The 72,089-nt window shown below is 43.5% G+C and overlaps 1 protein-coding gene and 1 long non-coding RNA gene across 2 annotated transcripts; both read left to right on the top strand.

Moving 5' to 3' along the window:
* The first annotated feature begins 13,735 nt into the window (after window positions 1-13,735).
* LOC127343476 (uncharacterized) lies at window positions 13,736-14,417 on the top strand. The gene is made up of 2 exons (XR_007877279.2): window positions 13,736-13,922; window positions 14,124-14,417. It is a non-coding gene; the product is annotated as an uncharacterized lncRNA (long non-coding RNA).
* A 29,344-nt stretch (window positions 14,418-43,761) lies between these two features.
* On the top strand, window positions 43,762-45,381 carry LOC139829933 (UDP-glycosyltransferase 1-like). Its single transcript, XM_051369612.2, has one exon. It carries the CDS (start codon window positions 43,837-43,839, stop codon window positions 45,265-45,267), a length of 1,431 nt encoding a protein of 476 aa, XP_051225572.1. The 5' UTR covers window positions 43,762-43,836; the 3' UTR covers window positions 45,268-45,381.
* The last annotated feature ends 26,708 nt before the right edge of the window (window positions 45,382-72,089 follow it).

Below are 72,089 nucleotides of genomic sequence, written 5' to 3'. Positions count from 1 at the left end.
TGCCTGTGTGCTTCTTTGGTTGGGACTTGATCCCTGGCTTGGCTCTCCGTGAGTTGTTGAGCTTATCAACACATTTCTTACTTGTTTTACTAACCTGCCAAGTGGTAATACCACTTGGCCTAACTTTTGTTTCCTTTTTTTATTGACTTTGATTTCAGGAATTGAAGAAAATGCTGAAAGATGATCAGGATTGCATGAAGAAACTAGTTTAGGGTTTAGCCATGTGATCATCTTTGTATATTATCATTTTCTTTTTTATTTCTCTTTTTCTTTAATTTCTGTAAAGTGTTGTAATGTTTATAATTTCATTTATGGATATTGTAATTGACAATGTATATTGTGTGGAAATCAATAAAGCCCAAGTTTTCCTTATTGAAATTTATGTAACATTACTATTGCTTGTGTAATTGTTTAATGATAATTGTTTGAGAAATTATCTCAAATTTGAATTATGTGATGATTATTTAATGTTTGAAATTCAAATTCAAATTTGAGTTTGAATACATTCAAACACTAAACTTGTAATCCAATCATACAACTTAAGTTTGAAATGCAAACTCTCCCCTCTCTTCTCAAAACCCTAATTTGATGAGGTGAGATACAAGTTTGTCGCACTCTCGAAACCCTAACCCTGTAAGGTGTCGAGAGAGAAACTTGTCCCCCTTCGATGCAGTTTTTGTTTAAAAGCGCGAAATTTCCCCAAAATTTACTATGCAATGCACATCCCTTTCTAAAATTTACCCCTCGCTCGTCTCTAAACCTGGGACATTACAGCCTTTCCCCCTTAAAGAGAACTTCGTCCCGAAGTTGTGGTTGTAATACCTGAACAGCTCGGGGTATGTTTTCCTTAGGTCTTCCTCTTTTTCCCAGGTGGCTTCCCTCTCGGGATGATGCTTCCATTGTATCTTGCAATACTTGATAGCTTTGTTTCTGAGTTGTTTCCAGCTCTCCTCGAGAATCTTGGCTGGCTTCTCGATATATGTCAAGTCTGGTTGTAACTCGAGCTCCTCATGTGATATTGGTTCATCTGGGGTCTTCAAACATTTCCGAAGTTGTGACACATGGAATACATTGTGAACTTGATCTAACCTTCCTGGTAAATCCAATTCAAAGGCTAAACCTCGATTCTGACTCAGTATCTTGAAAGGTCCTATATATCTAGGACTGAGTTTTCCTTTAACTCCAAATCTCTGGAGTCCTTTCATCGGGCTTACCTTAAGATAAACCATGTCTCCAACTTGTGGCTCCCATGTTCTCCTCTTCTGATCGGCATAACTCTTTTGCCGACTTTGGGCTATCTTGAGCCTATCTCTGATGATGTCAATGATTTGTTGTTTCTCTTTGACATAATCAGGGTTGAACTCCTTGCTTGCTCCGGCTTCATACCAACATATTGGTGATCTACACTTCCTTCCATACAGAGCTTCAAATGGTGCCATCTTGATGCTGCTTTGATAACTATTGTTATATGAAAACTCTGCTAATGGTAAGTGTTCTTCCCATGATCCTCCGAAGTCTAGGGCACAAGCCCTAAGCATATCTTCTAGAATCTGGTTGGTTCTCTCGGTTTGTCCACCTGTCTGGGGATGATAAGCGGTACTATAGTCTAACTTAGATCCTAAAGCTTCATGTAGTTGCTTCCAGAATGCTGATGTGAACACGGATCCTCGATCCGACACGATCTTCTTAGGCACTCCGTGCTTACTCACGATCTCTTTGATATAAAGATCGATGAGTTTCTCTCCTTTATCCTGCTGGTTTACTGCTAAGAAGTGTGCACTTTTCGTCAACCGGTCCACGATTACCCATATCATGTCCTTCTTTTTATTTGTCATGGGTAGTCCGGTGATGAAATCCATTCCTATTTCCTCCCATTTCCACTCTGGAATAGGCAAAGGTTGTAACTTCCCTGCCGGACTCTGGTGTTCAGCCTTCACTCGCTGGCAGGTATGGCATTCTGCCACATATTGTGCTATCTCCCTCTTCATATTATTCCACCAGAATAGTTCCTTTAGGTCCATGTACATCTTTGTACTTCCCGGATGTATGGAATAGGGTGTTTGATGAGCTTCCCGGAGTATTACTTCCTTAATTTCAGCAATATCCGGAACGCAAATTCTTTTCTAGAACCATAAAGATCCAGATTCTCCTCGGTGAAATTCTGATGGTCTTCCCTCATCTATTCTTCTCATCTCCTCCACGATGAATGGATCATCCAGCTGACCCATTATTATTTCATTCTTCAAGTTGACATTTAGCTCATCGGCTACTTGTAAAGCTGATAGTCCTTCATGAGCTTCCTTCTCCCAAAGTTGTATTTGGGCTTGACTTATTTCCTTCCTCAACTCTGGTGATATTTCTTGTTCCACTCCTCCGGTACTCTTCCTACTCAGGGCATCTGCTACAACATTAGCCTTCCCTGGTGTGTAATTGATTGTCAGATCATAATCCTTGATCAATTCTAGCCATCTTTTCTGCCTCATGTTGAGTTCCTTCTGGGTAAAGAAATATTTGAGGCTTTTATGGTCTGTATAGAGCTCACACTTAGCTCCATAGAGAAAATGTCTCCAAGTTTTAAGTGCAAATACAACTGCTGCTAATTCCAAGTCATGTGTTGGATAGTTTACTTCATGAGGTCTGAGTTGCCTCGATCCATAAGATATTACTTTCCGATCTTGCATGAGTACGCAACCCAGTCCATGTTTGGATGCGTCACAGTACACGGTGTAATCCTTGCCAACTTCCGGAACTGCTAACACCGGTGCCGTGGTGAGTTTCTTCTTTAGAGTTTGAAAACTCTTCTCACACTCCTCTGACCACACGAATGGTGTGTTCTTCCTTAGCAACTTTGTCATTGGTCCTGCTATCTTAGAGAATCCTTCAATGAATTTCCGATAGTATCCTGCCATTCCTAGGAATCCTCGGATTTCCTTGACAGTCTTGGGTGCTTCCCATTCTAGAACTGCTGCCACCTTGCTCGGGTTAACAGCTATTCCATCTTTACTAATAACATGACCAAGAAATTCCACTTGATCTAGCCAAAATTCACACTTACTAAATTTGGCATAGAGTTGATGTTCTCTTAGTGTCTGCAACACTAACCTCAAATGTTCAGCATGTTCGGCTTTATCTTTGGAATAAATCAAGATATCATCGATGAATACGATGACAAACTTGTCTAGATATGGCATGAAGATCTTATTCATGAGATTCATGAATATTGCTGGGGCATTGGTTAATCCAAAAGGTACTACAAGGTATTCATGATGTCCATACCTTGAGACAAAGGCAGTTTTCGGAACGTCTTCCTTCTTGATCTTTATCTGGTGATAACCGGATCTTAGATCAATCTTGGAAAAGACTCCCGCGCCTCTCACTTGACAAATAGATCTTGTATCCTTGGAAGTGGATACTTGTTCTTGATTGTGACGTTGTTCAGATTCCTGTAGTCTCCGCACATCCTTCTTCCTCCATCTCTTTTATCCACGAAAATCACAGGTGATCCCCATGGTGAAACACTCTCTTGAATGAATCCCTTTTGTTCCAAGTCATCCAGTTGCTCCTTAAGTTCTTTCAACTCCTTAGGCCCCATTTTATATGGTGCCTTGGCAATCGGAGCTGTTCCTGGAATTAGGTCGATAGTGAATTCTATCTCCCTATCTGGTGGCATACCAGGTAATTCCGCAGGAAACACATCCTGGAATTCATTTACTACAGGTATATCTTCTAACTTCACCTCCTTCATGCTGTTCAACTGTAGCTCAACTTCAATCTGTGTATGTTTGTCGCCTTGGTAGATCATTCTACTTCCATCGGGGCATTTCAAAGACACCGTCTTATTTACACAGTCGATCAATGCTCCATTAGCTTCCAACCAGTTCATACCGAGAATGACATCAATGTCCTTCATCGGTAAAATGAACAGGTCCGCGTCAAACGCGCACTTATTGATCATAATGACTTGTTTTTGTTTGGCATGGGTTACTACTATCGTTCCCCCCACAGAAAGTATAGTTATGGTTTTATCTAACTTAGTGCAACTAATCCCATGTTTGATGATGAATTGCTGAGAAATGAATGATGTAGTTGCACCAGTGTCAAAAAGTACTTTGCCAGGATGAGTGAGTATCTGGAGCGTACCTATCACCGCCTGATCGGAGTTGACCACCTCCTCCAGACTGGTACAGTTCAACTTGCCGAAGGGCTTCTTATTCTTCCAGTTCCCTCCGGTGTTTCCTCCTCGGCTTCCACCTCCTCCAGACTGACCTCCCCCAATGTTCCTCTTGGGGCAGTCCTTCAGCATGTGCCCCTCCTGGCGACAACCAAAGCATATGATCTTTGGCTTCTTGCAATCCTTGGCAAGATGCCCTGTGAATCCACAGCTTCTGCAAATTATTTGATTTGCAGACTGGTATGCTTGGTTCTTCCTACTACCGTAGTAGTTGCTGTAGTTGGTGTTTTTGTTATTGTTGTTGTATCTGGGCTTGAAACTCAAGCTTGTATTAGGCTTGTTACTAACAAACCTCTTAGGCTCAAACTTGGCCTTTTTCCTCTTCTCTTCTTGCAGTTGTTTGAAATCATCTTCAAGAGTGATGGCTGCATCCACCAACTCTTGGAATTCCGTTGCTCTCATCATCCGTAGCTGTACCTTGAACTGGGGACTTAACCCCCTCAGAAATCTCTTTTTCTTCTTGTCCTCGGTGTTGACTTCCTCAACAGCGTACCGGGACAGCTTTGAGAACTCCCTGACATAGGTCAGGATTGCCTTGTCCTTCTGCTCGAGACTCTCGAATTCTCGACGCTTCAGTTCCACAATACTTTCAGGGACATTGGATTCCCTGAACTTCCTTGCGAACTCCTCCCAGGTAAATACCTTTCCAGCCGGGTAAACGGCTACAATATTGTCCCACCATGATGCGGCAGGTCCACATAGCAGATGGGTAGCATAACGAACCTTCTCTTGATCGTTACATCCAACGGTGTTGAGCTTTCGCTCAGTATCCATCAGCCAATCTTCCGCGTCCATTGGCTCAGGCGCGTATGCGAAAGATATAGGCTTAGTATTCTGGAAGTCTGCTAGAGTAACGCCCTGGTTCTCTGGCCTATCTGCCCTATTCTGTTGCAGCAGCTCTTGGAAGAATTTGTTCTGCTGCTCCAACGTGATACGTTGCCTCTCTTCCACCATTTGCATATACTGGATGAAATTCTGTTGCGTCATGGGTGGTGGTGGTGGTGGAAACTGATCTCTGGCTGTACCCTCAGCCTCTTCCTTTTCTTTGGCTTCGCGCTCCATGCGCTGCGCTTCAGTCTCGTTTCCTAACGTTCCCGACATAATCCCCTAGTTCTGCAACACAAGATGATACTCATAATTACTCCATGCGCAAGTTTTCTGAGCTCAACTTTGTGCACAGAACTAGTCACGCAATGGAAATCAAGAAGCAAATCCAAATCATACAAAACATATACCATGTATATACATACTTAAGTGGTCTTATTACAATACTCAAGTCGATGTGAGTATACAAACTCACTTATTAAAGTATATATACAAATTTATACAAATATTACAAACTATAATACACGTGGTACTTGTGTATTATAGCCACGCCTCCATTGGTGGACTCTAGTCGATCTTCACTCACGGTACATTCCAGGCTTCCATCCGGTCGAACGTGTCGTCCTCCTGATAGACCCTGGAACATAAGGTCTCCCCGTTGGCTTGTAATCCGAATCAGATGATGATCCTAAGGAGAAATCAGTGTTCACAAACTGATCGTTGAGTGCATCATAGTCCACCCATCGGGTGTACTCCCCTGTAACCCCACCATAAGGGTTACCAAAACTCATACCCGACTCAACCTGTGTCGGATATCCTCCATCCACTCCTTCATTACTGGGATAGCTCTGGTTCTGGGTTGTAGCATCATCATTCATATCTCCATCATAATACTCAGTAGTACTATGAGTTCCCGTATCCGATCCCCATCGCCAACCCCTAGAATTCTCGATAGGAGTCTCGGAACGCTGATTGTTTCCGGATTCCTCTCCGCCCTCGTATCTCCCATAGGAACTACCCAGGTAGTTCCCAGGTGTAACAGGTGTAGGTTCACGCTCAAGTGGATCAATACTGATGTAATCACCAGCTGAATAAACTGGTGTGTGCACCTCATTCTCCATAAGTTCTTTCCCCCTACTCTCCTCCTTAGGTTCAGTAAATTCCTCAAGCATCGTATCAATTGCTCCTATCAGATGATGGTTCAACTGAAAGAGTAATGATATGAAGTTGCGACTATTATCCATATATTTCGCCGCTGCTATGGGTTTGCGTTTGGCATATTTGTAGTGGTTGAGCATGGGATCTTCTTCCTCCTGATTATGAGGAATATGGGAGAACTCGGAATCAATAAGCTCTTTTGTCTTATGTTCCCGTATGTCGGTTATGGCTCTCATAACCGCTATATGATAGGCTGTATTGGTTGTCCTAGCTTCTCCCGCTGGCATTACTACGCTCATTCCCAAAGACTCGGGAAGTCGCAGTCCTACTCTGCACTTGGCCAATACCGGGCCATCATAGAACATGTACTTCTTTACTGGAATCTGGGGATCGCACCCAAACTCCAGTAACATGGCTCGTAAGATGTCTGCAAGTCCTCCCTGGTATTCGTTCAGTGTGGAATCTATAACTTTCACGTTTCTTCCCGGTCGTGAACTTGCCATGTTGGCTGTAGAAATAGAAAGATTATAAGATTAGTAATAATGCATCATAATAGAGATAATAAAGAATTTTCGCACTAAAAGATATGATTGTTGTATTCTCAATTGAATATACACCATATTTTTAGAGAATTCTTTACTAATCCTATTTGACTCCTAACGTTTGGTCCCATTTACTAGGTTCCAACCTAAGGTCAAAGCTTTTGCTCTGATACCAACTGTGGTGACCCTGCATACCACTGCATGTTGTAGTATGCCAGTCGTTGATATAACATTCACGAAGTACCAATCCGCAAATGTTACATCCCTCAGAGTAGTACAACAGAACATAGCAGGTCCATAACTCATTCACATAATATTACAATTAACATACACATATCGTCTCGGAGCTCCTCTTGGGTCCTAAGAGGATTACTCCTGGGTTCGAGACGAACCCAACTTAACTTACAATACCAGAGTCTCATTAAACTAAACATTATTTCATCAAGCAGCTAAATCCTAAGAGTTCGGGCTGCTCGGTTACTACTGCTTATCAGATATCTCTATGCTTGTTCTCCTCCGGAAGCCTCCCCGGATCCGTAGACAATGAGGTAGTCTACGCCTTCAACACCTCCTGAGAGGTCAGGTTCTTCATAGCCGATGATCTCGGCTCCTTCATTCTTGTCGTAGTCCTCTTCCAGATGATTCAGACAATCTAAGCATGGGATTTAAGAGTGGTATGAGTACGAGCGTACTCAACAAGTTCATTATAGAAAAGAGGTGTTTAATGCTCTAGCTACGATATTAGACCAGAAAGTCTAATACCAATGCAGGTTTTGATAAACATTTCTTCAAGAGATTGCTTTTATTTCAAAGAGCTATGTCCGTCAGCCTTCACCGGTTTACTAGAACTTCATGGAGCTCCTTTCCGGCCGCGTTCGCAGTTCCTCAATCCCGGAACAGGGAGTGACAGTCACGATTTTACACTCTGCAGAGGTGTGTTGCTTTACCCATAAGAGATCTTAACCTTGGTGCCAACCGGGCAGCTTTCCGTCCACACTTCCTATGGTGTGAGGCCCGGTATAAGGTCTAGCCAATCATGTTCCTCCGCTACCTCGAACACCCACCCTTTGTTGCATGCGCCGACCCTGGGTCCACGTCGGTCCCATTATTCCCGTAATTTCAGGGTGGACCCCGACCACGACAACAGTGCTGGGCTCTACCATACACTCCTACGCCGGTGGCTGCAACCCATCATAGACCGCAATACCGTGGGGACTTAAGGCTTCCCCAACCTACCGCTTGTTCTTCGAACGACAAGTGTCTACGGACTGTGCCGTGGGGACTTAAGGCTTCCCCAGCCTACCGCTTGCCGCCGACAGATACAAGTGTCTACGGTAAAGCGCATCCGTTGATGAACGAGAGGTGGAAACACTTTTGACTACTCCGTCCCACTCCGGATCTTATGGTTAACACGGATATTACGGCACAAGAATCACTGGCGACATTTGTTGTTTAATCCTAGATGGATATAAACCCGTGCAATGGAACCTCCACCATATCAACACAATCCATGGTTCCATTGCCCACCACATAGTCATATTCATAGTTATGAAAGTAGTGGTTTTGATTTTTGTGCAATAGTGATAACCATAATACTTTGCAAGTAATTTGATAAAAATACTCAAATGACATGAGCAAGTGATGAACTTGCCTGAACACTGCAAAGTTTTGCAGTTGGAAGGTGTGGACTGACCCTTGTCCTCTGGTTCTAAAAAATAGCATCATTGTCCAATAAGGGCAATGGTTAAAGAAGCAATTATGCATGATTCCATTTTTAGGGTTTGTTCCCCCCTTCCGATGTCGTTATTATTTCATGTAAGAGGTTTATACTAAGAATAATTTGGAGAGACTTGTTTAAAAGTAAAATACAACCTTGAAATGTTGTCAAGGTGTTTTTAAAGTCCAAATGCATTAATGGACTTATTTTCATTTTTGAAAATAATATGTGTGATTTTAACCATTATTTTAATTCATCAATTAAGATTTATTCTTCATTGTCTTCAAAAATTCTCTTTGATATTTTATTTGGATAGAGAATTTTATGCTGATTAATTTTCATATTTTTACTTATTTTTTTAGAGCTGTATTTTATTTTATAAAATTCTTGAAAATTCTCATTTAAATGGGTATTTGGAAATTTCCTAAATACCCCTCGGGCCCACCTGTCAGGCGGCCGAGCTGGTTAGGTTGGACCAGCCCAGTGGGCTCGGTCCAACCGACCCAGTCGCTCCGTCGTCCTCCACCCCGTAACCCTAATTCCCCTTTCGGGCTCCCGCGACTCCGAATCGCCTCCGCCGTCGCCGCCTTGCTCCGGCCTCCTCCGGCCATCATCGGCGACGATCTGGTGCGGATCTGAACCGTCTCTCGATGGCGGACGTGGTGGTCCGCTTCGATTTGACGCTCGCGTCCAACTCGACTCTTCCCCATCGCATCTGCGCCTCGGCCGCAGGGATCCGTGAAGATCCGCCGTTCGTCGGCGTCCCTGGCGCCGTGGTGATGTCGTGGAGGTGCCGGCGTTGCGGTGATGTGGCGACCAGGCTTGGCTTGGCCTGGCGCCGCCGTCGCCTGGCGTGTGCCGCCGTGCCGCCACGGTCGTGCTCATCTGCTCCGCCTGTAAGTTACACCTTCTCTTTCCTCCTCTGTTACTTGCTCTATCTCCTTCTCTTCTCCTCTTCTACGTCTATGCCTGTTCTTCTTCCTCCTCCAGTAGCTCTGGCCATGGCTTCCCTCCTCGTGGAGGTGCTGGCCGAGCTACTGTTGTGCTGCTGCTTTGCTATTTGCGCTGCTGCGGTGCTGCCTGTGCTACTGCCGTGCTGCTACTGCCATGTTTCTGTGCTTCCTAGCTCCTTCTGTTCATGATGATCTCCTGCTGTGGCCCTCCTGTGATTGCTCATGAGCATCCAGTGAGGCTCATGGCCTATTGGCTTGTGCTGTGATAAGCTCTGGCTCCCCTAGTTCATTACTGTGAGTAATTCTTGCTGTTCTAGCAAGAGATGGTGTTGTCTGTGGGGTGATTATTGAGTTCTGGCTCATGGTAGGTTTGGCCTTGCTTAATTGTTGACCATATACATCAATTCCTTGATGATATGCTTCTGGATACAATCATAAAAATGACTTATGTGTTAGGCTGTGATGCAATAGTTGCTTAACTGTGGCTGTGTAACTCATATAATTTCTATGTGGTGCCAGTAATTGATTCTAGCATGTCCTGGCATGCCCTAGCAGGCTCTGGTGATCAATTGATCACCACTTGCTTGTTCATTGCTTGCTTTACTTACAGCCTGTGCATGTCTGGTTTATCCTGGTGACTGTGCATCACCATGCCTTGTGCTGGTGTGTGCTGTGGTTGGCTCAAGCAACTGCTGTTGCTTGCAGTGATCAATTGGATCATGTGTAAGTGTTCAAGTTACTGGAGATTTATGAATTTCATTTATCTGTATAGCTTGTCCTTGCTTTATTGGATAAATGATGTGAACTGCCTTGCAGTGATGATCATGTTAATTAAATTAATTAGGGCTAGATGGATGACAACCTCAGGTTGGTACCCTAGCCCTCTACTGAACCCCTCTGGGTGATGATAACTGTGCATGGCTTATTAGTTTGGCTGTTTCAGTGGTTGAGGTGACCTTGACAGCAATTTATTGCTGTTTAGGTAGCTCCCACCCTTGTTGGCTTGCTATGGCTTGGTGAATGCATCACTGGGTAATTCCTTGTGGGATTTCCAGTGTTCTTTGATGTTGACAAATAAGAATAGACACATATGGTCTATCTATCTGATGGTGTGCTAGGTTTTAAGTGCTAGGTGGCTTTGGTTGAATAGATAGGATCTCTTCCTTGCTGGATTGCCTTGGTTATTCCACTGTTTTGGTCTAGCCAGTGTTCCCTTGGTGAGTTCCTATTGGCTTCACCCATTTTTGCTTGCACCAACTGACTTGGTAGCCAGATGATGATACAATCTGGGTATTCTACCCATTTTGGCTTCTGTGACATATGCAAATGCTTATTTATGAGCAAACCAGGGTTTTGCTCAGGTTGATCTGTTTATACCTCACTCCAGCTCCTAGAATTAATTGTTGGTGTAGAGGATTGCTTCTGTGTTGCTCATGTGGTTGATTTACTTGCCCTGCTCCTCCTGGTGATCTTGTGAGCTTGATTTGGTTCTGTGATGATTTTTGGTTGGATAGAAGAACTGTGGTGTTCTTCCAGTTCTTCCTGTTCTAAGACTCTGGCTGTGCTTACCCTGTGAGCTTGTCGATGGAATGGGGAAGATTTGCTTGTGAGCAACTCTTATACTGGCCCCCTCTTTGCTTCTTTGGTCGACAGCAATGCAAGACCTGGGTTCTTCTCCCCTGGCTTGATGTGCTGTGGTGCATGCAGCATGGCTTGTGAGCTGCCTGTGTGCTTCTTTGGTTGGGACTTGATCCCTGGCTTGGCTCTCCGGCAGTGTTGAGCTTATCAACACATTTCTTACTTGTTTTACTAACCTGCCAAGTGGTAATACCACTTGGCCTAACTTTTGTTTCCTTTTTTTTATTGACTTTGATTTCAGGAATTGAAGAAAATGCTGAAAGATGATCAGGATTGCATGAAGAAACTAGTTTAGGGTTTAGCCATGTGATCATCTTTGTATATTATCATTTTCTTTTTTATTTCTCTTTTTCTTTAATTTCTGTAAAGTGTTGTAATGTTTATAATTTCATTTATGGATATTGTAATTGACAATGTATATTGTGTGGAAATCAATAAAGCCCAAGTTTTCCTTATTGAAATTTATGTAACATTACTATTGCTTGTGTAATTGTTTAATGATAATTGTTTGAGAAATTATCTCAAATTTGAATTATGTGATGATTATTTAATGTTTGAAATTCAAATTCAAATTTGAGTTTGAATACATTCAAACACTAAACTTGTAATCCAATCATACAACTTAAGTTTGAAATGCAAACTCTCCCCTCTCTTCTCAAAACCCTAATTTGATGAGGTGAGATACAAGTTTGTCGCACTCTCGAAACCCTAACCCTGTAAGGTGTCGAGAGAGAAACTTGTCCCCCTTCGATGCAGTTTTTGTTTAAAAGCGCGAAATTTCCCCAAAATTTACTATGCAATGCACATCCCTTTCTAAAATTTACCCCTCGCTCGTCTCTAAACCTGGGACATTACAGAAGGTCAACGAGGCGACGACACACTAGGGGGGCGCGGCCCCCCTGGCCGTGCCAGGCCCATGTGTGGTGGGCCTGTGGCCCCCCTCTGGCCTCTCTCGGGTGTTCTGGAAGCTTCGCGTGATCCTAAGATGCTGGGCGTTGATTTCGTCCGATTCCGAGAATATTTCCTTACTAGGATTTCTGAAACCAAAAACAGCAGAAAACAGGAACTGGCCCTTCGGCATCTCGTCAATAGGTTAGTTCCGGAAAACGCATAAATATGACATAAAGTATGCATAAAACATGTAGATATCATCAATAATGTGGCATGGAACATAAGAAATTATCGATACGTCAGAGACGTATCAGCCGCCGGAGGCGGAAGAGGGAGATTGTATCTAATCTGAGGTAATGTGAGGTAATCTATTATAGGGGGTGCCCCTAGTGGCTTTATATAGGCAGCCAGTTAGGGTTTACAGGTATAAGGCTATTTGGGCCGCTACGCTTCATGGGCCTTCTGCCGATCTAGTGGCTCCGGGCTTCAATCGTTAGGGCGCATGGCCCAGTCGCCCACCGACTGGAACCGCCTTCGGCTCTCTTCATCTGGCGAGTGAGCTGGGTGATGGGCCCCCTAGGGCGTATCCCCATCAGTAGTCCCCGAGCGCGTCCTGGATTCGGCGCGGGCTTGAGGCAGGGCGCAAAGTAGCTTGGCGATGTGTCGAGGTGAATCGGCGACGAGGTCCTGAAACAGAGGAAACAATCGTGAAACAGGAGGCAGTCGAAACGAGCCAGTCGGCGCAGGCCAATCGGCGTGAACTAGTCGACGTGAACCAGTCGGCGAGAGCCAGTCGGTATCAGAGCCAGTCGGCGTGGGCTAGTTGGCGAGGGCCAATCGGCGACAGCCGATCGGCGGGTGGCGCTATCGGAAGCGCGCCGAGTCCCCGAGCATGGCGAGTGGCGAGCTCGGGCGATCGGCGAGCGTCGTTGTCTCTAGGGTGCCGAGTCCCCGAGCGTGGCGGATGGCGAGCTCGGGCGACCGGCGAGCGGCGCTGTCGGGAGTGCGCCGAGTCCCCGAGCGTGGCGGATGGCGAGCTCGGGCGACCGGCGAGCAGCGCTGTCCGGAGAGCGCCGAGTCCCGAGCGTAGCGGATGGCGAGCTCGGGCGACCGGCGAGCGGCCCTGTCCGAGCGCACCGACTCCCCGAGCGTGGCGGATGGTGAGCTCGGGCGACCGACGCTGCCGGGAGCGCGCCGAGTCCCCGAGCGTGGCGGATGGCGAGCTCGGGCGACCGTCGAGCGGCGCTGTCCGGAGCGCCCGAGTCCCCGAGCATAGCGGATGGCGAACTCGGGCGACCGGCGAGCGGCGCTGTCTGGAGCGCGCCGAGTCCCCGAGCGTGGCGGATGGCAAGCTCAGGCGACCGGCGAGCGGCGCTGTCTGGAGCGGGCCGAGTCCCCGAGCGTGGCGAGTGGCGAGGTCGGGCGACCGGCGAGTGGCGAGGTCGGGCGACCGATGAGTGGCGCTGCCGAGAGGGCGCCCAGTCCCCGAGCGTGGCGAGTGGCGAGAAAGACACCAGGCCGTTTTGCTGAGAAGGAGAAACAAGTATAACTACAATAACTACAATAAGATGTATTTATGAAATATATTAAACACTTGTAAAGACCTGCGACTTGTAGATAAAACGTGAAATATATTTCTGTTTAATTCTACTGGTTAGTTGTGCACTTGTTTACTCAGATGTACTTGACTTCTGTCTGTTTGTAGATGGCATCCGAACCTGAGTATGTTCTTGAGGATGAGCTGAATGCACGTGAACTTGCCCTTGCGAATGCCCTTGGCAATTCCCATCTCAACGGTGGCTTCGGAGTCTGCCTTCAGCACAAGTGGACGCATACTTGATGACTTCAGGACATCTCTTAATCCATTCATGATACAAGCTTTAGTGTGTACACAAGATTGGTTGAGACGCTCCACTGACCCGTCGACATCCAAGAGGACATGGAGGCATTACAAGAGCTAGAAAATAGTATGATTTGCTGCCCATATGCCATCTAATTAACATAGTGTAGATGCTCATCTTATTTACATACTACTCCTGCCCATGTTGTTTACATAAAATCATTCATGTGTCATCTTATTTACATACTACTGATGCCCATATTATTTATATACAATCAACCATCTTATTTACAAATTATTGTTGCCCATTTTATTTATGTACAACCAGAGCTGCTTGAAGAACTTGGCGAAAAAGGGAAAGGGAAGCGCAAGGCTGATGATGCTGGATCCCCGGCCTTGGGAAAGTCAAGCAAAGTCCGCTAACAAGTGCAACAACTCTATGTAATATATGTTCTATTGTGCTTTTCATCCGTAAGATGTTATTTGTCAAGTTGTGAGTTGTGAGTGTGAGACCATGAGATTGAGACTTGCCATTTGTTGTAAGAATTAATGTTCTCTTATTTGTTTTCAATTATAAACTGCTATCTGTAAGCTGCTCCCATTTCCTGCTGCTCTACTGTAACGTGTTGTGAACTTGTGATAGATTGTTTAGTTTCCCCATTTGTGTGCTCTCATTTTTATGTACATGTGCTATCAGCCTGTGCTAGTTTATTCTTCTGCTAGAAATTATGAAGTGAAATGCCTGAAATAATAACGTGTTGTGCTTCTACTTCTTATATATATGTTACACTTTCTCTATTTGGTCTATATGGTCATGACCGAAGACCGGACCAAAAAGACCGAAGACCGAATACAGAAAGACCAAAAAGACCGAATGTAATTTGGGTAGCATTTCTAGATGACCGAAATTTGTGAAGACCGAAAAGACCGGACCGAGCAAACCGAACAGACCGAACGCCCGGGCAGACTGCTGATGGTCGGACGTGCGGCCGGCAGGTTGTCGTAGACGAAACGCATGGAAGCAGACGGCGATCTAGATGTTGATGATGAATTTGAGGGATCCCGCCCGGATCACCACTCCAAGCGCCGCAGACCCCACGGTGGGCGCCACTGTCGTGGTTTTGACCACGGCAGATGCTACGGGGTAGCACATGAGAGGTGTAGAGCAAGGCGGCGTTGGAGATTCCGGAATCGAGTCGGCACACGATATACCCAGGTTCACGTCCTCTCGGTGGAGGATCGCTACATCCTGCTATAAATCACTATGATCATATTGTCGCCAGCGTTAGACGACTTGCTTTGTGGTAGCAGCCGGAGGCGGAAGAGGGAGATTATATCTAATCTGAGGTAATGTGAGGTACTCTATTATAGGGGGTGCCCCTGGTGGCTATATATAGGCAGCCAGTTAGGGTTTACAGGTATAAGGCTATTTGGGCCGCTACGCTTCATGGGCCTTCTGCCGATCCAGTCGCTCCGGGCTTCAATCGCTAGGGCGCATGGCCTAGTCGCCCACCGACTGGAACCGCCTTCGGCTCTCTTCATCTGGCGAGTGAGCTGGGTGATGGGCCCCCCTAGGGCGTGTCCCCATCACAAATAGTGGCAGCACCACACCCGCCTCCTTATATCAACACCAATGGTGCGGTGTCGATGATTCAGAGGGCCAGGCCATCCAACAGAGCTCAAAAAGTAATTTCGCGACAAGTCTTTATGGCAGAGAAGATGCCTCCACCAACAATTGAGTACCTAAATTGGTCGGGACAAGATATTGGCTTCACCATAGCGGACCACCCGCAACAAGTCCCTCGACCAGGGCAATCAGCTTTGATCTTACCAGCGGTGATCGCAGGATTCGACGTGTCACGAGTATTCATAGATGGAGGCAGCAGTTTCAACCTCATGTACGCAGATACATTGAGGAAGATGAACATATCCCTGGCGAACTTAAAACCAACCGACACACGTTTCCATGGCATCACACTAGACAAGCCAAGTTATCCGCTAGGAAAGATCAATCTCGACGTTCAGTTTGAAACCCGAGAAAATTACAGAATAGAAAGGCTGGAGTTTGAAGTCGTGGATTTTCCATCACAGTACCATGCTTTACTGGGACGACCCGCGTATGCCAGGTTTATGGCGGTACCACATTACACATACCTGTTATGGAGACTTCTTGGACCCAGAGGCCCAATCACAGTAAAAGGCAGTTTCGCGCTAGCGGATAAGTGCGACAAGGATTTTCATCGAATGTCAGAAACCTTCGGCATGCAAGCGGAGTATATGGCATCCAAGCTAACAACTGATTACGATGTGCTGCCTGACGGAGGGAGGCCATTGAAGGAGCAAAATTTTGACACTACGAAGAATTCGAAAGAAGTGCAGATCCACCCGACGGATCCCAAGAAGACGACAGCTATCGCCACAAATATGGACCTCGCATAGGAAAGCGCGCTCGTCGAGTTCCTCCGTGAGCGCTGGGAAATCTTCGCATGGTGTCCAGCAGACATGCCAGGAGTACCTAGGGAACTTGCCGAGCACCCGCTTAACTTGGATCCATTGGCCAGGCCAATCAGACAACCTTTGCGACGTTTTTTGAAACCAAACCGCAAAGCTATGCTGTCGGAAATAAATTGACTCAGAGAAGCTGGGTTCATCAAAGAGTTACACACAAATGCCACGTGGGTAGCTAACCCAGCGCTGGTCCCGAAGAAAAACACAGAGGTCCTTTGCATGTGCGTCGACTTCTCGTGTCTCAATAAATATTGTTCAAAGGATCACTTTCCCCTCCCAAGGATCGATCAAATTATCGACTCCACGGTAGGCTGCGAACATCTTTCCTTCCTGGATGCGTATTCTGGTTACAACCAGATCCGCTTAAAAGAAGAAGATGAGGTCAAAACAGCTTTTATAACACCCTATGGAGTGTTCTGCTATAGAACAATGCCCTTCGGGTTGAAAAACGCGGGAGCAACATATCAGCGGATGATGCAGAAGTGCCTTGCCACTCAAATTGTAAAAAATGTTCAAGTGTACATCGATGATGTCGTCATAACAACAAAGAAAGGGTCAACCCTGATTGACGATCTCAAGGAAACTTTCGACAACCTCGATAAATTCTGCCTCAAGCTGAACCCGACGAAGTGCTCTTTCGGCGTTCCTGCGGGAGAACTTATCGAGTTTCTGGTGTCAGCAAGAGGGATCGAGGCCAACCCGCAGAAAATCCAAGCCATCATGACAATGAGGAAGCCAACAAAGTTCAAGGAAATACAACAGCTAACCAGGCGAGTCGCAGCTTTGAGCAGATTCGTCGCCAGGTTGGGAGAAAAGGCGTTGCCGTTCTATGCTTTGATTAAACAGGGAGAAAAGTTCGAGTGGAACGAAGAAGCAGATAGAGCCTTTGAAGATCTCAAACGCACAATCTCGACACCACCAATATTGGTGGCGCCCAAAGAAAAGGAACCTCTCCCGATGTATATCGTGCCACACCTCAGGTGGTTAGCACAGTACTTGTGGTGGAACGAGAAGAAGAAGGAAAACTCCATGGAGTCCAGTGGCCGATATACTTCATAAGCAAAGTTTTATCGCCTTCAAAGCAGCGGTACCCATATTATCAGAAGCTGGCATATGGAGTGTTTACAACAGCAAGAATGTTGCGACACTATTTCTCGGCACATCCAATCATAGTGGTCAATGAGGCGCCTTTGTCCAATATACTGAATAACCCTGGAGCTACGGGTCGTGTCTCCCTTTGGGGAATCGAGCTTTCCCCTCTAGACATCACATATGAAAATGAAAAGCAATAAAGTCGCAGATCTTACCAGACTTCGTCGCAGAATGGATGGAGCTGCAAAATACGGGACCCCCAGACTTATCGAGAACCTGGACTATGAACTTTGACGGGTCCAAAAGGTTAGAAGGAGCTGGAGCAGGCGTGATATTGGTATCACCTCAAGGAGATAAACTGAAGTACGTACTGTGGATGACGTTCCCCAACGCGTCAAACAACAAAGCGGAGTACGAAGCACTAATACATGGGATGAAGATGGCGAAAGCTTGTGGCGCAACCCGATTAAAAATCTTTGGCGATTCCTAGTTGGTGGCGCAACAAGTGATGAATCAGTGTGATGCAGTCAATGATAATATGATAGCATACAAGGAGGTATACAACGAACTCGAGAAGCTCTTTGATGGGTGCGAAGTGAATCATATCAGCAGACTCAGCAACGATGAAGCCGATGTTCTGGCGAACATCGGGTCGCAATGCTTAGCAATACCACTTGGCGTGTTTTGGGAGGAGATAAGTGAAAGGTCGACTAAGGCAAAGAAACAAACAAAGAAAAAAGAGAAGGTCGAGAAAGACTCGGGGGCACTGGCAGTATCGGAAGCAAGCGCATCAGGGGATGATGTAGAATCGCATGAGGTGATGGTATTGCAAGTTCCGTGGATGCCGGTTTACATCGCGTATATCGTAAGGAAAGAAACAACCTAGGATCCAGTAGAAGAAAGGCGAGTTATTAGATGATCCAAGGCTTTCACCGTGGTTAAGGGCGAGCTATATAAATGAAGTATATCGGGAGTCATGCAGCGATGTGTCACACCCGAAGAAGGTCGATTGCTGTTAAAAGATGTGCACGAAGGAGTGTGTGGACACCACGTGAGTAGTCGAGCTATATCAGCTAAAGTTTTCAGAGCAGGATTCTACTGGCTAACAACAATCGAGGATGCCAAGGACATAGTGCGTACCTGTGATGCGTGTCAAAGGTTTGCTACCAAACCCCACTCTCCGGCAGCAGAGTTGATGCCGATACCATTGTCATGGCCCTTTGCTCAATGGGGTCTTGATATGGTGGGAAAATTACACAAGGCATGGCCAGGAGGATACGAGTATATGCTCATAGCTATCGATAAGTTTACAAAATGGATCGAGGCGAAGCCGATAAACTCACCAGATGCAGCGTCGGCAATCAAGTTCATCAAGAGTATCGTTTTTCGGTTTGGAGTTCCTCATAGCATCGTCACAGACAACGACAGCAACTTCACATCCAAGGAATTCAAGGCATATTGCGCAGAGATAGGCATCAAATTACAATTTGCCTCAGTTGCGCACCCGCAGACCAATGGTCAGGTCGAAAAAGAAAACGGCATCATCTGCAACGGCATCAAGAAGCGCCTGCTAACACCATTGGAAAAAGCTCGACATACCTAGCCAGAGGAGTTGCCTATCATGCTATGGAGTATATGAACGACACCAAATACAGCGACATAAAAAACTACATTCTTTCTGGTCCATGGAGCTGAGGCAGTGCTGCCGATAGAGATAGAACACAATTCCCCGAGAGTGGCGGAATTTATAGAAGAAACCTCGAGAAAGGAACTGGAAGATAATATTGATGCACTCGACGAAGCTCGAGACGAGGTATTGTCAAGGATCACCAAGTACCAGCAAGACATGAAAAACTACCACAGTCGATGTTTGCGACCAAGGTCTTTCCAGGTAGGCGACCTAGTTCTCCGGCTTACGCAAAATAGCCAAGAAAAACTCGAGTCGCCATGGATAGGCCCGTATATCGTCACATAAGTAATTGAAGGAGGAGTGTCAACACCCGGATTTTTAAGTCCAGATGCCTATTATGCCATTCATCGCAATCCCAGGAATATCGTTTTTGCGAGACATAATAGATTGATATCACAAAACATCATTCATTACAACACATAATTGTCTTACAACAAAGGATCACATGATCCAGTCTCATTACAATAATAGTTGATCTATTGATCAATTACAAAACACATAGCGGAAGCGAAGTAGCGGTGGTGGTCCATCTGTTCCATAGGCAACTGTTGACGTCAGGAGTGGCCCTAGTTGTCGTAGACATCCTGCTGTCCTTCTTCCTTGTTCTGATAGTCCTCTTCATAGTCTGGCCATTTGAATAGCCAGGGACACAGCCGTGAGTACTTTAAAGTACTCGCAAACTAATACTAGTGTAAGCATTATTAACTATAGTAAGGGGGTTCTAAGCTCTAGTTTCATTTGCATAAAGCCAGTTTTATTTCATAAGCACTTTAGTAAATAAAACCTCTTCATTTGCCTAACTTACTCAAGTGGGAACATTAGTGTCATTCCCACAACTCTGTTGTGATTCAAAGACCAAGTCACCTTTCAAATTCAAGTCACAAGTCACCATTCATATTTTGGAAAAATTCTGATGACGGAACAGTATGGCCTTCCCAACTGTCCATGACCACGGACGCGGCTATTCGAATAGGTTTACACTCTGCAGAGGTTGTACACTTGTGCCACAACAATTGCAATAGTTTGTCAGGGGTAACTGGCCATGATTTATCGTACGCAGTACGCGAACTATCAATCATAACCTTTCATTTACATATCCTAGTATAGGCACCTGTCCCCATGAGCTTGGCCTCCCAGTGAGGACCAACAGTCAACCTGGGAACTGCACAAGGCTTGGGTCTGACATTCACCTCATTTCACGTCATTTCATTTTTGGTGGAGGCAGCCTTGGCATAACCCCGATGACGCTTGTTCAGTGGGAACCCATACTAAAATACATAAGTTTCCAGCTAAGCCTTACCCAGATTCAGGTATTGTGGGGGTACTTAAGAATTGGAATGGTATCACATCCGAATCCAAGCATCAGTTTTGTAAAAGTCACCATGTCATTCACAAGTCATATTCACCTTCAAAATCTTTCAATAGAATGACTCATCATTCCAAGGTTTTCAAAGTCATTGGTTTTCACAAGTTCCCATCTAAAGTAGTCACTTTTAGTTTTTAGCACTAGCAACTAGTCATGAGGGGTACTAATTAACTTGTAGCTCTCTAGGCTAAGTGTGATGCTCTTGTACTACTCTATAACTAAACCAAGTGAATCATGAATCAAAAATAAACCTTGATAAACCAAAGTCAAAACTTGTAAGGTAAAAACTTGGGATAGGATCGTTAAGCATAAAGTAATAAGTAATGGTGCCATGATCTTGTAGAGCTTTTCCTTTGGGTATCTTGCAAGAATATTAGCTTGCCTTGATTGGGGTAGTGATCAAAGTTCTCTTCTTCTTCCTCTTGGTAGAATACCTCCTCCTCTTGATAGTCTCCGGTACTAGCGTCTATAAAAGAATACGAGGATACAATCACCAAACCATACTTAAATAGAATTAAGTAGCCTTAATGGCTCACTCAAAATGATCTAGCATCATCATCTACATTACTCAACATTGGACTAGGGTTTCTTCTTTAGTGTTCAGAAAAACCACTCTTCTTATTGAATTAGGGTTTCTCTTTAGTTCTTTGGAGAAATAATTTCCTCGCATTGAATCTTGTTAAGATTTAATCCCTTCAAATAACAAGGTATGATCACATGTTGACCAAGGTCAACACTTCACACTTATTATTTGAGAATCATGATTTAAATGAGGTTCTATACCTCATGCAATTTAAATCCTATTTGGTTTAATATCCTCAAGTGAGCAAATATGAGACCATGCAATAGAGGTCATCACATTACTTCATAACACTTGGAAAAATGATTTAAATGAGGTGCTACACCTCATAGATTTGAAATCCTAAATTTGAAAATAGTTTAAATGGGCTAGAATTGACTACATAGCCAATATTTTGCTCTAGCCCATGATCATACACACAACTATGCTATGTTTTTGCATAAAAAATTAGAGTATTGAAAATGTGAATCATAGCAATTTGAATCACCTCAAAACTCATTAGGGTTGATTTTCTAAATTTATTTGAATTATGAAAACTCTCTGACTTGTTATTTTCACTATTCAAATTCTATAACAGATCTTGGCTTGAATCCAGTGGGGTTGGATAGAGCCTTTCATGAGCTTTCTAGATATATAAAATTTGCCAAATTTGGTTTAGTAGAATTGGTTCTATAGAATTTTGAATCAAACACCAGTATTGAATTTGAAGAACATTAATTAAACAAAATTCAAACTGGTGGGCTTGGCGGGAAAGAGTTTGGGCCGCAGAGGGGGAGAGAGAGCTGGGCCAGCCCAACTAGCGCGCCACGCATGCAGCGGGCCGCATGACAGGGGGGTCCTAGCTGTCAGCAAGTTTTTTCCCAGCCCGAAGCGGTACGCAGCGACGGCCGTTGGATTAAAGACGATCGGACGGCTGTCGATCGTCACCTTCCTCAATAGAGCTCGTCGGGGACGAAACCCTACCGGCGGCAGAGGGGTCGCGACAAGGGGCTTACCGGCGTCCAGCGGGGTTGGCGAGGCGGGCGATCGGCGTTGGAGACGACGGCGGTTCGATGGAGGGTCGCAGCAGCTCCAATGGTGACTCCAATCACCGGCCAGGTTACAGAGGTACTGGCGGCGCTCCGGCAAGAAATTGGTGGGCTATGGTGAGAATTGGGATGCGGCGTGATACGTCTCCGACGTATCGATAATTTCTTATGTTCCATGCCACATTATTGATGTTATCTACATGTTTTATGCACACTTTATGTCATATTCGTGCATTTTCTGGAACTAACCTATTAACAAGATGCCGAAGTGCCGATTCTTTGTTTTACTGCTGTTTTTGGTTTCAGAAATCCTAGTAAGGAAATATTCTCGGAATTGGACGAAATCAAAGCCCAGGGGCCTATTTTCTCACGAAGCTTCCAGAAGTCCGAAGGAGAGACGAAGAGGGGCCACGGAGGGGCCACACCCTAGGGCGGCGCGGCCCCCCCCTTGGCCGCGCGGCCCTGTGGTGTGGGGCCCCCGTGCTGCCTCTTGACCTGCCCTTTCGCCTATAAAAAGTCTCCGTGACGAAACCCCCAGTACCGAGAACCACGATACGGAAAACCTTCCAGAGACGCCGCCGATCCCATCTCGGGGGATCCAGGAGATCGCCTCCGGCACCCTGCCGGAGAGGGGAATCATCTCCCGGAGGACTCTACGCCGCCATGGTCGCCTCCGGTGTGATGTGTGAGTAGTCTACCCCTGGACTATGGGTCCATAGCAGTAGCTAGATGGTTGTCTTCTCCCCATTGTGCTATCATTGTCGGATCTTGTGAGCTGCCTAACATGATCAAGATCATCTATCTGTAATTCTATATGTTGCGTTTGTTGGGATCCGATGAATAGAGAATACTTGTTATGTTGATTATCAAAGCTATGCTTATGTGTTGTTTATGATCTTGCATGCTCTCCGTTATTAGTAGATGCTCTGGCCAAGTTGATGCTAGTAACTCCAAGAGGGAGTATTTATGCTCGATAGTGGGTTCATGCCTCTGTGAATCTGGAGGAGTGACAAGAACCACTAAGGTTATGGATGTGCTGTTGCCACTAGGGATAAAACATTAGTGCTATGTTCAAGGATGTAGTCACTAGTTACATTACGCGCAATACTTAATGCAATTGTCTGTTGTTAGCAACTTAATACTGGAGGGGGTTCGGATGATAACCTGAAGGTGGACTTTTTAGGCATAGATGCAGTTGGATGACGGTCTATGTACTTTGTCGTAATGCCCAATTAAATCTCACTATACTCATCATGATATGTATGTGCATGGTCATGCTCTCTTTATTTGTCAATTGCCCAACTGTAATTTGTTCACCCAACATGCTGTTCGTCTTATGGGAGAGACACCTCTAGTGAACTGTGGACCCCGGTCCAATTCTCTTTCTTGAAATACAATCTACTGCAATCTTGTTCTACTGTTTTCTGCAAACAATCATCTTCCACACAATACGGTTAATCCTTTGTTACAGCAAGCCGGTGAGATTGACAACCTCACCGTTTCGTTGGGGCAAAGTACTTTGGTTGTGTTGTGCAGGTTCCACGTTGGCGCCGAATCTCCGGTGTTGCGCCGCACTACATCCCGCCGCCATCAACCTTCAACGTGCTTCTTGGCTCCTCCTGGTTCGATAAACCTTGGTTTCTTTCTGAGGGAAAACTTGCTGCTGTGCGCATCATACCTTCCTCTTGGGGTTGCCCAACGAACGTGTGAAATACACGCCATCAAGCATATTTTACGGCGCCGTTGCGGGAGATCAAGACACGCTGCAAGGGAGTCTCCACTTCTCAATCTCTTTACTTTGTTTTTGTCTTGCTTAGTTTTATTTACTACTTTGTTTGCTGCACTAAATCAAAATACAAAAAAATTAGTTGCTAGTTTTACTTTACTTGTTATCTTGTTTACTATATCAAAAACACAAAAAAAATTAGTTTACTTGCATTTACTTTATCTAGTTTGCTTTATTTACTGTTGCTAAAATGGCCAACGCTGAAAACACTAAGTTGTGTGACTTCACAACCACAAATAATAATGATTTCTTATGCACACCTATTGCTCCACCTGCTACTACAAAGCAGAATTCTTTGAAATTAAACACCTTTCTTGAATCTTGTTATGCGAGAGCAATTTTCTCGTGTTAGTTCTGATGATGCTGCTGCCCATCTTAATAATTTTGTTGAACTATGTGAAATGCAAAAGTATAAAGATGTAGATGGTGACATTATAAAATTAAAATTGTTCCCTTTCTCATTAAGAGGAAGAGCTAAAGATTGGTTGCTATCTCTGCCTAAGAATAGTATTGATTCATGGACTAAATGCAAGGATGCTTTTATTGGTAGATATTATCCCCTGCTAAAATTATATCTTTGAGGAGTAGCATAATGAATTTTAAACAATTAGATACTGAACATGTTGCTCAAGCTTGGGAAAGAATGAAATCTCTGGTTAAAAATTGCCCAACCCATGGGTGACTACTTGGATGATCATCCAAACCTTCTATGCAGGACTAAATTTTTCTTCACGGAATTTATTGGATTCAGCTGCTGGAGGTACCTTTATGTCCATCACTCTTGGTGAAGCAACAAAGCTTCTTGATAATATGATGATCAACTACTCTGAATGGCACACGGAAAGAGCTCCACAAGGTAAGAAGGTAAATTCTGTCGAAGAAACCTCTTCCTTGAGTGATAAGATTGATGCTATTATGTCTATGCTTGTGAATGATAGGACTAATATTGATCCTAATAATGTTCCATTAGCTTCATTGGTTGCACAAGAAGAACATGTTGATGTAAACTTCATTAAAAATAATAATTTCAACAACAATGCTTAGGAACAATTCTAGTAACAACTATAGGCCATATCCTTATAATAATGGCAACGGCTATGGTAATTCTTATGGGAATTCTTACAACAATAATAGGAGTTCACCCCTGGACTTGAAGCCATGCTTAAGGAATTTATTAGTACACAAACTGCTTTTAACAAATCTGTTGAAGAAAAGCTTGGGAAAATTGATATACTTGCTTCTAAAGTTGATAGTCTTGCTGCTGATGTTGATCTTTTGAAATCGAAAGTTATGACTAATGAGAATCATCATAATAAAATTACTACTACAGCAAATGCCATTCAAGTTAGAATTAATGAGAATATAAGATTAATGGCTGAACTGCGTGCTAGGTGGGATAGAGAAGAAAATGAAAAACTAGCTAAAGAGAAGAATATAGCTAAATTTTGGACTATTACCACCATTAGTAATGCTAATGCTACACATGTTGCTGCACCTCCTACTCATACTAATAAAAGAATTGGTGTTAGCAATGTTTCCACTTCGAATGCAAAGCGCGAAAAAGCACTGAAAGCTGCTAAAAGCTGAAACTGCCTGTGATAAAGCTGCTGAAATTTTTTCCAACATTGGGGATGATGATCCCATTGCTTTAGATTATAATGGTTTGAATTTTGATGATTGCCACATCTCTGAAGTTATAAAGTTCTTGCAAAAACTTGCTAAAAGTCCTAATGCTAGTGCTATAAATTTGGCTTTCACGCATCATATTACAAATGCTCTCATAAAAGCTAGAGAAGAGAAACTAGAGCGTGAAGCCTCTATTCCTAAAAAGTTAGAGGATGGTTGGGAGCCCATCATTAAGATGAAGATTAAAGATTTTGATTGTAATGCTTTATGTGATCTTGGTGCAAGTATCTCTGTTATGCCTAAGAAAATTTATAATATGCTTGACTTGCCACCGCTGAGAAATTTTTATTTGGATGTTAATCTTGCTGATCATTCTACAAAGAAACCTTTGGGTAAAGTTGATAATGTTCGCATTACCATTAACAATAACCTGGTTCCCGTTGATTTTGTTGTCTTGGATATTGAATACAATGCATCTTGCCCCGTTATATTGGGAAGACCTTTTCTTGAATCTGTTGGTGCTATCATTGATATGAAGGAAGGTAATATAAAATATCAATTTCCTCTCAAGAAAGGTATGGAACACTTCCCTAGAAAGAGAATGAAGGTACCTTTTGATTCTATCATGAGAACAAATTATGATGTTGACACTTCATCTCTTGATAATACTTGATACACACTTTCTGCGCCTAGCTGAAAGGCGTTAAAGAAAAGCGCTTATGGGAGACAACCCATGTTTTTACCTACAGTACTTTGTTTTTATTTTGTGTCTTGGAAGTTGTTTACTACTGTAGCAACCTCTCCTTATCTTAGTTTTGAGTTTTGTTGTGCCAAGTTAAGCCGTTGATAGAAAAGTAAGTACTAGATTTGGATTACTGCACAGTTCCAGATTTCTTTGCTGTCACGAATCTGGGTCCACCTCCCTGTAGGTAACTCAGAAAATTAAGCCAATTTACGTGCATGATCCTCAGATATGTACGCAACTTTCATTCAATTTGAGAATTTTCATTTGAGCAAGTCTGATGCCATTTTAAAATTCGTCAATACGAACTGTTCTGTTTTGACAGATTCTGCCTTTTATTTCGCATTGCCTCTTTCGCTATGTTGGATGAATTTCTTTGATCCACTAATGTCCAGTAGCATTATGCAATGTCCAGAAGTGTTAAGAATGATTGTGTCACCTCTGAATATGTCAATTTATAATGTGCACTAACCCTCTAATGAGTTGTTTCGAGTTTGGTGTGGAGGAAGTTTTCAAGGATCAAGAGAGGAGTATGATGCAACATGATCAAGGAGAGTGAAAGCTCTAAGCTTGGGGATGCACCCGGTGGTTCACCCCTGCATATATCGAGAAGACTCAAGCGTCTAAGCTTGGGGATGCCCAAGGCATCCCCTTCTTCATCGACAACATTATCAGGTTCCTCCCCTGAAACTATATTTTTATTCCATCACATCTTATGTGCTTTTTCTTGGAGCGTCGGTTTGTTTTTGTTTTTTGTTTTGTTTGAATAAAATGGATCCTAGCATTCACTTTATGGGAGAGAGACACGCTCCGCTGTAGCATATGGACAAGTATGTCCTTGGTTTCTACTCATAGTATTCATGGCGAAGTTTCTCCTTCGTTAAATTGTTATATGGTTGGAATTGGAAAATGATACATGTAGTAATTGCTATAAATGTCTTGGGTAATGTGATACTTGGCAATTGTTGTGCTCATGATTAAGCTCTTGCATCATATGCTTTGCACCCATTAATGAAGAAATACATAGAGCATGCTAAAATTTGGTTTGCATATTTGGTTTCTCTAAGGTCTAGATAATTTCTAGTATTGAGTTTGAACAACAAGGAAGACAGTGTAGAGTCTTATAATGTTTTCAATATGTCTTTTATGTGAGTTTTGCTGCACCGGTTCATCCTTGTGTTTGTTTCAAATAAGCCTTGCTAGCCTAAACCTTGTATCGAGAGGGAATACTTCTCATGCATCCAAAATACTTGAGCCAACCACTATGCCATTTGTGTCCACCATACCTACCTACTACATGGTATTTTCCGCCATTCCAAAGTAAATTGCTTGAGTGCTACCTTTAAAATTCCATCATTCACCTTTGCAATATATAGCTCATGGGACAGATAGCTTTAAACTATTGTGGTATTGAATATGTAATTATGCACTTTATCTCTTATTAAGTTGCTTGTTGTGCGATAACCATGTTTCTTGGGGACGCCATCAACTACTCTTTGTTGAATTTCATGTGAGTTGCTATGCATGTTCGTCTTGTCTGAAGTAAGAGAGATCTACCACCATAGGGTTAAGCATGCATATGTTAGAGAAGAACATTGGGCCGCTAACTAAAGCCATGTTCCATGGTGGAAGTTTCAGTTTTGGACAACAATCCTCAAATCTCAAATGAGAAAATTATTAATTGTTGTTATATGCTTATGCATAAAAGAGGAGTCCATTATCTGTTGTCTATGTTGTCCCGGTATGGATGTCTAAGTTGAAGAATAATCAATAGCGAGAAATCCAATGCGAGCTTTCTCCTTAGACCTTTGTACAAAGGCGGCATAGAGGTACCCCTTTGTGACACTTGGTAAAAACAATGCATTGTGATGATCCGGTAGTCCAAGCTAATTAGGACAAGGTGCGGGCACTATTAGTATACTATGCATGAGGCTTGCAACTTGTAAGATATAATTTACATGATACATATGCTTTATTACTACCGTTGACAAAATTGTTTCATGTTTTCAAAATCAAAGCTCTAGCACAAATATAGCAATCGATGCTTTTCCTCTATGGAGGACCATTCTTTTACTTTCAATGTTGCGTCAGTTCACCTATTTCTCTCCACCTCAAGAAGCAAACACTTGTGTGAACTATGCATTGATTCCTACATACTTGCTTATTGCACTTATTATATTACTCTATGTTGACAATATCCATGAGATATACATGTTACAAGTTGAAAGCAACCGCTGAAACTTAATCTTCTTTTGTGTTGCTTCAATACCTTTACTTTGAATTATTGCTTTATGAGTTAACTCTTATGCAAGACTTATTGATGCTTGTCTTGAAGTGCTATTCATGAAAAGTCTTTGCTTTATGATTCACTTGTTTACTCATGTCATATACATTGTTTTGATCGCTGCATTCACTACATATGCTTTACAAATAGTATGATCAAGATTATGATGGCATGTCACTCCAGAAATTATCTGTGTTATCGTTTTACCTGCTCGGGACGAGCAGAACTAAGCTTGGGGATGCTGATACGTCTCCGACGTATCGATAATTTCTTATGTTCCATGCCACATTCTTACTGTTATCTACATGGTTTATGCCCACTGTATGTCATATGCGTGCATTTTTCTCGGAACTAACCTATTAACAAGATGCCGAAGTGCCGATTGCTGTTTTTCGCTGTTTTTGGTTTCAGAAATCCTAGTAAGGAAATATTCTCGGAATTGGACGAAATCAAAGCCCAGGGGCCTATTTTCTCACGAAGCTTCCGGAAGTCCGAAGGAGAGACGAAGAGGGGCCACGGAGGGGCCACACCCTAGGGCGGCGCGGCCCCCCTTGGCCGCGCGGCCCTATGGTGTGGGGCCCCGTGCCGCCTCTTGACCTGCCCTTTCGCCTATAAAAAGTCTCCGTGACGAAACCCCCGGTACCGAGAACCACGATACGGAAAACCTTCCGGAGACGCCGCCGCCGCCGATCCCATCTCGGGGGATCCAGAGATCGCCTCCGGCACCCTGCCGGAGAGGGGAATCATCTCCCGGAGGACTCTACGCCGCCATGGTCGCCTCCGGTGTGATGTGTGAGTAGTCTACCCCTGGACTATGGGTCCATAGCAGTAGCTAGATGGTTATCTTCTCCCCATTGTGCTATCATTGTCGGATCTTGTGAGCTGCCTAACATGATCAAGATCATCTATCTGTAATTCTATATGTTGCGTTTGTTGGGATCCGATGAATAGAGAATACTTGTTATGTTGATTATCAAAGCTATGCTTATGTGTTGTTTATGATCTTGCATGCTCTCCGTTATTAGTAGATGCTCTGGCCAAGTTGATGCTAGTAACTCCAAGAGGGAGTATTTATGCTCGATAGTGGGTTCATGCCTCTGTGAATCTGGAGGAGTGACAAGAACCACTAAGGTTATGGATGTGCTGTTGCCACTAGGGATAAAACATTAGTGCTATGTTCAAGGATGTAGTCACTAGTTACATTACGCGCAATACTTAATGCAATTGTCTATTGTTAGCAACTTAATACTGGAGGGGGTTCGGATGATAACCTGAAGGTGGACTTTTTAGGCATAGATGCAGTTGGATGACGGTCTATGTACTTTGTCGTAATGCCCAATTAAATCTCACTATACTCATCATGATATGTATGTGCATGGTCATGCTCTCTTTATTTGTCAATTGCCCAACTGTAATTTGTTCACCCAACATGTTGTTCGTCTTATGGGAGAGACACCTCTAGTGAACTGTGGACCCCGGTCCAATTCTCTTTACTGAAATACAATCTCTTGCACATCTTTGTTCTCTTGTTTTCTGCAAACAATCATCTTCCACACAATACGGTTAATCCTTTGTTACAGCAAGCTGGTGAGATTGACAACCTCACTGTTTCATTGGGGCAAAGTACTTTGGTTGTGTTGTGCAGGTTCCACGTTGGCGCCGGAATCTCTGGTGTTGCGCCGCACTACATCCCGCCGCCATCAACCTTCAACGTGCTTCTTGGCTCCTCCTGGTTCGATAAACCTTGGTTTCTTTCTGAGGGAAAACTTGCTGCTGTGCGCATCATACCTTCCTCTTGGGGTTGCCCAACGAACGTGTGAAATACACGCCATCACGGCGCTGCTCGAGGAGAGGTTGTGAGGTGAGGGAGGACGATTGGTGTGAGGATTGAGGGCTGGGGTGGCCTCTATTTATAGGGTCGAGGCAAGACCGTGGGGGTGCCGATAGGTCCATGGTGATGACGGGGCTAGAGGTTATGCGGGGCCATGGGAGTGGGCGCGTTGTGTAGGCGACGTCGAGGCGGCCACGACGAGCGTTAGGGCGCTGAAAACGGAGCACGGGAGCATCATCATCGTCATCGGGTACCAGGGTACTGTGGCGGATGATCGCCGATGATGGCGTCGTCTACAGGGCTGGCGTGTCCAATGGGGCTTGTCTGGGAGGTAGCTCACGTCGAGGGGGGGCTACAGGTACCAGGAGAGAGAGAGGGAAGGTCGATGACGACTAGGCTTGGCCGTGCACTGGCGTGTCCCAAGACTGGGCCGTGCACGCTCTAGCACGATCTGGCCGCGGTGACCACGTCACGTTCGGGGTGTTGTCCTGCTCTCTTTGGCTAGGGCGCGCGCCAGGAGGTACAGGGGAGTGAGGCAAGCCTCCAGGACATGGTGAGAGAGAGAGAGGAAGAGAGGGAGCAGGTGGTGGCATGGTGGTGAGCAAGGGGGCCGGCATGGTGTGTTCCATATGATTTGGGTGCTAAGTCTTTATCTCTGTGGTCATGGCTTGGTACAGTGGGGTGAGTCCATGCTATTTGACATGGTGTACAAGGTTGGACATGGCTAGAGGTGGCAAAATTAAATTAAGTCCAATATGTATGTGACATAGACAATGTCCTTGGCTTGGCTTGGTTCAAGGTGATGATGTCAATGCTAGGTGAGGTCCTTTAGAGGTACAATACACTATTGATGATCATAAGAGAGAGAGGGTGAGGTGGTGAATAGTTGTTGGAATAGTGGTTGTACTCTATGGCATTAATTTGATTATTTGCTATGGTCTCATGTGTGATGAATTTTGATCAATTTTCTTGATGGATGTGTTCTAAATGAGGTTGGGCAGCAATGTGTGGCATTGGTTTGGGATTTGGAATTGATTTGTGAAAATTCTAAATTTTGAGGGAATCTAGAATCTGTTTCAACATAGCATCTTGGCTAGACTATTTTGAGCAATGGTCAATGATCTGGTCAAAGTGTTCAACACCAAAGTTATTCATCTTGATGAGGTCTTGGATGAGGTGCAAAGAGTCGTTAGGGTTTGGTTTAAGAATCTCTTAATACAAGGGCTCAAAGTGGGTAACATTTTATTATGGGCAGATTTGACCATTATCATATGTGACTTGATTTTTTATTTTTCTTTGATTTGATTTGATTTATCTTGACCCAAATGATGTTGTTGATTCTTGAAATGGTATAGAGGAGTGATCCAACCATTCACAACAAGTCTTAGGGTCAAGATTCTCAATTTCATAATTTGGCTATTTACTCTCATATGCATCTATGGCATTTTTATTTTATTTTTGATTTATTTTGTTTTCACCTTGGATTTGATTTGTTGAGCACTAGGTAGGGTTGATTAATGTTTTCAAAACATTTACACAAGGTAGAAAGGTCTAGATAAAGGTTTCACAAAAATAGTCATAGGCACATAGGCCCCTTTCTTTTTAATTCACTTTCTTTTTGTTTTGTTTATAATGGATAGTGAGAAGAGGGGTGAGGTTTAGGGTTTAGTGGGGTTTAACAATGGTTCACCATCATTTAGAAAGGTAAAAAGGGTATTAGTCAAGATTTGCATATTAGGGCCACATGCCCACATATGTCTTTTTATTTTCTTTTAGTTTCTTCATATTTGATCTTATTTGGTTTTGAGAAAGATAGGGTTTAGGGTTTTAGGTTATTTCAAAATACTTAAACAATCAATCATGACAATAACACAACATATAAGCATGATCACTATGCCTCAAACTTAATTTAATAAAAGTTTTTGTTGGTTCCAAAATTTGGAAAAATGGAAATTTAATGTCTTCTTTGTTTGAAAATTTGGGATGTTACAAGGAGCATACAAGATAAAGGAAAAGAAAACAGGGATCGACGAGCCAAATCCCTGGAACGTGGCGCAGCTTAGGCTTTTCTACGCTTAAGTCGAAATATAGTCCTCTATGTAAACATACAATGTATTGAAACGGCCCGCGAGTTTTCAGACACACTCTTTTCCTTTCAGGGCACCGAGTGGGGCTGGAAGGTTTTTAATGAGGCGGACTCGCGGTGCTGCAATATAGTAAAGATATTGGTGATATACATCTTTTTCTTCAACAGGCTCGGGGGCATGAAACCCGCAAATACAATATATGTACACAAATCTTTACAATATAAAATCGACAAATTTATTTTCCTTGATCTAAAACACCTCGCAAATCAGTAAAAATAATAGCCACCGAAACACTCGGGGACTAAAAGGAAGGAAAAATAGACACGTTATTTTACAACATACAGTGTTTACACTATACAGGGTCCTTTTACAAAGGAAAAATTTCGACAGAAAAACCAAACTTTTATTCACGACCCATCAGGTCATCTATGTTCACTCTTTCATTGTCAGCAGAGGCACTCATATGATCAGGATAATTACCCTTCACGAAGAACTCAACATCCATCCGAAGTAAATCATCCATCATTTCTTCAGATATGGGTGTGACAACTTCATTGATTTTGTCGATATTCCTCCTCCGTTTCTTCGGTTTGGCATGGCGCAATTCAACGATTTTGGTCATATCCAATTTTGGGTAGACGACTTGCAACATGATCATCGCAAACCGGGCTCCCGCAGTTAATTGGGCCTTCACAAAATCATGGATCCGAGGAGCATCTCTGAACTTATTCATAAAATCAGGAAGAGTCTTCGGCTGAGCGTTTCGAGGAAACATGGTGTCGTAAACCAGGGGCAATGTCCTCGTACAGAAATCAAGGTAATCACGGACTTGACCCGCGCGATCTTGAAATTTGACGATTCCTCGAGTGCGATCTGGTGTGGCCCAAAAGCTGGAACCATGATCCAGAGCAAGCTTAACAAGAAGATTTGATCTCGCCTCCACCCGTTGGTCTTCGGTAGCAGTATCTAAAAAGGAACCTTTCGACGGAAGTACAATGGTAAGAAATAGAAAGCAAGTAAAGGAGGTGAACTTCAAAGACAGGAAGCGTACCTGCCATATCCAGACTGGCGTCAGTCATCAACTCGAGCATGTAATTTTCTCGGGAAGCAGCTTGTGCAGCTTCGGCAGCTGCGGCCTCCTTTAAAGCTAAGGCTTCCTGGGCCTGTTGAAGCGCAAGTTTCTCTTTCTCGGATGACTTCCGAGATTGCTCCATTACTATAAGTGTTTGCTTCTTCATCGCCTGGAGTTGCTGCCACAGTTAGTTCAAATCTTGTACTGGACCAGTGGTCGAAGAATCTTCGTTCAGATTATTAGTGGAAGTTTTCCTCGAGAAGGAAGAAGCGGGCAAGGCATCTGAGGAACGAGGATCCGCGGTATAGTTGTCAAAAACCAACTGGAAAGAAAATCTCGACATCAATAACTTGGCAAAATAACATTCCATTAATTCAGTTGGATACTTACATGATCATTACAAGAGAGGGCTCCTAATGAACCAATGATAGGCTATCGCAAAAGGCTACTACGGCGACAGCAGCAAAAGAAGAAGAAAAAAGAAAGGCAGGGACAAGATGGTCTACTTGACCTCCGGCTTCGCAGAACTGGGGGAAGGAGTTGGTTGATATCCGAGGAAGGAGAGGATTTTCTTCGACTGCGGCTTGGCAGCCCTAATCAGGGATTGCCACCTCTTCGTTTCCATCTTCTTCACTTCACCAACCTTCGTCCATGATACGTCTCCAATATATCTATAATTTCTGAAGTTCCATGCTAGTTTTATGACAATACCTACATGTTTTGCTCACACTTTATAATGATTTTATGCATTTTCCGGGACTAACCTATTAACAAGATGCCGAGGTGCCAGTTCCTATTTTCTGCTGTTTTTGGTTCCAGAAAAGCTGTTCGGGCAATATCCTCGGAATTCGACGAAACAAAAGCCAAACCTCTTATTTCACCGAGACGGACCCAGAACACCGAAGGAGAGACGGAGAGGAGGCCCACAGCCTCCAGACCATACTGGGGCGCGACCTAGGAGGGGGCGCGCCGCCAGGTGGTGTGGGCCCCTCGGGACCCCTCCGACGCCGCCCTTTCGCCTATATATTCCTCGCGACGCGAAAACCCTACAACAATCCATAATATTACAGAAAGACTCCAGGGGCGCCGCCGCCATCGCGAAACCCAGTTTCGGGGGACAGAATCTCTGTTTCGGCACGCCGCCGGGACGGGGAAGTGCCCCTGGAAGCCATCTCCATCGACGCCACCGCCTCCATCATGCTCCGTGAGTAGTTCCCCCATGGACTACGGGTTCTAGCAGTAGCTAGTTGGTACTCTCTCTCCCATGTACTTCAATACAATGATCTCATGAGCTGCCTTACATGATTGAGATCCATCTGATGTAATCGGTGTTGTGTTTGTTGGGATCCGATGAATTGTTACATAATGATCAGTCTATCTATAAAGTTTGTGAAGTTATTGTTGTTGCAATCTTGTTGTGTTTAATGCTTGTCACTAGTGCATTAGTGGCATGATCTTAGATTTGAGCTCTATAATTATCGCTTAGATTGTATCTACAAGTTGTTTGCACATGTCTATGTCCGGAACCCGAGGCCCCAGAGTGACAACAACTGGGATAACTGGAGGGGAAGGCTTAGATATGAGGATCACATGTTTTCACCAAGTGTTAATGCTTTGCTCCGGTGCTCTATTAAAAGGAGTACCTTAATTACCAATAGATTCCCTTGAGGCCCGGCTGCCACCGGCTGGTAGGACAAAAGATGTTATGCAAGTTTCTCATTGCGAGCACGTATGACTATATATGGAAAACATGCCTACATGATTAATAAATTGATGTTCTATCTTAATGCTATTTCAATCCTATCAATTGCCCAACTGTAATTTGTTCACCCAACACTTGTCACTTGTTAATGGAGAGTTACCACTAGTGTAGATAGCTGGGAACCCCGGTCCATCTTTCATCATCATATACTCGTTCCTATATGACATTGGAAGTAGCATCAACTATTTTCTGGTATCATTGCCTCTGTGTTACTATTACTGCTGCTGTGTTACTGTTACTATTGCTCTCATATTACTGCTGCTTTCACATCACCCCTGTTACTAGTGCTTTTCCAGGTGCACCTGAATGGACAACTCAGTTGTTAAGGCTTATAAGTATTCTTTGTCTCCCCTTGTGTCGAATCAATAAATTTGGGTTTTACTTCCCTCGAAGACTGTTGCGATCCCCTATACTTATGGGTTATCAGTCCAATCGACGCTTTGCTGGCTTTCGACAACCAAAGGTATGGTGCCTTCAACGCCAATCTTCAGATTTTCTTGCCGAAGGGCTAGTCCAAGATCCTCTTTGGGAAGGAAGTGCTTGGTAAGAGCGGCGAAGGTGTTGGGTTGTTCCGTCTTCGGGAAAAAGTAGGGAAAAAGGCGCGAAAATGCTGCCTTAGCATCAGAGATACCACGACGCACTTCATCCCCATAAATCTCAAGGAGAGAAAGAGCGTCGAGGAGACGGTCATCTTCGGGTTTTTCCAGCTCAAACTCCTGGCTCATCTTCCCTGCTGAAACAAATTTCGGGTTATCAACAAGTATACGTAAAAGCTAATGTTTGGGGCAACTCGATCAAAGTGATTATTGGTGAACTTACTGACAAAGCGTCGATTTTGCGACTCCAAGCGGGCAATCATATCACCCTCACGAGCGAGTTGCTGGGTTGTGTGCTTACTTAAAGCAGTTTCAGCTTCATGTAGTATTTTTCGAAGACTCTCGACTGAGGCAGCGTCTAGTTTAGCCCTTTCGCGAGCTCTTTCGCTTTTTTCCAGCTCGAGGGCAAGGTTATCGGCGTGCTTATTAGATTTGGCGAGATCCTCTAGCAAAAGACAGAATAACAATTTTACGACAAAATAGCAAAGGAAAATTTGCTCGACAAGGAAGAAGAGAGGAATACCTTTCAAACTATTAGCATGGTCGCGGTACCCAATAAATTGAGTACCAAGACGAATAAATTCTTTCATCAGAGGCTGAAAAAAGAAAGGAGATGAGAAGGCCAAAAAGGAGAAAAGTTCGACAGTAAAAAAAATGAGTGGTAAGGGTCCTTACATCGTCCATAGAAGGAGTCGACGAACTCCCAGTCAGGAGTCTTGGTTCTTCGCCAAGTTCAACCCTCGCTCTCTTCGGCGAAGGGGCACGGGGGCTGCCGACAGGAGTCAGGTTCCCTATGTCCCGCCGAGGAGGCGAGGTTTCTTCTGTAGCTGGGTGAGTTTTGGAAAGAACTAAAGTCCGTGACGTACTCGTGGGAGCAGTCACATTAACAATGGGTTCTTCTTCTCTGTCGCCACTGTGCATCAAAAATAGTATGAGAATACTAGAAAAGCAATATATATCGACTGAAAAAGACGACAGAGACTTACGAGCTAACGAGGGCATCATTGTAAGGGTTGAAGGCTTCCTCCTCTTCGAGGGAAGTTTCTTCGGTAGGCGATTCGCCGGCTTTGGAGGTGCCGGAGTCTGCAACCTCACCCCTTTTCCTTTTATTCTTCGGGGAAGCAGCGGAAGGAAGAGAACGCGAAGACTCGGAAGCCTCAGATTCAGCTTCTCTTTCAGAGGAAGCTGCGGATTTGTGAAAACCCGCAACTTCGCTCTCAGCGCGAGAAGTACCCTGGATATCGTCGGTAACGACGGCTCGTTCCTCGACTTCCCCACCTTCAGGAAGGGGAGGTAGAGAGGATATAACTTGATGCTTCTGTAGGAGGAAAAAACACATTGACGACAAGTTACACCAATGAATTCAGCAAAATAGTAGTCGACAAAGTTAAAATCGGGAGGACAAATATAGTTTACCTTGGGGAGGGCGTTGGTGCCGCTATACGGTTCCACGCGACAAGAGGTTGGAATAGTGTCTTTCTTGCTTAGCGACGAAATTTTTCAGACAAGATTTTCCAGGTCTTTTACCGACAGATCCTTGGAGAAGCGGTCCACGTCTTCGTCGCCAACATACATTCAAAGAGGGTTCTTGCGAGCCTGCAGAGGTTGCACCCTGATCCTAAGGAAATACGCCGTAATCTGATTACCCGACAGCTCTTTGCCGCGGGTATTCTGGAGCTCGTGGATACGTTTCATTAGCACATCTGTCCCCGTTTTTTCTTCTTTGGTGGCCTCTACATCCCAGGATCAGCGGCGAAGGATTTTTGCGCTACCGTCAATGGGAGTGATGTTGTATTCCAGCGAGTCGGGACACTCCTCGCGGACGTATAGCCATCTTTTGCGCCACCCTTGGACGGAGTCGGGGAATTTGACGTCGAAATACTTGACGTTAGGACGGACGCAGATAACAACACCACCTATGTTGTAGGCAATGTTGTGGGAGCCGTTGCGGCGATGGCAGAAAATGCGCTTCCACAGAGCCCAATTAGGTTGGGTCCCGAGGAAGCACGATCACAAAGGGTAATAAAGATAGAAACGTGGAGGATGGAGTTGGGAGTCAGCTAATGAAGCTGCAACCCATAAACGAAAAGCAATCCACGAAGAAAATCATGGATAGGAGCTGAGAGGCCACGAATGAGGTGGTCAACGAAGCTAACCCGATATTCCATAGGGGGCGACGGATAGCTCTCCTCGCTGGGGAAGATCAGCGCTTCCTTCTTCCTCATTAGGCCGAGCTGCTTCATCAGATTGATGTCCTGATTTGAGATCTTAGATCTCTCTCACTCGGAAGCTCCCAGATCTTGGGCCGCCATGTTCGCTTCAGGGGTGCTGTGCCTTGTGAGTCTTGACCGCGGTGGCATCAACAATGCCGCTGGAGGAAGTAGGCCATGGGTGAGCGCTGGAATTTTTGTGGTTGTAGTGGAGGTTTTGACAGAGAAGATATGAGCGCGGCGCGGCGAAGAGGATTGAAGGAAGAAGAAGATGAGTACTTATAGCAAGCTAAGAGAAACGCCGCACCGTTGGATGGTATGACAATGGGTTTGATGATCTACACGTGTCATCATGGGTAATAAAGTCTTTTTACTACGATGGAACTGGATAGGCGCTACAGCGCGCGTGCCAGAAAAAGCGGAGGACGTGTGTCCCCCACTTGCGTAACGTGTCAAAGTGCCGCAGATTTTGGGTCCACAGGTCAGTGATAGGACAGAACTCGCGTTTTCCTGATACAATGGTCGTGGCTATCGTCAGCACTGACGTCACTTTAAAAAAGAGAAATTTCGACTATGGTGTTATGAAGATTGGCGACAGCGAAGGAATAATGATAATTTCGAGAGCCTTTGATAAAATACAAGTTTTTGTTCAAATGCTCCGGGGCTACTTTTTAAAAAGAGTTTCATCAAGAGTGTCGATAGGGAAACTTCGGGCATCGCAATAAACAAAAGATGAGAGCCTATGATCAAATACAAGCATTTGTTCATAGTCTCGGGGGCTACTCTTATCAGAAGTATTGTTTATACTTCTGATAAGAGGTAAACGCGGATGATAAAATATAGAGTTCTTCATTAGTAAAGCAAGTTAAGCCTACAGCCAAGTATAAATACTCGACTGTAGCCTCGGGGGCTACTCCCATCGGGAGCGCTGGTCGCGCACCCGATAAAGATGGAAGACTTCAAAAAGGTGACAATATAGCGACAAAGATGTTAAAACGGTGAGCCTACAACCAAGTACAAGCACTTGGCTGTAGCCTCGGGGGCTACTCCCATCGGGAACGCTGTTCGCGTGCCCGATGAATTTAGAAAATGCATGGTGAGCATATTTCGAGTTATACAAATAACTCTTCATATACTCCCATCGGGAGGACAAGATAAAAATACACAAGTCATCTGGTGACTCGAATAAATGTGCTATTCCAGCAGCCGAAAAAGGCACTCGACAATATATTCTCAGAGCGCCTCAGCCGCGAATTAATCTCTGAATACCGCAAAACTTTGCGAAGGTAAGTCCCCAGGATCCGTCCTGTGCAGCGTGGCATCGCCTCTGACGGCGCTTCGCTACTTTTTCCGTATCAGCAGATGTGAAGAAAAATCCTAATGGACGCGTTAGGTATCCGATAAAACATGACTGGAATTCGGCATCTGGTAAGACCTTAAGCGGCACATGTCGAATTACGCCAGTATCCCGAGATCATGTTAAGGGACGTGATTTTGAAGTAGGTTTTTGCGGATTGCCACAAGAGCAGTAAACTGGTACCTGATCCGTCAGATGAACCAGCCCCAATTACCGCTATCCCTGTACAATATATAATTGCTTATAAAGGTTATTTATTGATTCGAATAAGTCATTTGGTAATTGTAAAGATGGAGATTTTCCCTGATTCTTCGATTCAAGCAAAATCTCGGGGGCTACTGACATAGGCATCCCCAATGGACCTGCCAAAGATGGTACCCGGGATCTACTGAAGGCCCACGACCCGAAGTTTATGAAGCCTGGAAGCCCATTCGAGAGATAGTTTGGAAAGATAGAGTTGTATTAGGAATATCGACTTGTAACTATTACGGGACAGACTCAGATAGTCTCCCGGACTTTATAACTTGTACATCACGAAACCCTCGGCTCCGCCTCCTATATAAGGGGAAGTCGAGGGACAAAGAAAACATCGATTTCATTGTCAACACAACCCTAGTTTTCATAGTAGTCGAGTACTTTTCCGGCTGAACCTTCGACATCTACTTGCCCTTTACTTCCCTGGAAACCCTAGTCTAGAATCTGTAGGCATTGACAAGTCGATACCTTGTCAATAACTATGTAAGAGTAGCACTGCGGTTTTAACCATATTTGAAAAATCACATGCACAAGTACAATCGTGATGGACTTTTAAATTCTAATGATTTGGAATCATTTACACATGTGAGGCTTGCCAAATGACTACGAAAGAGTTTATCGTTGTTGCTGCACACACGATTAATTGTTTCAAATTCATACATTCTCATGTATGTAACCAAACGTATTTACCGGAAAGGGGTGGATAATCCTACTTAATAATTTTTCTAATGTCTTAAATGCATATGAGGATATTTACTTAGTGAAGTGTAATTCTGAAACATTTGAAAAAACCTGAAATTTCAGAAATTAAGCGGGAGCTTATCGTAACAGAAAGATTGAGTTCCAATAATTGGCGGACCATGTAGAACAAATCAATCAAAATTTATCAAAATATCTTATTAATTGTGAGATCATCTCACAACCATATGCTACCTAGAACTTCCTAGAAAATGGAGTGCCCTTGAGACATAATCAAACCTTGTTTGGCATGGTGAGATCTATGATATGCTTTTTCCCAATGCCAGCATTTTGTTTTATGTATTACATTATTAAATTGCTGCACTTACAGCTATTAAAGTGTTGTCAATATATATATGGTTTGGTATTGAACCTAACGTATCATTTCTTAATTATTTATGGATATGAAACTTACGAGAAGAACTCAATTTTCACAAGTTCAAATCCCAAATCAGGCATATTTTATTTTGTTGGTTATCCCAAATGATAAAGTTTGGGGATTCCAAATATCACCGTATCACTAGCAAATTACTTTTCACTAACAACGGGAGATTTCAAAAGAAATAATTTTTTGTGGAAGAGATGAATGGGAGTATAGCACAATTGACGAGATTATGAATCTTCAGTGATGGATGATGTGATTGAGACAACATGAGTAGTTCAGCTAATCATTCATATAACAGATCTGGAAGTTCTTGCTTGAGATGAGGAAACTTTGGTCAGTATTGCTGTTGAACCGTGCGGAGAAAACTAAATATGATAACTGTCGTATCAAACAATATGGGAAGCGTTACCCTAACAAGGGCCGCGGTGTTGCTTTATATATGAGGCATACAATCGTACATACATGGGACTCTATACAGAGATACATACGGAATACACACAGGAGACCTATACAGATATACAACTAGACTATGTTGTTTAACACTCCCCCTCAGTCATAACTTGTCTAAGTTAAGATTGCGACGAAACAGTACTAGCTGCCTTAATGAAAGTGACTTTATAAAACCATCAGCCACTTGATCTCCTGAAGGGATGAACCGTATGTTCAACAGCCTTGAGCTATTCTCTCACGTACAAAATGATAATCCACCTCAATGTGTTTTGTCCGTGCATGAAACACTGGATTAGCCGAGAGATATGTAGCCCCTATATTATCACACCATAAACTTGCCACTCGATCCTGTCACACGCCTAGTTCAGTCAGTAGACTCTGCACCCAATTCACTTCAGCTGTAGCATTCGCCAAAGCTTTATACTCAGCTTCTGTGCTTGATCTAGACATTGTAGCTTGCTTCCGTGCACTCCATGAGATCATATTTGATCCAAAAAAACAAAGCAAACCAACCAGTAGATCTTCTATCATCAGGACAACCAGCCCAATCAGTATCAGAAAAAGGCACTAACAAAAGTAGAGGAAGATTTACTCAAACGTAAACCAAGGAAACTTCCTATACCTTTGATATCCTGCGTATATGGTAGGTTCTCTATGGCTTTGATCTTCGTGCGGTCCACATCAAAGCCTCTTCCAGATACCCGATAACCAAGGACTACACTTTACGTAACCATAAAATGGCACTTCTCCCAATTAAGGACTAGGTGTTTATCCTCGCACCGCTGCAAAACTTTGTTAAGATTGAATAGGCAATTATCGAAAGAGGTACCATAGACAGAAAAATCATCCAAAAATACTTCCCTAATCTTTTTAATATAGTCTACGAATATAGCATTCATGCATCTTTGAAAAGTAGCAGAAGCATTGCATAAACCAAATGGCATTCTTCTATAAGCAAAATTACCAAAGGGACAAGTAAAAGTAGTCTTTTCTTGATTATCTTTGTGCACATGTATTTTTTGAGAAAAGTCAGAATAACCATCAAGATAACTAAAGTGTGAATGCTTAGATAATCTTTCTAACATTTGTTCAATAAAAGGTAAAGGATAATGATCTTTACGAGTGGCTTTATTTAATTTTCATAACTTTAAACTTACTCAACATGTTATTTCTTAAATGTTGTATACAAATAGGAAACCCTCATTCCATCACGTATAAAACCCAACTCGATAATGTTATGTGAAATCCCAAAACCCTTGGAGCATATAAGAAGCAACCATCTTGTCTTAAAAACTACTTCTAGATCTTTACCAAGTAAATACATGCCCATATTCAAACTAGAGATATAAAAGTCCGTATTGCAAATGAGGTTGCCATTTCATGTATTCATTTTGAATATACCTTATTTGATCAAGTAATAGTAAACCCTAACTTGTCAATTTCATGTCATCAACATTAATCACCATTCTCTGGTATAACACCATTGTGATCAACCATAATAACAACCATGTGTAATAATACACTCTATGTGTTCATGCTCAACTAAACCCTACAAGTACTAAAGAATTATGAAACCATCTTGTTTAAGAACCATCGTACTACTTACTTAGTACATTGCATGAAAATGCATAATAAACCCTAGAAAACAATAGCCTTGTTTGAAATACTCCTTGTTCACTTAGAAACGTGTTCTTCAAAAAGTTATTCTTCTGAAGTAAATAAAAAGCAATCATTAACCAGCCTTATAGAACTTTAAGCTAAACAAATGTTCTTTAAAGGTTATGATTATGCCAACTATCATCCATTGTACGATTGCTATGATATAATACACCCACTTGTATGTGATATGAAGTTAATTAAAACCCTAATAAGAAATTTGTTTGTGGAACCACTCTAAAAGTGCAACAAACCCTAAAGAAGTCACTACAACTCACCAATTCTAAGTTATCAGGATTAGATCACGATTAGAACGATTGCATCTCATACTTATGCATTATACAGTTTTTGTTATTTCTTTAAACATTGTCCTTACCGAAGCGATTACATCTCATAATTATACATATTGTAGCACCTTTACTAGTTCTTTACCATTGTCCTTACCGGATGATGATGTTATATATTTTTGACCTGAGGTTGTCAAGAACTTACAATGTGTCAAACATAGTGGAACGGATGAACTACTGGTAACACACAAGCAATGACGTATAGTGAGGAGCCGAGGAACATATATGGATGGGCGCTGCGCTAGTGCCGTGTGTAGATTAATCGTCAATCTCCAATCTCCACTACTAATGTTGGGTATTAATTGAAAACAAAAGTAGCCGCCTAGAAGGAGCACTATATTGGAGTATAATTGGTCTCGGTGGTGAACTGATTCTATGATGGGACGTAAAGTCCGGTTCCGTTTGTCATCGATGACGTTGCAACGTCGCTCTGAGTCATGTGCAAGTTCAAACAAACACCTGAGGACCTCTATAAATGTTCGATTCGTGTCTTCACTAGTCATCTTCTCCATCTCTAGTCATCCTACTCTCGCTCTGACACTCCAAACAGAAACTTACACTCCCATCGATCGCTCGGGAACTACACTGTCAAGATGGACGGCACACCGACCACCACCCTGAGTCCCCGTAAGCCCGTGGTACTCTACCCGTCCCCAGGCATGGGGCACCTGGTCTCCATGATCGAGCTCGGCAAGCTCTTCACGGCTCGCGGACTAGTAGTCACCATCGTGGTCATCGATCCGCCCAACAACACGAGCGCCACGGGCCCCTTCCTCGCCGGCGTCTCCGCGGCCAACCCGTCCATCTCTTTCCACCGTCTGCCGCAGGTCAAGCTCGAGGATGCCGAGCACCCCGAGATGCCAACCTTACATCTCGCCCGCCTCTCCAACCGGCACCTCCGTGACTACCTCGCTGCCACCACGACGGCCATCCTCGTGGTCGACTTCTTCTGCAGCGCCGCCATGGACGTCGGCACGGAGCTCGGCATTCCCACCTACTTCTTCTGCACCTCTGGCGCCCAAGTCCTGGCTTTCTTTATGCATCTCACGGTCTTGCACCGCGAAAGCACCGTGAGTTTCCGGGAGATGGGCGAACAACTCCTGCACGTGCCCGGAATCACCTCGTTCCCGGCGTCGCACTCCATCGAGCCGCTCATGGACCGTCACGGCCCGGCCTACAAGGAACTCCTGGATGTGAGCGCCAAGCTTTTTCGGTCCCAGGGCATCATCGTCAACACATTCCGCTCGCTCGAGCCCCGCGCTGTCGACGCGATCGTCGCCGGGCTCTGCACACCACCCGGTCTCTCGACGCCTCCGATCTACTGCATCGGTCCGCTGATCAAATCGGAGGAGGTGGGCGTGAAGCGCGGCGACGAGTGCCTTGCGTGGTTGGACACGCAGCCCAAGGCAAGCGTGGTGTTCCTCTGCTTCGGCAGCCTCGGACGTTTCAGCGCCAAGCAGACCAGGGAGGTGGCGGCCGGGCTGGAGGCAAGCGGCCAGAGGTTCCTGTGGGTCGTGCGGAGCCCGCCCAGCGACAAAGACTCGGCGAAGACCAAGTTCGAGAAGCCAGCGGAGCCGGACTTCGACACGCTCCTCCCCAAGGGTTTCCTGGACCGGACAAAGGGCAGGGGCCTCGTCGTCAAGTCGTGGGCGCCGCAGCGCGACGTGCTGGCGCACGACGCCGTGGGATGCTTCGTGACACACTGCGGCTGGAACTCGGTGCTCGAGTCGGTCATGGCGGGCGTGCCAATGCTGGCGTGGCCGCTCTACGCGGAGCAGAAGATGAACGTGGTGTTCTTGGAGCAGGAGATGAGGCTGGCCGTCGCGATGGAAGGGTACGACAAGGAGCTGGTGGAGGCCAAGGAGGTTGCCGCGAAGGTCAGGTGGGTGATGGACTCGGAGGGCGGGAGGGTGCTCCGGGAGCGCACTCTTGCGGCGATGCGGCAGGCCAACGACGCTCTGCCCGAGGGAGGGGAGTCAGAGGCAACGTTGGCGGGCCTGGTGGATGTGTGGGTTCATGCTTGAGATGCACCGAAATGGGCATACTCACTTGTGCAGGACAGACGAGAGACATGGTTATTGCAACATCGTCTCCAATTGTTAACGTGCGATTTCAGGGTGATTTCAGTTCCGTTCTTTTGTGTAACAGCATCTCTAGCATGCCAGTCTCAAATTCGCTCAGCTGGAATAGAAATCATACTAGAACCTGCAAATCTTGAACAAACTGACTTTGCGACAAAATTCATTATAAGCTGTGTTATAATAAAGGCGTTGTAAACTCTGTTTCAGAACCTAGCAGGCGATCAGATTTATTGGATAACGAAAGCGATGCTAGAATGTGAGCAAAATCAAGAATGTTGATTTAAAACAAAGACTCGCGATTTTTGGTTCTGCACGGATCAAGTGCTTGAATCACTCACACTGTCTTACTCGCGATTTAATATGATGAAAGGAGTGATAAAGCTATTAAAGCTAATGCAAAATTGTGAAAACCCCAAAATTTAAACAACATCAATTTTACGACATTAGTATTGATCACATATCGCTAAACATGATTTCACACTAATCTCACGTCACCCCTATTTGTCCCATAGTCACGCACAGCCCAGCATGCCTGCTTCCTGTCCCTTTGGTCGAAGATGGCCTCCACGCTTCTCCTCGCTTGTGACCAACATGGGCTTAAAGACACGCTTAAATTCGGGCGTAAATGGGCTGGAAGAGATGGCCTCAATCTCAAACTTCACTCGCTCGATGTACCGACGTTCGTCCTAAAAAAACAGACGGTAAACTCTGTTCTTCTTCCTCCGATTCAGCCTGCGTCCGTACTTCTCCCCATGACTGTGCGGCGGCAATTTATTACACATGAAATCACCTCATAAATCCGAGCATTCAACGACTCAAAACTGCTCAATAGAGCTCATCCGCCGCCGCCGTTTCATCTAGCTTAAAAACATGCCGTTTCATATTAAATAAAATTCAATCACCAAAGTCCCAGCAATATTTGCTTATAAAGTTCTTCTACATCAGTTTCACTTTTCAGCCTCTATTAGAAATTCGAAATTTACAGTTTAGGACCTGCCCACAATTGCTTAATAGCAAGGTAACTGCCAACTCAGGTCCAGTCATTCTTCTCACACTTGTAAAAACCACAGCTGTAAAAAGTCCACCTGTAGCTATGCATGTACATGAGTATGCTGCATGCACACCACCTGGCATATGCCACGAACCGACCAAGCCTCACCCTACTATAAATAGCAAGTCCTTCTCACTCTTCATCACTTTCTACAGCACACACTCCACCGCTCTCTCTCAGACCACCCCTTCTCCACCGCATCTGGCCTCTTCATCTATTCATTGTTGTGTTGGGTCCTTAGGGCATCTCCAACGGGGAGACGCAAATGGACACTGCGCGACCCTTTGTGTCCGCGCGGACCGGAAATGCGTCTGCACCCTGCTCTAGCGGGGCAACGCATCGTGTCCGGAGCATCCGCGGAGACGCAAACGCGGCGCAAATATGCGGCACGTTTGCATCTCCGCGGACACTGCGCGGTCGCCCCGAGCGTCCGCTCGCTTGCCCCACGGGCCCGCCTGGCAGCGACCTGGCTCGATTGGCCGAATTAAAGCAGAGCAACTGCCGGGGAGGCCAACCGCCGGAGTGGCAACCGCGGTGATCGATGCGCCAACCGCCGGAATGGAGCGCTGAACCGTCGCGGAAGAGCAACCGCAGGCCTCTTCGTTATATGTGCCACCATTAATCCCGTTGAATAAAACCCCGCGCCTGCTGTAATTCATGTCCAACCGGCTGCCATTCTTCTTCTTCTTCTCCAACACCGGCTAGCCACCATGAGCAACCTGTCGTTGCCATCGGACACCGACAACGAGGCGAAGCCGTCGGGATGGTGGCATTGGAGGGATAGGTTTGCGACGCCGAGCAACCCTAGCTCCCCGCAGACGGAGGGCGAGGAGGAGGGGCGTTGTTGGCCTCGACGGCTAGGATGAGGAGGAGGACTCCGACGCAAGGTGGGCATGGATGGAGGCGGCGGACGATGCGGCGGCGGCAAGGAAGGAGGCAAGGGCCCATGCGAGGGCGCAGGCACAGGCGGAGGCTCGTCGTCCTTCACTGACGACGAGGAAGACCCCAATGACCACCCGTCGGAGGGGAACTCAAACTCGTCGGACGCGTCGACCGGCAGTACCTCTTCGGAGGAGGTGACAAGCAGGAGGCGCATCCGTGAGGATGACGAGGCGGGGCCTTCTAACAAGAATGCCAAGAATTAGTTTAAACTTTGTTTATTTTCGCATTTGTTCTCCTAGTTTATATGTTAAATATGCTTGAACTTGTTCGATTCGACAAAGCATGTCATGATCAATTGAACTTATTTTCGCGTTTGTTCTCCAAGAATTAGTTAGTTTCTCCAAAATGCGTCGAACCGCTGGGGTTGCCTCCGACACAAACGGACAATTTGCGCCTAGCAGTCATTTTCGCGTCCGCCAGGCGACGCAAACGGACGCACGCGGATAATTTAGGAAATGCGTGGCCCTGTTGAAGATGTCCTTATTGATTGATCCCTGCTAGTGTTTCATTAGGTACTAGCACGGCCACCTGCTTGTGCTTTTACCTTTTTATGTAGCATCTTCCTCTGCTCTGAAATGTGACAATAAAGAAGAGTGGATTGATTCAGAGATTGTTACTAGCATGCCTAATGTCTCATCTTCTTACTTCACTAAAACCTGTAAGAGCTAGATTTAACTTGAGATCTCTCAAGGCTGTAGTAATAATGCATATTGATTAACTTGTTCTGTCTTGTCTGGAAAGAAAATAATCTGGAAGTTGCCTCTGCTTACTACTTTTGTACTAGTCTTGGTTGGCAGTGTACTACACCCTACTATACCTATCTCCTATAACTGGAAATTTGATTTGTGCTAGCATGTATGGAAGCAACTAGTATTGTACTAGTCCGATGCATAAAGAAAAATGGGGATTAGCACTTACATAGTTCTGGAAAGGGATTAGCTGTATGAGTTTATCGCTGGTACCACGCTCGCCGTGGCGCCGGCCTTGACGCGGCAGGCTCGGCCGTCCATGGTCGCTGAGCCGTACATGAAGCCGCGCGTTCCAGTTGCCATAGCCGCGCACCATACTGTGGGAAGCCAAAATTGAGGGGATCACGTAGTTGAGGTCATTAGGATGTTGTAGGTATTCACCACCATGATGCCGGAGTTGGTCGGAATAGATAGATTGTATCGCAGGAGGACAAGCTGGATCGGGAGGTCCTTAAAACGATCGAGGGGCAGGTGGAAAACCCTAATCCCCGCGTCTTTGTTGACAACCTGCTGTTCGTTCACGATCCCGGCCGAAATCAGTTTCAATCGCGTTCACGTCTGATGGCTTCTGTTAGCAATAAGGATGATCAAGGGGGAGCCGATGAAGCACCTACCCACCAGAAGTTGCTAGTAGGAGGCTTGGCTGTGTATGCACGAAGACGGGAAAGAAGGGCGACGGCTGTCTGCGAGGCACCAAAAAGCAGCAACTGGCAGGCGGCGGCAAGGGATGGTCTGGAGTGTCTGCATGAGCTTCTTGAGGGAAAAGTGGACATGGATAATGATGACATCATTGAGCTTGAACCAGAAGAGGAGGAACCTCCGCCGGAGGAAGCATAGCGATGGCGTCTGGTTGGAAGGTATGTTAGTCACATAAAGCCAAACATAGAAGATATGACTGATCACTTTAATGGTGTATGACATCTGCGCACAGTGAACTTTGCTCCGATGGGTAAGAACTGGTTCCATGTGACATTGTTTTCAGAAGGCGACTTCACCTTTTGTTGCTCGAGGAGGACCATGGATTTATCAGGGCTACCTTATACTAGTGGCTAAGGTTCCTAATGGCGCTAGTGGGGATGCTCTCAGGTCATCTCCAACAGGGGGCGACCCATCCCGCGCCCGCGCGTCCGGATGGGTTAAATCGGACAAAAATATGTCCCAGCGCGCGGACCCATCCCTAAAACGGATGGTTGCGGCGTCCAGGATGACCCAAAGCCGGCCCAAATCTGGGCCTCGTTTGCGTGGCCGCGGACACGGAGGGCTTCCCTCTCGCGTCCTCCCCTTGTCCTCCCCTAGCCCGCATGCCTGCCTCCCAAAACACACCCACTCCACTCCCAAAAAAACCTAGAGATGGTCGACGAAGCTGCCGCCGCCACCTCCACCATCGGAGACGAGGCCGAGCTCGCAGCCGTTGCCACTCCTCTCGTGGAGGAGGCTCCTGTCGTGGACACTCCGGTGGTCGCGCAGCCCGCGGCGGAGATGAAGAAGGCGAAGCCCGAGCTCGTCGTGGAGCAGAGGGCGATCGAGAGCAAGAAGTGGGCCAACCGGCGTAGGGCGCTCAAACAACGGAAGAGGGAGGGCGCTGCCTTGGAGGAGCGACAGAGGGCGTCCGAGCAGTTCCAACTCCTCCAAACGGAGGCAAGAGCATGCCATGCTCTTTTACGGCCACACCGCACTCGCGCACCTGGCCGTCCCGGGCGCCAGCTCAGCCTCAGCGGGAAGCTTCGCCTCGTCCATGACCCGGCCCCTTCCTCCCCGGTCAACAGCCCCGCCGACTGCCCCGTTTGGGTACCCACCCAGCGCGCACGAAATGATGGCGCCGGCGGGGCGATACTTGTACCCGCCACAGGATGGGTCACCGGAGGTGGGCGAGTCTATCACGGGGTCGTCGCCTATATGGTGGACCCCACTGACCTCAACCATGCTCCGATGGCGCACTCCAAGGGACCCAGGCAGCTGCCCGCAGGTGCGTTGGCTGGTGCTCGCACCCTGTTCGATGATTTGTCAGGTGAGTGCGTGCCGCCATCTATGCAGGCAGTGACCACGATGTAGGCATCTCCGTCTTACCCGTCGATGAGGAGATGTTGTTCGTTGACGAGCTCACACAAGCCGCAAGTGCACAAGGTTGAGGTCGATGGGTTAGCAAAAGAACTAGCAACTACACATCTAGAGGACAAAAAGATTGTCGAGGGGTGGTTGGCCATTGGGCAAGATCCACTGACACACTACAAGAAAAGTTCTGATAGACAACGTCTCAAAATCGTCCGCTAAGGGGTATTTTTCGTCGCCTATGGGCCTAACCCGACGATATGGGTTCTGTTGTGGAAACTGCGTCAGGCAAAGTCCTACGACGATTTTTTCGGTCCGTCGCGCTTGGGCGCCCTTCCGCCACGGAAAATCGGACCGTTGCTAAAGTGTTTCCGGGAGCCCGTTGACTGCTGACGTCATGCAAACTGACACGTGGCAGACGCCGTTAACTGGCAGTTAACGGCGTTAACCGCTGAAACCCCGTGGTAGATGGTAGGCCCACACGAGGCCTGCCACGTCTTAAGCGGGCCGGCCCATTAAGTTTGCGGGCCGGGCCAGCTGACTTAGTTTGACCGGTCAACTATATATCTGGGCTGGTCCATTAGTTACGTGGGCCGGGCCTAACCTCTAAGGTTGACTGGTCAAAACATTAATGGGCCGGCCCACTAAGCATGTGGGCCGGGCCGAATGCACTCATTTGACCGGTCAACAGGCAAAAGGGCCGGCCCACAAAACATGTGGGACCCACTTTCCTGTTATCGGGCCGGCCCATTTACCAAGTGGGGTCCACCTTAAAGCAAGTGGGCCGGCCCAAGAAGTTATTGGGCCGGCCCAATTAGCATGTGGGTCCCACTTTCCTGCTATCGGGCCGGTCCATTTAGTACGTGGGGTCCACATTAGAGCAAGTGGGCCGGCCCAACAAGCCAGTGGGCCGGGCCAAAAGCACAGGTGGGTCCCTCTTTCCTGTTAAAGGGCCGGCCCATTTAGTATGTGGGGTCCACCATATAGCAAGTGGGCCGGCCCAACAAGATAGTGGGATGGGCCAAAAACACAGGTGGGTCCCACTTTCCTGTTAAAGGGCCGACCCATTTAGTATGTGGGGTCCACCATATAGCAAGTGGGCCGGCCCAACACGCTAGTGGGCCGGGCCAAAAACACAAGTGGGTCCCACTTTCCTCTTAAAGGGCCGGTCCATTTAGTATGTGGGGTCCACCATGTAGCAAGTGGGCCGGCCCAACAAGATAGTGGGCCGGGCCAAAAGCACAGGTGGGTCCCACTTTCCTGTTAAAGGGCCAGCCCATTTAGTATGTAGGGTCCACCTTATAGCAAGTGGGCCGGCCCAACAAGATAGTGGGCCGGGCCAAAAACACAGGTGGGTCCCACTTTCCTCTTAAAAGGCCGGCCCATTTAGTATGTGGGATCCACCACAAAAGCAATTGGGCTGGCCCAACTAGTTAGTGGGCTGGCCCAGTAGTGGGTGGGGTCCACCTTAAAGCAAGTGGGCCAGCCCAATTAGAGTGTGGGGTCCTCCGTAAATCAAGTGGGCTGGCCCAATAAGTAAGTGGGCCAGCCCGTTTAGTTGTTGTTTATATGCCGGCATAATAGGCGCTTTAGGATTTTGCGGGCCGGCACATATGTGATTTCGGTTAATTGGGCCGTTTAAGGGATGGGAATTCGTGATTTAGATACTGAGAATATTTACGCAGCAATGATTTCTGTCGGATAGCCTCACTTACCACAAGCAACAAAGAAAAAATGCGCGAAAGAACTATAAAAACTAACTAAATATTACATCAGCTGCATGGCTTTGAAAAAATATTACAGAACCCAGAGAAATTGAATGGTAATTAAACCTAGCAATACAATGAAGCCATCCGGCAATCTTTTAAGTTGTCCATGCAGCACCTATATCTGAAACAAAGACATTACAAGTTAAGACAGCAACAATGGAAAGGCAAAGACACTACAATATTGTTTGCCAAAGAATTTGGAACTCATCATTTCGTCGTTATAACAAGATCATTGTAATGCGCATAATAAGCAAACAAAGAGTGCATGCCGCATACCAACAGCCAATATAACAGAGCATGTTAGAATGAAACGACAGGACTTACTAACGCCGAGTCCCATGCAAACCAACATGTTCGGGGAGTACAAAATTGGCATGAACAACATAGTAGCGAGGCTATAAATTTTGTAACAACGACCGAGCAAGATGAAGCTATGATGGCTACATCTACGGAGCAGGGAATGTAAACCAAAAATAGAAGTTACGATGGCAAAAGCTAAAGAGGAGGGAATGTGAACCAACATGTGCCAAGTGCAATTACTTCATTTTGGCCGTGAACTAAATAATACTCCTGAACTTATTGTGAAGGGGATGCAAATCAAGATGTTTCGGGATATAAACTTGTAATGAGCAACACATAGAGGATAGTTAATGCTGGAGCTTAGGATGGACCAGATACAGAATATAGTGGGATCACCTGTGAACTTGTATAAGAGGGAATGCAAACCAATATGTTCAGCATTCCATATGTGAGCGTCATGCCAAGTCGAGAGAAACAAGTCAATAATGCAGCTTTTGAAGAACAAGATGGCACGCAAAATTATTATCTAGTAATATGACAAGTTTATTTGTACTACGAGGCTAGATAGCGAGTGATAGCATGCCAAACTAAGTCCTTACTTTGTTAGCTTACAATGAAGTAGATACAAAACAATGGCATCACCTGTAGTACAGGGAATGCAAGCCAACATGTTCATGGAGTAAAAAATTGGCACAAACAACATAGTAGCAGGCCATATTTTTTGTAACAACGATCGAGCAAGATAAAGTTATGATGGCTAGATCTACGGAAGCGAGGCAATGTAAACCAAATATAGAAGTTACGATGCCAAAAGCTATAGAGCAGGGAATGCGAACCAACATGTGCAATTACTTAAAATTGGCCATGAACTAAATAATAGCAGGATGTTACTATAATACCTATAATTTTTGTAACAACGACTGAGCAAGATAGAAGTTATGATGGCTACATCTATAGAGCAGGGAATGCAAACCAAAATGTTCAATCGCTTAAAGTTAGCAATGAACTAGAAAATAGCAAGGTGTTACGGTCATAGCTAGGAATGAATTAAAGAGCTTCAGACAAACAAGCATCTGAACCCAGGGCGCTAACAAGGGACTTACATTAGGAGAAGCACTCTGTGGGAGTCACAGCAGATCTTCCTGGGGTTGATAGATCCGGTGATGAAGTACGCTACATGTGCTACTTGGGGTTGGAGAGACGGCCATTACACTTCATGGTTACTCCTCTCATCTGCAAAAATGTAACGGTGCGTCGTTAGCAGAAACAGGTTCCCCCAAGATTAAACAAGAACTTGCAGGCAAGCAATAGAAAAGCGACAATAGAAGAGTTTAGATCTTGCACGGCGCCGGTGAAGCAGATCCGGTCCATGCACAGCGGTGTCGGTGAGCAAGATCCGATGCGGTGGACGACGGATCCGGCGAAGCGGCTCCGGTGGGTTGGACGATACCTCAGCTGAAGCGACTGCGGTAGACTGCTGGATGAGCATATGGTTTCGAGGTTCGGTGGGGATGATCCGGTCCGGTTGATGACGGCGTCGATGAAGCAGCTCCGGCAGGCAGCCGGATGACGAGGATCGCGAGGCCTCAGGTAGGCCAGGGAAGTCCGGCAGGGATGTTCCGGTGCGGTGGTCGTGGAGGTGGGAGAGAGAGGGACTTGGGAAGTTCCGGTGGGTGTGGTCTCAGAGGAGAGACTGAGGGAAATGAATTTTTTCGGTTAGTTTCCGGGGCTAGGGAGGTGGTGATCGAAAAAAATGACGGGTAGACCCCCCACCAACCGACTTATATGTGGACATTGTTGTCATCTTTACGAGGGTAGAATGGGAAGTTAGAAGCGTGTGAAATATTTGTATTTTTCGGGCGGGAAGTTTTGCCGCTGGAATGAGATTTCGAATTTGGCTACAGTCCAAGTAATACAAAAATATGAGACTGTACTAGTACGGCCAAATGTCACATCAAGTCATCATCACGTTGAAAATCGGTTACCACGATCATAATCATGATGTATCTTGAAAATCCATTTTGAAAAGCCCTTTATTTCAGGATCGGTTGGAGATTTTGCAGCTTGACTGAAAATTGATTTTGAATACGACTATGGTGCAAGTAATACACTCGTGATTGTAATATATAAGGCCAGGGGTAGACCATGCTACTTTGTAGCCCTGTTCAGCAAAAAAAAGGCCAGGGGTCACATCAAGCCATCATCATAAAATCATTTACACCCAAGTTCTTTCAAAGTTCAATCCAAAAACGCGTCTGAAATATTCCGGATTCATTTTGCGGGGGGGTTTTGCCTCTCGACTGAGATTTTGAACTTTGAACTTTGCTACAGTAGAAGCAATATTAGTACTAGAAAAATGGTAGACCGGCGTAGTGCCTCTGTTCAAGAATCCAAGGCCTACGGTCACATCAAGTCATAATCACAACCGAAATCAGTTCCCATGTACTATCTCCTAAAAAACTTAAATTTGAAAACACTTAGCGAATATTTTGGAATTTATTGGCGGGAGATTGTAGCGCTTGACAGAGATTTTCAATTTTTGATTTTCGAGGAGTTTCCATGGCAAGGGATGCGGTGATCGAAAAAATGACGGGTAGACCCCCCACCAACCGACTTATACATGGACATTGATGTCATTTTACGAGGGTAGAATGGGAATTTGGAAGCGTCTGAAACATTTGTATTTAGTGGGCAGGAAGTTTTACAGCAGTATTGAGATATTGAATTTGGCTAAGGACCAAATATAATAACAATAAATTGTAAGACCGTACTAGTACTATGTTGAAGGCCGAGTTACACATCAAATCATCATCACCTTGAATATCGGTTACAATGATCACTATCTATCTTCAAAATCCCATTGAAAACGCGTCTGAAATATTTCAGGATTGGCGGGACATTTTGCCGACGAACTAAAATTTGATTTTGATTATGACTATGGTCCAAGTAATATAATACTAATATTATTTTTGGAGGTGGACGGAGGGGAAAACCCCACCGTTTGTTATTTATTCCCGAAAATAGCCAAGTACACGAGAGAAATATACTACTCCAGGAGTAGTAATACTAAGGCTAGCCATAGTGCTAGTATCATGCGCATTGGTCTCACAAAAATGCTCATGTGGCAGCTAATTAAGTAGGAGAGAGGAGATTAGAGTAACATAGGTGAATCTTTGTATCATAGCGCAAACAACGAGAAAAGTTAATGATAAACAAATCTTGTACACAAATTGGCATTGAGATTATAAAAAATAATAAATATAGCATGACTATGATACTACTACATGATACTATTCCTATAGTGGGTATGAAATTAGCATCATTAGAAAGTGATTTTTGTTTGACAAAGAATTACTTTAAATATATAAAGATTGTTTGTATGAAATTAGCATCATTAGAAAGTGCTTTTCAATACGAATCCAACGATATTAATTACATATAATATAATCAAGATTGTGTTGCTCAATTTTTATTGTCAAAGTTCGTCTTGGAATACGCGTGGGCCTTATTCCTTGGGACGGAGGTAGTACTTACCACTATGACTAGTCTAATATAAAAATGGTAGACCATGCGAAGTAGCTCTGCTCAGACATTTATTCCCAGCGGTCATATCATGCCATTATCACAAACAAAATCAGTTACTCCCATGTCCTCCGAACTGCAATTAAAAAATGCCTCTGAAATATTTCGGACTTAATTGGCTAGTGGTTTTGCAGCTCAACTGATTTTGAGTTTGAGTGTGGCTACAGTCGAAGCTATATCTGTATCTGTCCATCTATATCTATATTTGTCCACCTATCCACTATATATAGAAAAAATCTCAGTTTTTGAAATCAGATAAGCCATCACCATGATGCACAAGCAATTATTGGCCGTTGGCACATCAGTTCTCCAACGCTTGATCCAACGGTCAAAGTTCCCTTTTTTAATAGAACGGTCAAAATTCATTTGATTCGCTCGGGAACTGCGCGCGCCAAAACGAGTCTAGGGTCACATCAAGTCATAATCAGAACCAAAGTTGGTTCCCATGTTCTCCAATTCAAAACGCGTACAAAATATTTCAGTGTGTGAAATAATTGTATTCGATAGGCAGGAGGTACTAAATGCTACAGTTTCGAGATTGTGAATTCGACGGTTGTTAAGCTATTGATTATATGCAGTCGAAATTTGGTACTGTAGCATACATAAGTATCTATGTTCACAACTCGCCTCTGACGAAGCGAACAGTTTGTTGAGTTGCAGCACAACACAAAGGAGAAGCCACTGTTCCGTTCATTGCACTCAATACAGCAATGAATGAACTAGACCAGTTGACAAGCTTCTAGACCTGGGCTATATGTAGAAAGCTAGAAATCAATGGATCACAGAAAATCATCAGTGTCAAGCTTTAATGCACTAGCCAACGCGACCAAAAGTACGAACTGATGGAAAGAGCTAGGCAATCCACTTTATACATCTCAACATAGCCAACGCAACAAAAAGTCCAAACTGACAGAAAGGGCTAGACCGGGAGAAGAGAAGAGAAGGTTTTCGAAAGCGATGATTCGAACTTGAGACTATGGGCTCTGATACCATGTCAAAGCTTCATCCACAAGCCAACGGAACCACAAGTCAGAACTGATAGAAAGAGCTAGGTAATCCACTTATAATATTAACAATCAGCAGGGTTCCGGTTCAAAAAAAATCCACATCACAACGAGGAAACGACCACCAAGATCATAACAATTGCAGATAAATGCACCTACGAAATATGCTCAGACTAAGGAACCATTTTACAAGACCAAGATACTGACCTGCCATGCTGTTCCCGTTCATCTCCAATTATCTAGCTGATACTCTTCTTACTACTTACTAGCATTCCTAACCTGCTCCAGTAGGGCCTCCTTCTGTGCTGCTATCGTTCTAAAATTGTCGACTTCTAGTCTTAGCGTAGCTGATGCAGCTCGTTCTACTTGGAGTTGCTCCTCTAGAACTTGAGCATGCAAATACTTTGACTTGGACATGGACTTGCACTTCACCAGTCCAGCATTCCGTAAGAAAGTGTTTTTGGCAATGCCTTTCTTTTTTATTGCCATGGAAAATGCCTTCACACATTCTTCATCGGTTTTTTCCAGACCGTTTTTACCGGGTTTTGCCATCTCTAATTTCATATCTTCCTGCAAAAAATTCAGTTCGTACACATGTGTAAACATGATAGTTACTACAGAGAAACTTGCTGGTAGTAGATTTATCATGTGTATGACCTACTTTTATTCCTACAGTTTGGCATGTCTGATTCAAATTACATGAATTTTAATAAACATCTATAATATCATATTGACATGTACTTTACTACTCCTACAAGTTGGGATGTGAGTCGTCACAAAATTTCAATCTTAGAGAAGACTTACAAGAACACTCTGTGCGACTTCTCCAATCACTTCAAGTTTGTTCTTCTGGCATGCTTCAAAAATCTCTGGCAGAGTCATCTCTTTGTTTGGTTCCCTTTTACTTGCATTATGTAACATCTGCATTTTAGTACTACCATTTATAAATCGAATAACGTGGTTGAAATGGAGGATCATAATATAAGCTGCACACTGGTGTATATACTCTGCATGATCTTTTACTAAAATATTTCTAAATAGCAGTATAAAACAACATGTCCTTACTTTTTGCCGAATGTGCACTATAAGGTTACGAGATCCCGTACGGCTAGGTAAAAGTAGTTTACCGCGGTTTTTCTGATTCTGTTTAGCCAAATTCTGCAAAAAGGATACTAGTGAGACACTGCTATAAATAAGAATCCAAGATGTGATCTGGTCTCAGTCTTACAAATCATACCATATTCTTTGGATCGGACCGAGTGCTTCACAAGATCTCCCCACTGTTTGTCGAGTCATTTGCTTAAGAGGAGATCTAGTTGGAACACTCCCGATAATCTTTCCGGTGAAGTATTTCTTCTTTAGCCTGCTGCGATCTTGCGCGAACGATGCGAGAATAGACTGTTGAGAACATGCTTTACTTCCTCTTGGTCCTCATCGAACTCGAACTTTAACTGTTCACAACAATATAAACCGTTGGTGCGATATACATAGAGCCAACAACAAGCTAGAAGGAACGGGACGTGCCAATGTGGTATACTAGTATGAGTAACATTACCAAGAGAAAGACGACTTACGTGTAACCTGTGCAGTAATTTTTCAAAATGCGCAGAGGTGTCTACGTGCTCTTTCCATGTTGGGAAGATAGGAATTTCATTCCTGACGAAAATTCCTACATCCGATGCTAATTTACAAGATTCTTCTGGGTCCAGTGGCCTTCTGCCACCTACGATAGATGAAAGGCAAAATCTTGATTCCTTCCCAGCAAGCTTAGCTACGAACATTTTCCCTACTGTTGGGCCCCTCGTTTTTCTTGATCGTGGTGCAACTACAAAGTTAAGCCTTACATCAAGCTATCATAAAGTATAACTTTATAACGGAGAATGAAACTATTAGCATTGGAAAATGTACCTTCTTCGGTGTGGGGCTCATCCTCAGGGGAGTTGTCTATGGCAGGACTAATATGGGTCAGTGGGAGATCATCAACAGTTTGTTGATGTGCTAGCAGTGTTTGGCCAGTTGTGGTTGTGTCAGCTGGGACTGGTACAGTGTGTCCTTGGGCAGTATTTCCTACCACAGCTCTGCTGATCCCAATTGTGGCTGAGAAGTTGCCGTGGAAACTGGTTCTGCTGCCAATTGTGGTTGAGAAGTTGCTGTGGAAACTGGTTCTGCTGCCAATTGTGGCTGAGAAGTTGCTGTGGAAACTGGTTCTGCTGCCAATTGTGGCTGAGAAGTTGCTGTGGAAACTGGTTCTGCTGCTGATTGTCGCTGGTTGAATGGATTGGTAACAGGTGGCTGATTCAACCGCTTGGGGTGTTCACCACGTTTTTTATTTCAGTACTCTTAGCATTTGCGTTATTTTCTTCAGCTAGTGCCATGAATCGCTGAGACTATCTAGTAGCAGAAGCAGATTTCTTTTTTGGTTGCAGCTGTTCTATCACCGATTCAGGTACCTGTTGAAAGGTCTTCCTCTCATTGGTGGTTCCTGCGAAATTCTTACTTGAAGCTGCAGATTCCTAGCACACATAAATGATATTTCAGTCTACAGAAGTCCCATATATGATGATATGCAAATGGAATAGAATGAAGAACAGTAAAGGATGACGTGCATGCTGAAACATATATATGATGTGTTAAGGAGACCTAGAGGTGGCATGTGAATATGTTTGGTGGGATTCAGGATACAAGTATACAACACATGGAAGTTGCAACAGATATCTCCAAGTAAAAAAACAGAAATCACCTGGTGGGGTTGAGGAGAATGGTCAGGCAAGGCATCTTCCTGAGTCAGCTCTCCAAGAGGCTCAGCAGGATCAAATTGTGAATCATAACATTGTTCTTTATCTTTGGGGAGGGGAAAGGGTTCTTCTCCGATTTTGTTCAGGTTTGCACTAGAGGCAATAGCGTTACAGATGTTTGTGCCCACACGGCTTGCAAATCTGCTACATATCTTCCGTCTCCGTTTCTCTTTTAATTCATTCTGTAGTGCAATAATATCTAGCATGCATTACAAAAAAAATGCTAATGAGATGGCGGTACAAGTAAGCAAAAAAATACTTTTCGAAATCACCTGCATAAGGAAAGCGGCCATATCAACCTTCTTGGGAGTGTGCGCGTGTACGCTTTGGTTTCCTGCCGTGGACAATGGAGGCGCTTTGTGTACCCATCTCTCCAGTCCGGTGGACGGAAGGAGTCGGGGATTAAGATACGAGAACCCGGCGATGGTGAATGTCGCTGACAAGGCGGCGGTGGAAGTCGGCTACGGAGGAGCTCGTATGGTACAGTGGTCGTCGGTGGGGGTGGGGGAGGTGGAAGCTACTCCGGCTTGCTAAAAAACAAGGGAGACGGTGGAACGTCGTCGGTCACTACGGTGGCCGATGAGGAAAGCAGATAGTCTTTGGTGTGGGAATGGGACAGTGGGCCGGCGCCGGCGCCGGCGTGTGAGATGATCCGGTGGGTCATGCAAGGTGGAAGCGTGAGAGAGAGATGCGGGGTTCGGCGCCGCCGGTGATAGGTCTGAATTGAGCGGTCCGGGGGGATAAGATCGGCAATGTACTTATTTCACATCGCTTTGTATTTTTGAAGCGGGGGTGTTTTCGGCGGGAATTTTGGGGCAGAGTTGAAATTATTACTGGTTGGTGGAAAACTGTGGAACCCTAGCCTACGAAATCCCATGTCTGAAGCTGAGGGCCCTTTTGTTGTGCCTTTTTTTGGCTTTTTGGCTTTGGCAAAAGACAAAAAAAGCACCTATTTAGAAGCCAAAAGAATAGGATCTTTGTTTATGGCTTCCAAAATCCAAAAGCCAAAAAGCCAAAAAAAGCCACAACAAAAGGGCCCTGAGTAGGTTCGGGGTCAAGGGGATATGCTTGTTGGTTCTTGGGTGCATATGATCTCTTTATTTCGAAATTCATCTTCTATACATTTTGAAATGTCAAGAAAGAATAAAACAAAAAATGCATGTGTACTTCTTCGCTTGCTATATACACATAAAATATTTCAATGGAAAATCGAATAGTAATTTGGGCTATGTAAAAAAGAGTTACTCCGTAAAAAAATTGTGCTAACCATAAGGCTTTTTATGAGACATGTTTTCTCTTTTTTTTTACATCGACCATGAAAAAAACTTGTTTTTTTACATCAACCATGAAAAATACTTTTTTACATCGACCATGAAAAATACTAGGAATTTGCTAAAGTTATATTTTCCATCTTGTACAAAATTAAAAATATCTTTAAAACAAACAAATCTCTAATGTCTAGGTGTAACATCTCTACTAGTAGTAGTATATACTAGTAAATTGCACGTGCCTTGTACGTGAGAGCTCTTTTTTTTAGTGAAACAACTTCGATGCAATAAGAATTCGATATTTTTTTAACAAAGGAGGGGGGCCCAAGGGCTTGGATACCATTAAGTGCAACAGAGGGGTACATATTACAGATTGCAGTCAACAGTCACTTGGGTTGAAAGCCAATGCAAGCCCGCCTACATGATAGCAGGATTTTGTGAAGCTTTTTAACTTAATTGGTCAAACATGCGAAGCATGTGCCATTTACTTGTACAACTTTATCGGAAAATAATTACTTGTACAAGCTAGTTCCCCTAAGTACTACCAGCACATAAGTAAACAAAGGAACCAGGGACATCATCAACTGAAACAACAATCTATTCATATAGAGGCTCTTGCATCACCCTTTGAAAATCATCTACCTGCAAAGATGAGTGCAGAGTTTTTGCTCGTGCTTTCACCTGTTCCAAGATCGTCCAGTTGATCTCATGGACATCTGCATCAGCCAAAGCGGTAACCAAGTTGCCAGCCACTAGCTTCTGCAGATCAGCAACAGCATGTAGGCCATCTTGAATTGTAGAATTCCATCCTCGGTTCATTTCTTTGTTCTGCCAAGTGGCCACATCCAAGTCCTTTTGAAGACGCCTAATCTTAGCTTCCCCAGTGCCACATCCTTCTGTTTTGTTCCTACAAACGTTTGCATCACTGGAACTCTGGACATCTGTGCTACAATGCTGCTTGGCAGGGACATGAGCTTGATCACTTGCTTCTGCGATTTGCCATGCATTAAATCAATCAGCAGATTAAAAGGAAATATGTTGGTTGATTCATGTCACCACTTTGAGCAACCCATGAGTTTCTAAACCTTAAATGGAGTCTAAAACATTGCAATAAAAGGGTGGGTGCATCATTTGGATGCAGAGGCCGGGGCGACCCTATTTTGAAGAAAAAATTAGGAAATCTGAAATCTATATCTATATCTCTACCATCTATACCACTCCACTCATGTTGACAGTTTGATCTCTTTCAGTACATTAGATTATGTCATGTTTAAAACACTATTATAAAATTACCTCCTAAATGTTGAGCTCAGGAGGATCCAGATGTGCTGATCCTAGGTGGCCCCTCAAATGATTGCTTGCTAGAACAATAGGACCAAATCCCGCCTCCTTTCTACCAATGTCTGCATCACTGGCGCGCTCACTGTCTTTGTTAGGAACATGAGCAGTGGCTAGCTGCTGCAAATCAAAGTTCATCAAATCAATCAGTAAACAACACATATGAAATTTGAGCAGTGCGGCTAAATACCTTCTTCAGCAGCAGCCCCACGGGATCGTCCTTTTGGCGGCACATCACACGGGTGAAAAATCTCGGCAACGACTTGGGGTGCGGTGATTTTGTCCCATTCCACAGTATGCCGATCGAGGCTGCAATTATCTTATTCTGCAAGATATTTTGCCTCCGAGATTCTTCGTAGGCATTCTCGAGTGGAATATCTAGCAGGCATTACAAAAAAACAGATGCTAATGACAAGCAGTGGAAGCAAGCAATAAACTAGTCTCGGAAATCAAATACATAACAAAAGCTGCCGGACAAAGTGTTCAACCTTGGTCGACTGGGGAGGTGGCGCGTTGGCCGTTCGGTTTGGTTCGGTGGATCATGGTGGCGCTTTGTGTACCGATCTCGCCGGCCGGTACGATGAACCAGTGAGTCGGGGAAGCAGATCCGACGAAGCGGATGGAGTGTGGTTGACGGCGTCGCTGAGCTGGCTCCGGCGCGGTGGATGTCGGCTACGGATGGAGGACTGAGAGGGAGCGAGACGGACTAGGAGTGAGGTAGGGAGAGAGGCCCTTGCTTGTCCGTGGGTGTGGCTGGATATAGGGGAAATGAAAGCCCTAGAAGATAGCATCCTGCTAATATCCTAGTACAAAACAATTGAACTAGAAAATCCCGCCAATATATGGTGCTGAATGGCGGGCGGCTCATAGCTTGTGCACAAATAAAATGGGAAAATCCAAAAAATGTAGTTCAACAAAAAAAACTCTAGTAGGCAAAGTCGCTAGCTCGCCATGAGACGATGCACTCCGCCAAAAAAATGTGACAAGCTAGTTTGCTATGGATCTTGCATTAACCCTGCTCGATAAAATGGTGGGCACAAAAGACAAGCTAAATCAAAAATAATGGTGGTAGAAAGATGTAAACTCTTCAATGTAAACTCTACTAAACAGGGCCAACTCCAAAACATGCCTCATATTATTTGTACTTCCTCCGGTCCATATTAACTGCCACTAAAATGGATGTATCTACAAATACATCCATTTGAGTGGCATGTATATGGATAGGAGTAGTAGATCAAGGAGTTGCGAGACAATGGAGGAAATGAGGTGGGGAGGAGGAGGGTGACGACCAGACCCCCACCTCCACGGCACCGCATAAATAGAAGCTAAAATATGTGAAACAGTGGAGGAAATGAGGTGGGGAGGAGGAGGGCGACGACCAGACCCGATAACAGTACTCCCCCCGGTCGAACTGCTCCTCATGTCGCGCAAGGTGAAAAAAGGGGTATTTTTTCATTGACTTGATGGAGAAAAAAAAAATCTTCTTTTTAGCACCAGCGTCACCGCAGATCAGGTGACATGCACCTATTGCATGTCACCTTGTGACATGCGGTTTAAATTCAAATTTAAACATTGCGAACAAATCTGGAAAAAATCATGCATGTTCACAGCACATATTAAAATAACCCCTAAAAATTTCAGATCAAAATTCGAAACATACATCGAGAAAAAAAAAGAGAAATCTATCATGAATAGTTCCCGAATTCAAATCTGAGTTTCTATGTAGACTATTCACATCTGAGTTTCTCTTTTTTGTTTCTTGATGTATATTTCGAATTTTGATCTGAAATTTTTAGGGGTTATCTTAATATGTGCTGTGAACGTGCATGATTTATTTCAGATTTTTTTGCAATGTTTCAATTTGGATTTAGGCCGCATGTCACACGGGGTGCATGTCACCTCGCTACCGCTCGAGAAATGGAGGCCCTCTCCGCTGGGCTCCAATAAAAGCTTCACTGCTCGTGTCAGACTGTTGAAGACAGTGGCAAGTGCATGTCGAGAGACGAGAGAATAAATTGCGTCCACGCGTCGGCGCGTGCTGTCTACCCCAAACCCTAAACTCTGTCTTATGAAGTCAAGCATGCATGAAGAGAAGTGGTTTTTGGTTTCAAACATGGAAATTTCAAAAACCCTCCTAAGAGCTACATTTTGGAGTGACTAATTATTCATATTCATGATTTAAACTTGTTTAAATGGGCATAAAATTCAAAATAAATCGAAATAAATCGAAATAAATGAAAAACCAAGGCACATAGTCTTCTTATGTCATATAGTAAGCATTCAATTAAATTGATAAACAAGGTCTAGACATATTCAAACTAGAAAAATCATGTATCTCCCGGTAACCCTAAACTCTGTCATATGAAGTCAAGCATGAAGAGATGTGGTTTTTGGTTTCAAACATGGAAATTTCGAAAACCCTCCCAAGAGCTTCATTTTGGAGTGACTAAGAAGCATACATGCTTACTTTTTCATATTCATGTTTTAAACTTGTTCAAATCTTGGTCAACCCTAGGATTTGACCAAGATTCAAATGGGCATAAAAATTCAAAAAAAACAATGAAAAACCAAGGTCTTCTTATGTCATATAGTAAGCATTTAATTAAGTTGATAAACAAGGTCTAGACATATTAAACCTGAAAATTCATGTATCTACCCCTAGCCCTAAACTCTGTCTTATGAAGTCAAGCATGAATGGTGAAGAGAAGTGGTTTTTGCTTTCAAACATGGAAATTTCAAAAACCCTCCCAAGAGCTTCATTTTGGAGTGACTAAGAAGGATACATGCTTACTTTGTCATATTCATGTTTTAAACTTGTTTAAGTCATGGTCAAACCTAGGATTTGACCAAGATTCAAATGGGCATAAAAATTCAAAAAAAAATCAAAAACCAAAGCACATAGTCTGTGTATGTCATATAGTAAGCATTCAAGTTGATAAACAAGGTCTAGACATACTCAAACCAGAAAAATCATGGAAATTTCAAAAACCTGCTGCGAGCTTCATTTTGGAGTGACTAAGAGGGATCGATGCATATTACTTTTCATATTCATGTTTTAAACTTGTTTAAATCTTGGTCAAACCTAGGATTTGACCAAGATTCAACAAATGGGATAAAATTCAAAAAAGCGATAAAATGAAAAACCAATGCACATAGTCTTCTTATGTCATATAATAAGCATACAATTAAGTTGATAAACAAGGTCTAGACATATTCAAACCAGAAAAATCATGTATGTGGCTACCCCTAACCCTAAACTCTGTCTTATGAAGTCAAGCATGAAGAGATGTGGTTTTTGGTTTCAAACATGGAAATTTCAAAAACCCTCCCAAGAGCTTCATTTTGGAGTGACTAAGAAGCATACATGCTTACCTTTTCATATTCATGTTTAAAACTTGTTCAAATCTTGGTCAAAGCTAGGATTTGACCAAGATTCAAATGGGCATAAAAATTCAAAAAAAATGAAAAACCAAGGTCATCTTATATATGTCATATAATAAGCATTCAATTAAATGGATAAACAAGGTCTAGACATATTAAACCTGAAAAATCATGTATCTACCTCTAACCCTAATCTCCGTCTTATGAAGTCAAGCATGCATGGTGAAGATAAGTGGTTTTTGGTTTCAAACATGGAAATTTCAAAAACCCTACTAATTAAGAGCTTCATTTTGGAGTGACTAAGAAGGATACATGCTTACTTTTTCATATTCATGTTTTAAACTTGTTTAAGTCATGGTCAAACCTAGGATTTGACCAAGATTTAAATGGGCATAAAAATTCGACAACAAAATCATAAACCAAAGCACATAGTCTTTGTATGTCATATAGTAAGCATTCAAGTTGATAAACAAGGTCTAGACATATTCAAACAAGAAAAATAATGGAAATTTCAAAAACCTCCCACGAGCTTCATTTTGGAGTGACTAAAAAGGATCGATACAGGCTTACTTTTTCATATTCATGTTTTAAACTTGTTTAAATCTTGGTCAAACCTAGGATTTGACCAAGATTCAACAAATGGGGATAAAAATTCAAAAAGTAATCGATAAAATGAAAAACTAGTGCACATATTATTCTTATGTCATATAGTAAGCATTCAATGAAGTTGATAAACAAGGTCTATACATTATCAAACCAAAAAAATCATGTATCTAGCTACCCCTAACCCTAAACTCTGTCTTATGAAGTCAAGCATGCATGAAGAGAAGTGGTTTTTGGTTTCAAACATGCAAATTTCAAAAACCCTCCCAAGAGTTACATTTTGGAGTGACTAATTAAGAAGGATAGATGCTTAATTTTTATATTCATGATTTAAATTTGTTAAAACCATGGTCAAACCTAGGATTTGACCAAGATTCAAATGGGCATAAGGATTTAAAAAAAATGAAAAAATGAAAAAGCAATGCACGCATAGTCTTCTTATGTCATATAGTAAGCATTCTCAATTAAGTTGATTTTAGAGTGACTAAGAAGGATGCAGGCTTCCCTTTTAATTTTCATGTTTTAAACTTGTTTAAATCTTGGTCAAACCTAGGATTTGACCAAAAGATTCAAATGGGCATAAAATTTCAGGAAAAAATCAAAAGAATGAAAAAACAAAGGACATAGCATTCTTATGTCATATATATAGTAAGCATTCAAGTTGATAAACAAGGTCTAGATATATTCAAACTAGAAAATCATGTATGTATCTACCCATAACCCTAAACTCTGTCTTATGAAGTCAAGCATGCATGAAGAGAAGTGGTTTTGGGTTTCAAACATGCAAATTTCAAGAACCCTCCCAAGATTTACATTTTGGAGTGACTAATAAGAAGGATAGATGCTTAATTTTTATATTCGTGATTTAAATTTGTTTAAACCATGGTCAAACCTAGGATTTGGCCAAGATTCAAATGGGCATAAGAATTTAAAAAAAAAAGCAAAAAAATGGAAAACCAAGGCACACATAGTCTTCTTATGTCATATAGTAAGCATTCTCAATTAAGTTAATTTTAGAGTGACTAAGAAGGATGCAGGCTTCCCTTTTCATTTTCATGTTTTAAACTTGTTTAAATCTTGGTCAAACCTAGGATTTGACCAAAATATTCAAATGGGCTTAAAATTTCAGGAAAAAATCAAAAGAATGAAAAAACAAAGGACATACCATTCTTATGTCATATATATAGTAAGCATTCAAGTTGATAAACAAGGTCTAGACATATTCAAACTAGAAAATCATGTATATATCTACCCCTAACCATAAACTCTTTCTTATGAAGTCAAGCATGCATGAAGAGAAGTGGTTTTTGGTTTCAAACATGCAAATTTCAAGAACCCTCCCAAGATTTACATTTTGGAGTGACTAAGAAGGATAGATGCTTAATTTTTATATTCGTGATTTAAATTTGTTTAAACCATGGTCAAACCTAGGATTTGGCCAAGATTCAAATGGGCATAAGAATTAAAAAAATCAAAAAATGAAAAACCCAAGGCACATATATTCTTCTTATGTCATATAGTAAGCATTCTCAATTAAGTTGATTTTAGAGTGACTAAGAAGGATGCAGGCATCCCTTTTCATTTTCATGTTTTAAACTTGTTTAAATCTTGGTCAAACCTAGGATTTGACCAAAAGATTCAAATGGGCATAAAATTTCAGGAAAAAATCAAAAGAATGAAAAAACAAAGGACATAGCATTCTTATGTCATATATATATAGTAAGCATTCAAGTTGATAAACAAGGTCTAGACATATTCAAACTAGAAAATCATGTATATATCTACCCCTAACCCTAAACTCTGTCTTATGAAGTCAAGCATGCATGAAGAGAAGTGGTTTTTGGTTTCAAACATGCAAATTTCAAGAACCCTCCCAAGATTTACATTTTGGAGTGACTAATAAGAAGGATAGATGCTTAATTTTTATATTCGTGATTTAAATTTGTTTAAACCATGGTCAAACCTAGGATTTGGCCAAGATTCAAATGGGCATAAGAATTTAAAAAAAATCAAAAAATATAAAACCAAGGCACACATAGTCTTCTTATGTCATATAGTTAGCATTCTCAATTAAGTTGATTTTAGAGTGACTAAGAAGGATGCAGGCTTCCCTTTTCATTTTCATGTTTTAAACTTGTTAAATCTTGGTCAAACCTAGGATTTGACCAAAAGATTCAAATGGGCATAAAATTTCAGGAAAAAATCAAAAGAATGAAAAAACAAAGGACATAGCATTCTTATGTCATATATATAGTAAGCATTCAAGTTGATAAACAAGGTCTAGACATATTCAGACTAGAAAATCATGTATATATCTACCCCTAACCCTAAACTCTGTCTTATGAAGTCAAGCATGCATGAAGAGAAGTGGTTTTTGGTTTCAAACATGGAAATTTCAAAAACCCTCCCAAGAGTTACATTTTGGAGTGACTTAAGAAGGATAGATGCTTAATTTTCATATTCATGTTTTAAACTTGTTTAAATCATTGTCAAACCTAGGATTTGACCAAGATTCAAATGGGCATAAAAATTCATAAAAAATCAAAAGAATGAAAAACCAAAGCACATAGCATTCTTATGTCGATCATATAGTAAAGCATTAAAGTTGATAAACAAAATGTCTAGACATATTCAAACCAGAAAAAATCATGTATGTACGTATCTACCCCTAACCCTAAACTCTGTCTTATGAAGTCAATCATGAAGATAAGTGGTTTTGGGTTTCAAATTAAACATGGAAATTTCAAAAACATCTTAAAAAATTCATTTTAGAGTGACTAAGAAGGATGCAGGCTTCCCTTTTCATTTTCATGTCTTAAACTTGTTTAAATCTTGGTTAAACCTAGGATTTGACCAAGATTAAAATGGGCATAAAAATTCTATTTAATTAACTGAAAAACCAAGGTCGTCGTCGGTGATATAGTAAGCATTCTATTAAGTTGATAATCATGGTCTAGACATATCCAAACAAGAAAAATCATGTATCTTCCCTAACCCTAAACTCACTTTCTCGAAGACAAGCATGAACATATTAGCTTTTTGGTTAAGAACATGGAAATTTCAAAAACCCTCCCAAGAGCTTCATTTTGGAGTGACTAAGAAGCATACATGCTTACATTTTCATATTCATGTTTTAAACTTATTCAAATCTTGGTGAAACCTATGATTTGACCAAGATTCAAATGGGTATACAAATTTTAGAAAAAAATTAAAAAAATGAAAAAACAAGGCACATAGTCTTCTTATGTCATATAGTAAGCATTCAATTAAGTTGATAAACAAGGTCTAGACATATTCAAACCAGGAAAATTATGTATCTACCCCATACCCCTAGCTAAACTTTGTCTTATGAAGTCAAGCATGCATGAAGAGAAGTCGTTTTTGGTTTCAAACATGGAAATTTCAAAAACCTCCCAAAAGCTTCATTTTGGAGTGACTAAGAAGGATCCATAGGAAACTATGTACTAATACAATATAATAATCACCCGAGTTATTAGAGCAACAAGTCTGTCACTTACGTGTGGTTCCCATGCGTGAGGTCCCACACTTCAGTGAGCACAAGTCACGTACGCTAGGTAGGCAAACTCCCAGCCATCTTCTTTGTCAAGAGAGAGGCATCAAGACTCTCTCTCTCTCCATCTCTCCAATTATCCACCTCCGTTGGCTGCCGGTTTTGGCAGGGCGTTTCTAGCTCAGCTCGGAGGCCATGGTGTGCAGGCTCTGTAGCCATGCCGATTTGGTCGCGCCAAGTTGTTCGTGCCCGGCTCCGACGAGGATCAATCCGGACGGTGGCTGTTAAGGACCCGATCGCATTTCTTGCCTTCAGCCTGGGGTCTACCATGTAAATCTTAGGGATTTAGACGTAATTTCCTGTTTATTTTGTGTCCTGCTGTAAACTGTGCTCTGATGCGTATTGGAAAATCTGGGTCCTTCAGGATCGTTCGGTTGTCCCTCTAAAAAAAATCTCTCTCTCATTCTCGGCCTCGCTCGCTCGCACCCCCTGCGCACTGACAACCCTGCACAACAGTCAGCATCACCCGAAAAAATCTAGACACCATAAATAAGTGGGGCCCCGTGACTGCTCTTCCTTCGTCTCCTCCCGTGTGATCCCTCTTCCTCCGACTCCCGACCTTGCGGAAAAGAAAAATGAAATGAAAGAGTTTCACTGGACGGGCAAACACATGTGCTGCCTAGTAATAATAATAATAACGTAAAAAAATCAACCTACGAATCTATTATTAAATAAGCTAAACTAGGGTTTTGCCTAGTACTACGGATCAATTTCTGAAAATCCAACTACGGGGTTCGATTTGGCCTGCTAATATAAAATTATATAATCCGAACTAGTATTCCTCTAAAAAATCATTTTGGTATGCATCGTTTGGTACTTTTGATAGCAAGAGTGCTTACTCCCTCCGTTAGCAAAAGTCTTCATTTTCATGTTTATGAAGTCAAGCATGAAGAGAAGTGGTTTTGGGTTTCAAACATGGAAATTTCAAAAACCTCCCAAAACTTCATTCTAGAGTGACTAAGAAGGATACAAGCTTCCCTTTTCATTTTCATGTTTTAAAGTTGTTTAAATTATCTTGGTCAAATATAGGATTTGACAAGATTCAAATGGGCATAAAATTTCTGGAAAAAATCAAAAGAATGAAAAAACAAAGGACATAGCATTCTTATGTCATATATATAGTAAGCATTCAAGTTGATAAACAAGGTCTAGACATATTCAAACTAGAAAATCATGTATATATCTACCCCTAACCCTAAACTCTGTCTTATGAAGTCAAGCATGCATGAAGAGAAGTGGTTTTTGGTTTCAAACATGCAAATTTCAAGAACCCTCCCAAGATTTACATTTTGGAGTGACTAATAAGAAGGATAGATGCTTAATTTTTATATTCGTGATTTAAATTTGTTTAAACCATGGTTAAACCTAGGATTTGGCCAAGATTCAAATGGGCATAAGAATTTAAAAAAAATCAAAAAATGAAAAACCAAGGCACACATAGTCTTCTTATGTCATATAGTAAGCATTCTCAATTAAGTTAATTTTAGAGTGACTAAGAAGGATGCAGGCTTCCCTTTTCATTTTCATATTTTAAACTTGTTTAAATCTTGGTCAAACATAGGATTTGACCAAAAGATTCAAATGGGCATAAAATTTCAGGAAAAAATCAAAAGAATGAAAAAACAAAGGACATAGCATTCTTATGTCATATATATAGTAAGCATTCAAGTTGATAAACAAGGTCTAGACATATTCAAACTAGAAAATCATGTATATATCTACCCCTAACCCTAAACTCTGTCTTATGAAGTCAAGCATGCATGAAGAGAAGTGGTTTTTGGTTTCAAACATGCAAATTTCAAGAACCCTCCCAATATTTACATTTTGGAGTGACTAATAAGAAGGATAGATGCTTAATTTTTATATTCGTGATTTAAATTTGTTTAAACCATGGTCAAACCTAGGATTTGGCCAAGATTCAAATGGGCATAAGAATTTAAAAAAAATGAAAAAATGAAAAACCAAGGCACACATAGTCTTCTTATGTCATATAGTAAGCATTCTCAATTAAGTTAATTTTAGAGTGACTAAGAAGGATGCAGGCTTCCCTTTTCATTTTCATGTTTTAAACTTGTTTAAATCTTGGTCAAACCTAGGATTTGACCAAAAGATTCAAATGGGCATAAAATTTCAGAAAAAATCAAAAGAATGAAAAAACAAAGGACATAGCATTCTTATGTCATATATATAGTAAGCATTCAAGTTGATAAACAAGGTCCAGACATATTCAGACTAGAAAATCATGTATATATCTACCCCTAACCCTAAACTCTGTCTTATGAAGTCAAGCATGCATGAAGAGAAGTGGTTTTGGGTTTCAAACATGCAAATTTCAAGAACCCTCCCAAGATTTATATTTTGGA

The sequence above is a fragment of the Lolium perenne genome, chromosome 3 (genome assembly GCF_019359855.2).
Source record: "Lolium perenne isolate Kyuss_39 chromosome 3, Kyuss_2.0, whole genome shotgun sequence".
In the NCBI taxonomy this organism is placed as follows: domain Eukaryota; kingdom Viridiplantae; phylum Streptophyta; class Magnoliopsida; order Poales; family Poaceae; genus Lolium; species Lolium perenne.
This window is presented reverse-complemented; position numbering and strand designations above follow the sequence as displayed.

Excerpts from the sequence above, each read along its gene's own strand:
- LOC139829933 (XM_051369612.2), top strand. The coding sequence starts at position 43,837 with ATGGACGGCACACCGACCACCACCCTGAGTCCCCGTAAGCCCGTGGTA.